General features: G+C 38.6%; 1 protein-coding gene across 2 annotated transcripts; it reads left to right on the forward strand.

Annotated features, from left to right (window-relative positions):
• The first annotated feature begins 43,117 nt into the window (after nucleotides 1-43,117).
• glud1 (glutamate dehydrogenase 1) lies at nucleotides 43,118-60,094 on the forward strand. Of its 2 annotated transcripts, NM_001011138.1 has the most exon segments (14): nucleotides 43,172-43,611; nucleotides 46,825-46,905; nucleotides 47,317-47,372; nucleotides 48,437-48,500; nucleotides 49,307-49,401; nucleotides 50,155-50,334; nucleotides 52,381-52,518; nucleotides 55,242-55,379; nucleotides 55,463-55,543; nucleotides 56,337-56,460; nucleotides 56,552-56,643; nucleotides 57,153-57,215; nucleotides 57,953-58,834; nucleotides 59,719-60,094. In NM_001011138.1, coding segments are annotated over 13 exon segments (1,623 nt in total). In that variant the 5' UTR covers nucleotides 43,172-43,220; the 3' UTR covers nucleotides 58,073-58,834; nucleotides 59,719-60,094.
• The last annotated feature ends 854 nt before the right edge of the window (nucleotides 60,095-60,948 follow it).

Here is a 60,948-nt window from a genome sequence, read left to right on the forward strand (position 1 = left end):
TAGTCAGCACCTATTATTATAATTATACGTCTAAAGCCGTAATGAAGTCAGCAAATCCAAGTGGAATATACTTTCAACAGATCAAAAAATTGGACAATTGGTTGGAGCGTTTTCTTGTTTCAGCAGGGGCAGAAACCTGTGTGGCATCATAAGTCCAACAGAACCCTGTAAGTAAATACAACAAAAACAAACAAACATGCTTAGCTTGTTTGTTTATGTGTATATTTGTGATTTATGTGGACATTATCAATGGGGCACATTAATGACGACACAGCAACAAGATTTTGGCATGTTTTGGTTTTAAAATTTCACTATGGTGAAATGTAAAATTTGTATAGGGGTTCCTGATGACGTCTTCAGCCTGAGCCACAAAGTTAAATAAAAAGTAATTTTGCTTTTTATACTATAAACCTACAAGTGATACACTCAGCTCAAGTCTGCTTGAGTCTGCTGGAAGCACCTACTGGTAAATAAAGCACTGAAGAGACTTTTATATTGTCCAGTAATATATTTATAGATAGTTATCATTTTCCCCTTAAGCGCCTCTTCTCCATTTTGGTGATACTTCCTTTATAACTGAGGCCCGTCCTGGAGACCAAAACTGCACAGCATTTTATAGATGGGCCTTAACAGTGCTTTATTAAAGGCAAAGAATGACCCCCTCCTCCCATGAATCTATATTCCCTTTTAATGCAGCTCATAACCTTGTTTGCCCTTGCGGCTGCTGACTGACATTGCTGACTACAGCCAAGTTTATTATCTACAGGTACCCCTAGGTCCTTCTCCATTATGGATTTGCCTAGTGCAGTACCATTATGGGCATAAGTTGCTTGCATATTTTTAGGTGCATAACATTACATTTATCTAGATTGTTTATCTAGATTTATCTAGATTATCTAGATTTTTCGAGATCTACCACTAAGATGCCCAGATGCCAGTTTGTCAAGATCCACCTGCAAGTTTTGTGTCATTTGCAAACACTGATAAATTACTTACATTACTAAGCCCAACAGTCGCTTGTTTGTGGGCAAAAGCCAAATAGATCTAAAGCAACCCCACAATCCAACTTCTTACCTCATCATCAAAAGTATTCAAATTTTTCTGACCTGACCTATCCTTTCTAAAGCAACCCTGATTCCTGCTCATAATGCCATTCTCCGGAATATAATTTTGATAACTGGCACCAGGGTCGGACTGGGCCGCCGGGACACCAGGAAAAATCCCGGTGTATCCCACTGTATCTAAAACCATGACATTCAGTTTTATACAAATCTGTATTCATTGCAACATTGAGTTCTTATAACAGTTTTACCACCCTGGGATGCATAGTAGGATTCTGTGTTTAACCAAACCTTTGCTCCATAGCTAGATAATAAAAGTCCGGAATCTTAGCTGACATTTCTTGTGCATTTTACCCCAGTTTAAATTTTACTTTTATTCAATTAGTTATTAGATAATAATCCAAAATGGCTTTAAACAGAAATCAGGAATGCAGCCTATTTGATTGCAAAACTTGAGGACCAATTGGGTAAAAGGTTAACTGCTGTTTAATCACATGAAATCAAAGGACATTGCTTCAGCATTTCAACATGCTTATAAACTGGCCATGACTGATTTTTCTGATAGTACAGGTAAAGTCTGTCATCCCCTAACTATGGAAAATGCCAAGCAGGGCAATCTACAAACAAATAAAATGATCATGCACACCTAAACATGCTTCTGTATAATAAAATTAATAAAAATGGTTTCTGTATTCTTCACTAATATATGATTTATATTGTTGGAGAGTTGCTTGGAGAGCAATAGTGCTTGTGCAGATTTTGCAAATAACTCTAAGAGATAAACTCTAAGATTTTGTTGTAACATAGCTGCATTTACAAATTAAAGGTAATAACATTCATCTTTCATGGATAAGTCACTATTTGGCTATAATACAAAATAAAATGGTATATGATACAATATGATATAATATGATGCAGTCAGCACTACAATCTCTTATAATGTAAAGTGTTGTCTGACAATTCCTTGCTTTTGTTTGGCACACTTTTGAATGTTGAATGTTGCAGTGATGAAATGTCTGATGACCCATTTACTGTACAATTTACCTAATGGACATAGATTAAAAGAAGAATGTATGACATTACTACAGCAATTTCCCTTGCTTTGTTGACATCTGTATAAATGGAACCGGCAATTCTGCTTTATCCTACAGCTTTGTTTTTCACTCCTTTGTGTAATAGTCACAGTAGTATCAGGTCTAGTATCCGATACAGATACTCTAACTTACTAGATCTGGTGACTTATTATATTGCAACTAATTTTCTCCCAAAATTTCTTCTGTCCTTAACCTCTGTAGTGTTTGAACACTGAGACATTGCAGAATAGGAGACAGTAAAAATAAAGAATGATAGCAAAAGAGGGAAAACATAAACCTGTTGTTAGTATTTACATACTTACATTGTCCTGTACTATTTGGTTTTACATTTTATTTGAAAAAAAACCCTGAAGTACCTGCACCAGCCCAGAAACTATTCATACCATATCTTTTGATGTCATTGGGCTATCTATTAAATGTTTAGATACTGTGTATGCTCATTGGACTGCAACTGTTGGGAAGCACATATTAGGGGTTGCTGGAAATCATCAAAAGCTTACATTACATTTATCTGTCATAGAAGCTGATGTAACTTATAATTTAAGTTAACTTGTAACTTATAATTTTTTTTTTTTTGCTTACAAAAGTTAACATGGCATATTAAAGCATTTTATATCGTTGTTCATACATTTGTCATCAGTAACAGGTGAATATCAAAGAAAAAAAAAAGAAGTATTTAAATCAGAAATAAAAGGGGGTAGAATGAGAGAACAGTGGTAAACCAGGGATGGGGGGAAGGGGAGACCAAGGAGATGCGTAGTTGCGGCTATATAAAAGTGTGCAAATTTATACTTGCATTGGATGAGCAAGTAGATCCCAAGGCGACCATCCTTTTAGACATTGGGGGGTTTTGTTCTGTAGCCGGCCAGACCATATTCAAATTGTTTGATGTTATCAACCTTCTGATAGACTTCTGAAAGACAGAAAATGGTGGGCATCTTCCATTTAGCTGCAATAGAGATGCAGGCAACCGAGAGCACCTGGTTGACCAGCTTTTCAGTATGCTTCGGTAGTTGTTTAAGGGGCTTGCCCAAAAGTAGGATGACAATTATTATTATTATTAACATTTATTTATAAAGCGTCAACATATTCCGCAGCGCTGTACAATAAGTGGGTTTCATACATTGGACATACAGAGTAACATATAAAGCAATCAATAACCACAAGAGGTGAAGAGGGCCCTGCCCAAAAGAGCTTACAATCTACAAGGAGAAAGGGTTGAGACACAAGGTGTGGGAATGGGCATGACCATGTGGCACAGGGTATTGCTATACTAGATTAGGTTAAGCTTCTCTAAATAAATGTGTTTTTAGAGATTTCTTGAAGGCAGAGAGATTGGGAGAAAGTCTGACAGATTGTGGGAGCGAATTCCAGAGAAGGGGGGCAGCCCTTGCAAAGTCTTGAATGCGAGCGTGTGAGGAGGGAATGAGAGAGGAGTTGAGGAGCATGTCAGTAGAGGAGCGTAACAAGCGGGTTGGATGTTACCTAGAGATAAGTTCAGAGATGTAGGGTGGGGCAGAGTTATGAACTGCTTTAAATGTGAGAGTCATTAGTTTGAATTTTATCCTGGATGGTAGGAGAAGCCAGTGCAGGGATTGGCAGAGTGGCACGGCAGAGGAGGAGCGGTTGGAGAGGTGTATGAGCCTGGCAGCAGTATTCATTATGGACTGGAGAGGGGACAATCTTTGGAGGGGAAGGCCAATTAATAGGGAGTTACAGTAGTCCAGGCGAGATATTATAAGAGAGTGAATAAGAATTTTGGCAGCATCTTGGGTGATAAATGATCATATTTTTGAGATATTTCTTAGGTGAAAGTGACATGATTTGATAAGTGATTGGGTATGAGGAGTGAAGGACAGGGCAGAATCAAGGATAACCCCAAAGCCTGGGAAGATGGGGTGATGGTAGAATTGTTAACCGTTATAGATACCTCGGGAACAATGTGGGCGTTGGATGGGGGAAAGAGAACCAGTTCAGTCTTAAAGAGGTTTAATTTAAGGTAACGTTGGGACATCCAAGTGGAGATAGCAAGGGAGAAGATGATTCACCATTGTAACAGACACTGAAGGATTGATCTGAGAGATAAGATGAAAACCAGGATAAGGCAGTGTCACTAAGGCCAAGAGAGCGGAGAGTCTGGAGGAGAAGAGGGTGATCCACAGTGTCAAAAGCAGCAGAGAGATCGAGAAGTATTAGCAGGGAGTAGTGTTTTTTGGCTTTAGCCAAAAGGAGGTCATTTGTTAGTCGGGTTAGAGCAGTTTCTGTGGAGTGTTGTTGTCTAAAACCAGATTGTAGGGGATCCAGGAGGTTATTGTCAGAGAAGAATAGCGTCAGTCAGTTGTAAATTAGGCGCTCAAGCAGTTTGGAGATGACAATGTCTTTTTCTAGGGCTACGAGCGCGATCTGGTGCAGTAGTGTCTATATCTCGTCCCAGAATGGTTGTATTAGAGGGCAAAGCCAAAATATGTGGGGCAGGTCTCCCGGCTGTCAGTATCCCCTCCAGCAGTTTTGTGTGGTTTCTAGGAATAGTGCGTTGAGCTTAACTGGTATATGGTACCAGAACATGATTATTTTATAGATATTTTCCTGCTGTCTCACACAGGTAATACCTTGTTTCATGTTGTCCTATATGGCTTCCCATTCATTTTCATCAATTACTCTGCCAATGTTAGTATCCCACTTTCGCATGCAATTATGTTTATAGTTCTACTGGCTAATAATAGAGTACACTGCTTTTTATGCTGCCCTGTAATGTAAATGTTATCAATTTACCAATTATTTTGGCATTATAAACTTTATAATACATTGAGGATAGTGTACCACTACCTCCTGTCATGTATAAGGCTAGGAGTTCTGTCACCATATAAAAGCCCTGTGTATTATTACACCTTCCTGTTTGGTTAGGAGCTCTGGCACCACCAAAAGGTTTGTATTCAGTGTTTTTTTGTGTTTTCTTTTTTAGTACCTCTATATATGAGTTCCACCGAACTGGCAACAGTACTTGTGCTCGTAAATAAGACCTCTTGTGTATACAAAATGACCCAACATGACTTCAGTACATTAAAAAGATTTTGAATATTTAATGAAATGATTTTTACTGCCTCATATTGTTTTGTAAACATAAACAGAATGCTTGCCAAAATATTAATGTCGGTACTAATGCTGTAATGTTGTGAGAAGGAATGTTACTGCTTTTAAATAAACCAAAATTAGAAGAGCGAAAGAGCAAAGTAAAAAAAAACAGAATGGCAAGCAACATTCTAAGCATAATAAGGGGGTAGTGGGTCTATACCCCTATTTACCAAATGAGAGACTTAAAAATAAAATCTACACACAATAACCTATGTGTGTATAAAATTTTGTTTAATGCTATTCTTAATCTAAAAAACTTGAATTCAAAAGGTGAACACAGTTTGTAGCACCCTTTAGCTGAATGACTGCTGAATAAATATTACTAAATAGGAGTTAGCCATCCCTTGTTTAAATACTGAAAAACTTAATGTCGTCATAATATTTCAGTTTAAATTAGGGGTCAAGGTTTATCAGGAGGGTATAGCAAATTTTTTCGTCTGGTCTGTGGCCACTTGGGTGGCCCAAGCAATATGGTCAATCAGTGACTTAAAAGAGATGCTAATCATTCACAGGAGGCTTACTAAGCATGCTAGGGTATAGCATCAACTGTTTATTATACTTTACCCATTATTGCCCTCGCCAGCAGTAATACTCTTCCTGTGTGTGCCATACTATGCCTGCTCAATGGCGACTGTGTGTACCAAACCCTGCCTGGCCAATTCTGTCTATGTGTGCCATATTCTGCCTGTGTGCCATACTCTGTCTGCCCTATGTTGCCTGTGTGTGCCATACTCTGCCTGCCCTATGCTGCTTGTGTGTACCATACTCTACCTGCCCTATGCTGCCTGTGTGTGCGATACTTGCCTGCCCTATGCTGCCTGTGTGTGCCATATTTGCCTTCCCTATGTTGCCTGTGTGTGCCATACTCTGCCTACCTGTGTGTGCCATACTCTGCCTGCCCTATGCTCCCTGTGTGTGCAATACTCTGCCTGTCTGTGTGTGTCATACTCTACCTACTTGTGTGTCTATACTATACTTGACCTGCTCTGCCTGTGGGAGGGGAGCCTGGTGGGGTTTATTTTAGCATTTGGAAATAGTTATTATATGGTCCCTAAGGTGTTTAATTAGGTTCTGGGGGTTGCTGCACTATCCACAGGAGGAGGAGACATATGGACTTAAGAATGTGCCTTAATATAACTTCATGAACTTTTTCACACATAAGTAATGGGTAATATCCCTCCAGGGAGCACCAAATATTTGTTTTTGTTTGGTGTACTACCACCATTAACGTGGGTATTGTCCAAAAAGTTCTTGTGATAACATGGATGTGGTTTTAAGTAGGTATGGTTTTAAAAAAAAGGACTGGGCAACGCTGGCTTTCATTATGAGCCCACCATATACAGTGGTCCAAAAAACTTCGGGCCTATGTACCACTAAAGGTATTCCTACTGTGAGGATACTCTCTATTATCTGTACCAGGCTTTTGCCATAATACTGCAAGGGATAAAAATAATAGATGCCATCAATTAAAAGCAATGGTATAAGCAAAAATTACTGACCAGCAACAAGATCATGTTGTCTCCCTCTCCCCTTTGAAGCCACAGAAGCAGCTGCACTTTTGATTGACAGTCAGAGGATGCTATGCCTGTTGCTGAAGCCACACCGATAGAGAAGGCTGCCTAATGGATTAATATGATAGTAAGGCAGCATTGGGATACACTTAATTTCCCAGAGTTACTTTGTGGTTAGAAACTCTTCCCAGCCAATTCTTATTTTACAATTCTGTAGGAGTAAGAGTAGGATGCAGTGGTTAGCACTAATGCTTTGCAGCACTGGGGTTTTAACACATAAACATAGGTTAATTGACTCTTGACTCCTGGTAAAATTTACCTTAGTTTGTGTTCTATAAATGCAATAGGGACCTTAGAATGTAATTGTAGGGGCCCATAGGGTTAAGCTGCCCTGTGGCTTTAAACCCTAATACTTCCTGATTAACACTGTTACTGGGCAAAGACCCTTGAATCTAGTTTATACTTTGCACTTATACTTTATTGGTTATTGGGTTGACCACACCCCTTGCAATCTCAGATAGTGTTCTGCAAGGAGGTGTGTATTCCTCTTTGGCTGCCTCTGAGTCTCAGGAAAGCTCCACTGAGCCTGGTATCAGAAATAGGCGCCAGTAAAGCCAAGCCATTGCCCCAGAGATTTATATCCACTCTGGTGAAGTCGGGAATAGGGACCCCGTGAATGAGGACTATCTAGAATAGCAGAATACCGTAACAGCACTCTCTAGGAGAGTGAGACAGTTAAAACTAGATAGTAAGAGCAGTTCAGGATCCAACCAGGTTAGCTGGAAGTACCCTTCCATCCTAGGGCCACGGTTAAGACGCGGGATACAGGTTATTGTAAATCCCTGATCCATAGTCGGCTGTAGGACCCATACAAGCTAAAGGTATTCAACCTGAGAATTGGAGTAGCTATCCAGACTGCCCTCCATAGTGGTGCCGTGCTGACAGGTGCTTTACCCTTCCCAGTCTCCAAAAGTCTCATTGCAAGAGCTCCTAGAGCCATCTTATCATTTGATCTAAGTAATTGCACTACACAGTAGCAATGGGAGGTGTAGTACAACAACACCCTCCAGCAGTTCCTTCCATATAGCGAAGGCCATCCTGTTTAAGAGAGTTGCATGTACCCCGTGCTCTATCCATAGCAGGTAAATTTAACTATTTCAGCCAAATAGGGTTTACATAACCTTCACTGGGGAATGACTGAAGTGAATACTCTGTAAAATGATGGGCAACTGTCACTATATAAACAAAGGATAATAGTAAGAGTACCGTGGTTAACAGTGCTGAGGTCTCAAGTTTGATTCCAGACAGGATACTCTTAGCATGGGGTTTGTATGTTCATCTGTGCTTGTGTGGGTTTCATTTGAGTACTCTGATTTCTTCCTAAACTTCAAAAATATACAGGCAAGTTAGTTGGCTCTTGATAAAATTGTCCATAATGTCTGGCAATGTGATTTAGCTTGTGAGCTCCACCTAGAGAGGACCTGATGTGAATGTTATCTAAACATCTGTGTAATATGTTGGCACTATATAAATTAAGGATAATAATTCTGGATAAAAAATCTGGTATCTGATGTAGCAGTTGCTATCCAGTTGCCACTAGAGGTCATCAACCCCACTGCCACTGAAAGCTGAAGAGACAAGTAAATAAGTGTCTTGAGAAATTCAGGAAAGAGCAATTCAGACGGTAAATAATGCAGTGCATGCATGGGAAAGAGGCCGAGGCAGGGAGGGATGATTGAAATAAACTGTGTATGAGAACCAGTAAAATCCAGTTAGACTCTGCTTATACTGCAACACGTGTTCAAACCATAAATGCAGGAAGGAAAGAACAGGGAGTATCAGCACCAAGCAACAGGAACCTACAAAGCTTGGCATGCAAGGCTTTTATATTCTCTTACCAGAATGACATCTACTAAAAGTTAGTGGGACAAAAAAACAATGTTATTACCCCTCCAAAGTTACGGTTATTTATTAACACATATCTGAGGTGACCAGACGTACCCTGACTCCAATGGAATGTGTTCAGAATAACAGAATTCATCCTTTGCTTGTGGGGAAGCCTGTTTATTTTAAATTCTCTAAGAATATGTACACACAGGGCTTATATGTGTAACACTATTTTGGGTTATATTGGACCAAAGCCAGGCTAGTAATAGAGCATGTGTTACATGCAACTCTCATACATCAAGATGGGCCTCCGCTATATGGGAGAAACACTGGAGGATGTTGTTGAACTATACCTCACACTGCCACTGTGTAGTGTTTTAGGTGTAAATGCTGATTTAAGAATAGATAATGGACACCAGGAGCTCTTGCAAAACAAAGGAACTGTTTATTTGTCCAAGACCAGATTGTAAATGCAGGGATATCAATACTTACTCAGATGAGGTAACAGGTATTCAATAGAACAAATGATGTTAAAGCAATCAAGCAGATGAAGTATAGTGCCTTCCGTTTATCCCTTCTCATAAAGAGGTATGGGTAGGATACGACAGCCAATGGTGGATAGGAGGCAGCTCACCGGTTAATCCCTTCTCTTGGTAGAGGTAAGGGCAGGGTTAATTGCTGGCCTATGTCCCTAGCACTTCTGTGTCCCTAAACTAAGGCAAGTAAGCCTGTTAGGAGGCTACTTTACTCTCTCTCCTGGATGGAGCAAATGAGCTGCTCTTTCTATATAAGTTCTGACTTTCTCACTTTCCTAGCTAGTGCTATGATGTTATTTAACCTGTTCTTACTGTACCTCGTTCACGGGGCCCTGTCCCCGACTTTAATTTGGATGAAATGGCTACTGGGCCCGGTGTCTGCACCCAGGCTCAATGGAGTGGTGCATCAGGTAGCAGACCTGCAGCCAAAGAGGAAGTCACACCCTCCAGCTAGGCACTATATCAGTTTGCAGGGGGCATGTACAACCTGACTAAACCTATAGGGAATAGTGTTTCAACTGTAACTGAGTACAAGGGCTTCTGCCCAATAATACTAAAGATGCGAAGGTAGGGGATAAAGCCATAGGGAGCTTAATCCTATGGGTCCCTACATATGTATGTTTATACATTTGGATGTAAACATGTGTATAAGGACATATAAATTCAAATGTGCTTGTATGATGCATTTTATGTATTTCACAATTTTTGCAGTCCCAAATTAATTAGAACATGCGTCACACACTAGACAATTGTGCATGCTGCATTTATAAAAATGCAATGGATTTTAAAGGGCAAGGAAATGTTTATTCATGGTCTGTTAATCTCACGCCGTTCCAATTTCTTGGGGTATGACCCACACAGCCCAGACCAGCCACAAGCACACCCGGGACATGCAACAAGATGGACTGTTCACTTTTCAGTAAAGATGTAGGTTGCACTAAGGTTATCAAATATAATTACTAGGTGGTACCTAATAAATTGTCTCTGTCCCATGAGTATATCTTTCCTTACATGCATTTAAAAAGTAGTAAAAATTAATCTCAAACAAATTAGTGTTGTAAGTGCAGTCACTGGAATGTTCCAGCTCAAGGACGTGTTAGGTGATTGCAGCCTTACATTTTAAATAGTAGTGCCATACTTCTAAATTGGTTTGATACTGCATCTTAGATTGTAGTTGGTATATCCGAGTTCTGTACATCCTAGTTCTGACTGTCACAGTTGCTTTATTTGTATTAGTTTGTGTTGTTAGACCATATAGCCCCATTGATATGAATCTGGTGTGGTAGAAAGGCCTAGTAGCAAAGTCACTCTGGAAATCATTTTCCAATGCTGGCAACTAAACTAAACATCCTCGGTATAGTTGCTAACATTTGGAAATGATTTCCAGAGTGGGTGCTATCCAACATGAGACAAAATAAATTATTTTACAAGCGCCCAGTTAACAAATCCGGTGCTGGTTATTTCTTAAGCCAAACTGGTCCTAGAAGGAAATCAAAGCTCCTCCATGTTTGGTACTTGTGAGGTACAACAAGAGCCACATTTATGTTTTAAAAATTTGGAAATATGGCTCTTACGGCAATGACGGATGAGGAAATTAGTCACCCATGATAAATTTTCTCTACCGCGAGCAACTCCTTGAAATGCTTTCCCACCAGCAACAATGTAAAGTGGGAAAACATACGCGGTGCAGGTACTTTACGAAATAGCTCAAAGTTGCCTGTTGAGGAAACATTCGTCTATTTTGGAAAGTAGCTGAGCTGCACATGTTTCGTCACTGAGATTTGCAGATTCGCAAGGAAACAAAGGATATTTTGTCAACCTCAGTAATCATGATTTAAAATCAAGTGCCATTGCCCCAGCTTTTGCTGCCTGTGGAAGCCAAACAGTTACAACAAAGAGGGGGGTTGTTTACTGGTAAACAAACTTTTTACCTTGCAAGGACCAAGGTAAATAAGAAATAGGAAATAACAAAAAACATTTTATTGTATTAAAATGATGGCAAAAGGCAAAAGTATGTTCAGCACAAGCTCTATTCCTGAACTCATGTTAAAAAGGAGTATGTTGCCTCGATAAAGTCTTCAGTGAAATACTGGTTTGCGCAATTTCCTTTAGCAAAAATCCTTTCTGAGCAGAAATACTACAGATTTAATAGACTAAATTAGTCTAGGTATGTGCAGAAAGTCATTTTAGAAAATTTACAATGAAATATATTTGTATGTAACTGGCACGTGATGGACCTTACTTTTACATCTAATTGGAAAACATACTTAAGTTGGAACATCTGTGTAAAAAGTCTTCTGTTGTGGAAACTAAAGCGCGTAATATTTTCCTGCTTAAAATTACACGAAAACACATGCTGGCATGAGCAAAGTAAAATGATAACCACAGAGGAAAAAACAAGACGACCCATATGCTGGTCATCTAGGCCCCCTATTACAAACCTTTTAATAGCTAAAGCTGTTGAAGAACCCACGTGTTTAATCCCTGTAGCATAGGATATTGTGTGTAGTTCAGTGGCGGCCAGAGAACATACATTGGGCATCACAGATCTGTGTATAATCTATTACACAGGGACTTATAAATGTAACACAGTGCATAAATCATGACTGTGCCAAGCAACTAGCAGCTTAGAAGGCTCTGCTCTGTATCCAGAGATACATAATGCATTATATATAAACATTATTCATTTATTAAGTGTAGTACTACCATGCAGACAGCTGACAGACCTAAGATAAAGTATAATATTAAGCGTTTTATGAGTCTAACAGAAGTTGTCACTTCCAGACCGGGAACCCTTGAGTCTACTGAAGGACCTGACCTCTAGGGCCCCCTTACTGGCACCTCAGATGACAATACCGGGCCCTGCCTTGATGATATCCACCCCTCCCCCCACAAACCCTGCCCTGCGCATATGCCCCTGCCAATGGTGCATGACGGACCCACTAGGATTGGGCCCACCAAGTTTTATTCCCCAGTTTACTGGTGAGCCATCCCAACCCTGCCAGTGTGCACTGGGTGCAAAGTGGGATTGTAATAAGTGTAAAATGGCATTTTTGTATATGTTTAGTCCTGCTCACAAAGTAATACTGTTCACTAAACATTTATTACATCACAAATGTTTAACACCTGCTTAAAGATGGCACAATTCTTAATGCGAAAATAGGTTAAGAAGTTTTATTACATACACACTGCGCACTTGCACAAACTAAAAAATTTGCAGTTTTTTTAAAACACCACAAGTAATAACAAATGAAGACCAATTGTAAATTGTCTCAGAATATTACTCTCTACATCATACTAAAAGTTAACTCAAAGGTGAACAACCCCTTTAAACACCTAAGCTTATTCGCCTATATATGGTCCTTCCCCAACTGTCTCCAATACTTGGTGATGTAAGGACAATCGTGCAGTTCAATGCATAGGTCTCCCTTATGATCCAATCATTGTCCCTGGGCTAAAGGTTCAGATCAGCATGATTTGGCCAAGCATGTAGCAGACCTGGACTGGCAAGCTGTAGATTCTGGCAAATGCCAGAGGGGCTGCTGTAAGATGACAGCCACTGTTTAGTGGGCGGCTGTTTGGGCCTCTGCGTACTTGAAATGCCAGGGCCTATTTTGAATCCCAGTCAGGCCCTGGCATGTAGGTAGCCTAATCAAACGGATCTGCGTGTATGGCAATTTTATATGTATGACCAGTTTTTAGATAGCATGTAGCTATCTACAGGAGGCCTACGTTTATGGTTGTCACCTTGCCTGGAAAAAATTTCAGTCTTATAATGTCTGATATCTTTTGTTATTTATGTTGTAATTTTTTTTGTATACTGTTGGTATAGGTTTGTATAAGGATCTCTAAGTTATTATTATTAATTTGTCTCATTCATCCAGGTCATGATATACAGTATCTAGTAGAATTAAGTCTAAAGCAAGTGGACTTCTCTGAGTGTTTTTGAACACATTATTAACATTATTATTATTATTAACATTTATTTATAAAGCGCCAACATATTCCACAGCACTGTACAATAAGTGGGTTTCATAAATTGGACATACAGAGTAACATATAAAGTAATCAATAACCAAGTGGAAGCCTGAAGAAGCCACTCGGAATGAGTGGTGAAACGTTTTCAAGAAAACTCTGAAAAGTCCAGTTGTTTTAGGCTTAATTCTACAGATACTGTATATTATTAATTTGTTTCTGCTAAAAGCCACAAAAAACATCCATCTAGCCTTAGCGATAAGTACATCATTGTGGCTGTGTTTTATATATCATACATGGTTAAATTTCTTTACTAAATTAGTCCTATAATGTGTCTGCTGGAGGTGCACTAATCATTACTTAAACTGTCATGTGAATTAGGTACACAAATAAGAGAAGAGGAACACTAAACAACTGTTGTCAATTGCAAAATTCCAATTGATCTATGTTTTCCCCTTAGGTACAAGTGTTTTGCCCTGTTCCTGTACCGCTTTGGCACCAGAAGATTTAGTAAAGGTCAAAGCAGTGTGCAGGAAAGATCAGTTTGTTTTAACATGTCAGTTTCAACCAGCATTTGCCCAGCATGTGTATGAACGTATGCCTGTTTTGTTTTTTTTCTTTAACTTTGAACAGTGGGTGTTGTCTGCTGTTGGCCAATCCCAGCCAAAGCTAAGGTTCTCTCCTTCTGGTGTTCAACAACAACCTATCAGCGGGGGTGGGTGTGTAAGGCAAGAAGAGGAGCTGTCACGAGACAATTAATAGTATCTGCAGAATGGAGTGTGCAAAAATTGCAAAGCAATAAGGGAAGGAGGTCAAGGGTGAGAACATGAAGTGCACACCCAGCAGTAAGAAAAAGGACACATTTCAAAGGTTTCTTTTAATATATTTTAATAAGATTTGTTTTATTATGAACAAAATAGCAATCTTAAAATACTGTACAATGGGAAACAAAAAAAAGTAACAGCAATCCAACTGCTTTAAATGATGTGCATAAAAGCTCATAATCAAGTAAAGTTTGAGCTTGCACTATGTGGTGCCCATTTGCGAATAGCACTTTCCTGTGGTCTTATGCTGTAGATATAATGAATGCAAATAATGGTTGCTCTGGGTTACTGCGCTAATGCTAACTTGTACTAAATAAGTCCCCTGGCAGTATTTTCTGTTAGGAAACATGAAAGGGCTTATTTACAAATGCAGCTGCATGTTTGGCGGTGCTTAAATAGATGCAAATGTTTTGTACTAATGCCAAAAGAATGACATGCTAATGGTGGTTTAACACCTCTTGCCAGAAATGATGCAATCCCCACTTTTACAAGTTGAACACAACTTGCCTAAAATACACACAAAAAAGCATCTGGAGCAATTGCGACAGGCACCCAAATCGGCATGGGGGGGCAATTACACTGAAATTTGGAAAAAATCATGGCGTCCAAGGCAATTGCATCAGAAACTGCACTTTGCACACTGTGATTGTGATGATAAATGAGTGCTAAAAGGTTTATGAATCCTTTAAATTGGCAGTAGCATACATATGGTACATCAGAGAAACATTTCCAGATATAGAGCAGAAGAGAACTCAACCACCCCATACCAAATTGTGGCAGGAGTTTGGCTATGCCCATGTCTCACCCTGGGCCTTTGGGAGTGTTTTAAGGCTTTAAACTTTGAATAAAGTCTTTTTTACTTTTAAAATATGTGACCCCTGTGGAGTGCCTATATGCCCATAGTGGTTGTTGCTTCATGTCTCACCTTGCCCATGCACCATTACACCCCAATCAGGACCCTTAATTTTTTAAGAGATATATATATATATATATGGAAGGGTTGATATGCTTAGTACTATAGCCCTCATGATGCTCATGCCACCATTGTCAGTATATGCAAACATGCTTCAAGACAGAGCAGAATAGATTCTGGTAAACTAGTTCAGTCTATTTAATTTCTGGGTGTGCATTCATCACATCACATTGTAGTACATGTAGATTCATGTAATGTGTTTTAGTATACTGTCATGAACAATAATGCGCGCATCATACAATGATATCATGGCACCCCGAAGTACAGCCATTTCTCCCTTTTAAAGGCAGGATCTCACAGCAGCTATTCTTCAAATTCCTGTACTGGATCTCTGACCTCACTTTTAACATTCCAGTTTCCTATTTTGTTTTTAGCGCCAATCCTTCCTTCAGAATCTCTACTGGTAGAGGACGTTTTTGACTCTATGCATGTAGGCCTTGTGTATTCCTACTCTACTACACTGTCTTATTTATACTTACCATTAGTTCTTATTTCTTAAGGGCAGCACCTACTTTAGGGCCTTTGTTGATGAGTATTTCCCAAACACAATGGGGGCATATAGTGTGGACTTTAAAATTATATAGGAGCAGCTGAAAGAATAGCCGGGTTTAAAATTGCAAATGGCCCATGCACAGAATCCTTGCAATCCAGCTTATTTAAAAAAATGCTATTATTGAGTGTACTAACATTTATTCTTTATTCTTTCTAAACATGCAGAATGGACACTTCTATAGAAAGACAGGGCAATTGAAGCTGTAGCTTTATCCTTTTTCCCATACCATACCAGTTTTGTTCAAGTGCTCTTTGAGGAAGGACTCCATTCATTGTTTAAATACTCTAGTTTTGTCCTTGTCCAAGTTTGTTCTAGCACTAAGCAGCATCTCTGCTTTAAGCTGCTTTGTTCTGTCTCAAGCATGCCACAGTCTAGTCTGCTTCTCTACAGGCCTTCTACACACCAGCATGATATTCCCCCTTGGCTTCATTCACTTCTACGCGTTTTCTGACCAAAATTCTACTGCATACCTAGCATACTTTGTTATATCTAGAGAATGCAATTTATTTATAATAGTCTCTGGGCCACATTTAGCAATAGAATTTGTTATTTGGCTTTCAAGGCACCAACATTATCCAGCATTCCAGGTAATTAAGCCAGTGAAAGATTCTCTTGTGATTTCACTGCAAGCAGTTATGTGATGTTTAATCTAGCTATGTCTTCAGTTAAAATGAACTCTCATTTTGCTAATTACACTTATTACAAAGAAGGTACATATGTATGTATGTATATTTTTATTTCTATAGTGCTAATTATGTATGCATTGCTGTACAGCAGAACAATAAATTAATAAAGCAAACAGGGATAATTACAATAATAAATATAAAGTTACATTAAATATTAAGAGACAGATTTATTATATTATAAATATAATATTTATTATAGATTGCTTAAGCTGATAGGGAAGGAAAAGCCCTGTGTCAGTTAAGGAATTCACAGTTGTTTTGAGGAAAAACCTTGTTACTTGATGTACTTTTCCCTGAGTGGACTTTCTGAAATAAGAAAAAGTATCATAAGCTGGCAAAAGCTGCCAAATGTTTTCTTATTTAAGAAAGCCTGCTCAGGGAAAAATACCTCAGTTAACCAGGTTTTCTCTCAGAAACCCAGCAAGTTCCTCAAAGGGATACTGCCATGATTTTTATGGTATACTTTTTATTTCTAAATTACATTTACATAGCAAATAATTCACTCTACCATTCAAAATGTTATTCTTGAACCAAAAAATCAGTATTTTTTTCAAGGTGTAATATTGGTGTGTAGGCAGCCATATCAGGGCATTGTGCCTGATTCTGAGCTTTCAGAAGACACCAGCGCCACACATTAAAACTGCTTTCAGTTAACTTATGGTTTCTTCTACTCCCATTTAACTCCAGTAGTCCCAAGCCAGACTTGGATTTCTTACTATTGAGTGCTATTCTGATATCTACTGGGATCTGCTATCTTGCAACCTTCCCATTGTTCTGCTGATCGGCTGCTGGGAGGGAAGGGAGGGGGGTTGAAATCACTCCATCTTGCAGCTCAGCAGTAAAGTGTGACTGAAGTTTATCAGAGGACAGTTCACATGGCTGTGGCACCCTGGGAAATGAAGAATATGGCTACCCCCATGTGAAATTTCAATATTAAATATGAAAAAATCTGTGTGAACAGATTTCAATGCAAGATTCTGCTGGAGAAGCGTTTGATGCATTTTGAAAAAAACATGTTTTCCATGGCTTGAGCAATCAGAAATATGCCCCTAAGTGCTAAGTGCCAAAGAGACAAAAGGAAGGAGATCCCTGTTCCATAGAGCTTACAATCTATGCTCATTAGAGAATAAGAAGATAAAAAAATGCAACAAAAATAACTTGACTTTTCTTTAAAAAAAAAAAAATATATATATATATATATATATAGCAAGAACAAACGGAGCACACCCTATTGAAATTCAAATGCCCAGGGTGCTGGCTAAAAAATATAAAGCAAGAAAAAAGAGCTGCACTCACCAGGACTTGGCAAAAATATAGTAAGTTTATTTAAGCAAAGAGATCCAACGTTTCGAGCACCAACTGTGCTCTTCCTCAGGGAAAAAACCACCCTGAGGAAGAGCACAGTTAGTGCTCGAAACGTTGGATCTCTTTGCTTAAATAAACTTACTATATTTTTGCCAAGTCCTGGTGAGTGCAGCTCTTTTTTCTTGCTATATATATATATATATATGTAGGGACCCATAGGGTTAAGCTCCCTATGGCTTTATCCCCTACCTCTTCACACCTTTAATGTTATTGGGCAGAAGCCCCTGTACTTAGTTTACAGTGTAAAGCTATCCCTTATAGGTTTAGCCTGGTTGTACACGCCCCCTGCAGACTGATATAGTGTCTGGCAGGAGGAGGGTGTAACTTCCTCTTTGGCTGCCGGGCTGCTACCTGAAGCACCACTCCATTGAGCCTGGGTACAGATCCGGCCCAGTAGCCACTTCCATCCAAATTTAAGTCGGGGACAGGGCCCCGTGAATGAGGAAAAGACAGCATAGCAATATATGTAATAGAACCCTCTAGGACAGGGGTGGGCAAACTACGGCCCGCGAGCCACATCCGGCCCGTCAGCCCTTTCAATCCGGCTCGCCGTCTCCGGCCCCCTTAAAAGAATGACGGGCCCTGATTGGTTGCGCCCCGTGCGTGCGCACAGCGTCAGCACGCACGGGGCGCAACCATATAAAAGAATGCACTGGGGTGCCGGGGAACAGAAGGACGGGACGGAGGAAGCAGCGGGTCGCTGGAGGAGGGAGTCGCAGGTCATGGAGGATGCTGGGGGGGAGCTGAGAGGCCCCATAATTTTTGATGGCAACCCCGGGCGTAACGCTGTCCCGGCCCGGTCCGGCCCGTCTGTTAGTCAATGTGGCCCCTGAGCCAAAAAGTTTGCCCACCCCTGCTCTAGGAGGTGTGAGTTCAGTCAGACTTATCTAGCAAGGGCAGTCTTTTAGCCCCATCCAGGATAATAGGAAAGGAGTAGTCTTCCTACTAGGCCTTTATTGCCTTATTGTAGGGACACAGAAGTGCTAGGGAATCAGGTTAGCAAATATGCCTTGCCCTAACCTCCACAAGAGCATGGGACTATGCCGGTGAGCTGCCTATGCCTATCCTTCTGTTGATGTTGTACCTACCTAACCTCCAAAAGAGAAGGGATCACTAGGAAAGCATCATATTCCATCTGTTAATCCTCTGCACTTCATATTGTTCTTCTGCATGCTGGTCTGCGTACCATCTGAGTGAGTAACCTGAAATACCCTGAATACCATTGTCTTGGACAATAAAGTATTATCCAGTTATATCTGAAAGAATCCTCTGGCGTCCATTTCTATCTATTGCACCACACTACTTCAGCTAGTTGTAGTTCAACAACACCCCCAGCTCCATTATATCACTCCCACTTAGCAGAGGCCCACTCCTAAGTATTAAGGTCGCATGTAACACATGCTCTACAGTACACTACTAGCCTGGGTTTGAAGCCAAACATATATATATAGCATTTTGCCTGATGTGACAATGAAAGTCTTGTAAGAGTCCCAGTAAATGATCAGATTGTTTCAGACTGCATAAAAAAACATTTCTGCTTAATAAATAGAAGAATAAAAATGATATATATTGCACAGATTTTGCTGCTTTTATGAAATCAAAGAACAGTTAAAATGTATTGTAATAATATGTTTGATTAAATAGCTTGAGTACAAAAAAATACCATTTTACCATTCACAGAAAAGCAATGAGATTCCCACCTTTTAGTTTGTGTTGAGTTCTAATATACAGATGCATGTTTAAAAACGCTAGTATATCATTAGCTGTTCTTCCATGAAGAGAACTTTTTTATGAGCTGCCATTTAGTATGTACCCTGAGGCACACCAGGAAACTCCTTGATTAATGGCCTTACAAAGAGTTACACAATCTTCTGCTCTTCGGCTGCTTCAAAACAACCCAAGGTATGCTGGGAGTTGTAGTTCTGGTGCATAAATAGTTGCCTCTCCAGGCCATAAGAGGAAGTCCATGAGGCTGAAAGCCTTCCCTGCAAACATATGTTTGTTCCGTCGATGATGTCATAGAGCCTGTACTCACTGTCCTTCAGCTGTTGTAACCTATAAACTGCAGCATCCTGGCAGAAGGTCTTGGGAGTTGTAGTGTTTGACAGCTTAAAGTGATACTGACACTAAAAAACTACTATTTAAAATATGAATGTACATCTAAAGTTACCTACAGGTCATGTTGACCATTTTTTTGCTGATAGGGCTAAGTAATTGTTACTGGAAGTTCCTAAATGTGACGGTTTTGCCAAGCTGACTGTCCTTTCTCAACCTGTCGGTTATGGTTTCTAATGCTAATATGACAGCCCCCTAATAGAGGAACATGGAAGATTAGATAATGTAAAAACATTGGGCAAATACTTTTAAGGCAAAATTATAAATAGCATGTAAAGACAATGTTATGATAAGAAAAGGGTTTAATTTCTTGTGTCAAAATCTCTTTAAGGCTTGTGCATTTGACATGTCCCCATGACAGCATTCCACCCCTCTCCCTACCACTGTCACATTTTCATTGTCATCTTTGGTATTTACTAGCAGAATGTGTCCTGCAAAAAATAACCTTGGGGCCCCCAACTGACTTATTAGCAACAGTAATTCAGACTGGAACAGGGATATAATCTCTGGCTTCTTGTGTGTTGCTCTGTTGTTTCAGCTGGGCTGATTATGCAGCATGTCATGTGTGATTTTAGAGTTGTAGTTCAGCAACAGCTAAAAGGCTGCAGTTGCAGACAAATGGTTCTACCAGCTGAAGCTACACACCACATATAAGATAGATTTTAACATTAGAGGCAAATTTCAAAGTAGAAATGAATGGATGCTTTATTCATGCAAACTCTAGTGATGAGTGAATTTTTTCGCCAGGCATGGATTTGCTGCAAATTTCCGCATTTCTCCATTGTCAAATTTTTTCACGGAAACTGCCACAAAAATTTGTTGCAAAAAAATTTGCAGATTGGGAAAATCAAACACATGAAAAAATTCATGGACATATCAAAACAGCGGACACAAAAAAAAATGGTGTCAAAAAAGTTGTGCAGTAGCTGAATTTTAAACCTTTTAATTTTTTTTGCAAGGAAGGACAGATTTGCTCATCACTAGCAAACTCTTATTATGCTCTTTCTATAACTTGCCTGCAGTTTTAAACTGAATATTAACAAGTGGTTTTACTATGAATTATCTTCTTTTGTTAAACAAAATTCATATAATGTAAGCTGCATTTTTAGTAAATTGTCTGAGATTGTATTAAGTTTCTTCCACACAGAAACAGGCAAAGAAGAAGGTAAAGCACTGAACACACTCATTGCAAACCACCTACAGCCTTAGGCTGATGCCACACGCGGCGTAGGGCTGATTTTTTTCGGCAAGCGGAAAAACGCTTGCCGAAAAATCAGCCCTACGCCTGCAAAGTCTCGCGTTTTCATGCGTATATCGGCTACATGTGCCTGCACCTGAGCGTATCCCATTCATTCGGGTGCAGGCACAAGTAGGAGGCGTAGGGCTGAATTTTCGGCAAGCGTTTATCCGCTTGCCAAAAATTTCAGCCCTACGCCTCGTGTGGCATCAGCCTTAGGCATATCAGTAGGGCCCTCAGTCAACTCATCCCCCATGTGAAATAATAGGCACCTGTCCGGGGCAGTAACCCATAGCAACCAATAAGATGTTTGGCTTTTATACAGGTGACCAGTAAATGCTATTTGCTGATTGGTTGCTATAGGTCAGGGCTGTCCAACTGGCAGCCCGCGACCATGGGCGTCCGCAGAAAATTTTCCAAGGGGGGGCAAGTAAGCTAGCATCATCCTGCAACAGATAAATATAAATATATTTTTTTTTTTTTTGCAGGATGATACTAGGGGAGGCTAAATATGGCCCATACACAGACTGACCTACAGCTAATGTGACACTTAGTGGATTCGCTGCTGACGTAAAAAGTTAACCTCCCAACTACCTCTTGCCGTTCCCACTGACTTCCAGGGATACTGTACAAAAGTGCGGGTGGGGGTGCTTTTTTTTTTTACCCTAAAATGTTTAGTATTAGTAGTAAAAGTATTCATACGCGCACTTCTGTTAGGGGATCTGCAAACATTTGTGTTTGTGATCAGTTAGCTTAAAGGGGTAGTTCGCATTCGAATTCACTTTTATTTTTAATGGTTTTTCAGTTATTTAGCTTTTTGTTCAGCAGCTCTCCATTTGGTATTTCAGCAGCTATCTGGTTGCTAGGGTCTTATTTACCCTAGCAACCAGGTAGTGATTTAAACAAGAGATGGGAATATGAATAGTTAAGGGGCCTACTTGGAAAAATAAGTAATACAAAATTATAATAATAATAATAAAATTGTAGCCTCACAGAGCAATATTTTTTGGCCCCCATTTGAAATCTGTATAGAGGCAGAAGAGAAAGGCAAATTATTCAAAAAAATTAATTAGGAAGACCAATTGCAAAGTTGCTAGGAATAGGCCATTTTATAACATACTAAAGGTTAACTTAAAAGTGAACCACCCCTTTAGATGTGTTTATGTTAGTTTTATAGCAAGAAAGGCAGTGGGTACTGACTCCCCATTATATACAGTGAGACGCAGTCTGTATTTACAAACCCAGCACATTATATACAGTGAGAAGCAGTGGGTACAGATGGCAGATATTCAGGCCCTGGCACTATAACACTGGCACTGATACACAACATTGGCCCCACTGTAACTTACTATAAATGAACAAAACAATGACAAAAAAAAAAAAAAATAGTAAGTGCAAAAAACAACAACACATATATAAACACACAATGAGCTTTTTCAGAGGGAAAGAGTTAACTTACCCTCCATGTGTTAGGGTAGGGGATAGATTATATATTATTATAGATGTCAGGTCAGGCAAAAAACAATTTAATGTCAGCTAGTGATTCTTTAGAACTGTATAGTGCCTGGGTATAGTGCCTGGGTATAGTGCCTGGGTATAGTGCCTGTGTATAGTGCCTGGGTATAGTGCCTGGGTATAGTGCCTGGGTATAGTACCTGGGTATAGTGCCTGTGTATAGTGCCTGGGTATAGTGCCTGGGTATAGTGCCTGGGTATAGTGCCTGTGTATAGTACCTGGGTATAGTGCCTGTGTATAGTGCCTGGGTATAGTGCCTGTGTATAGTACCTGGGTATAGTGCCTGGGTATAGTGCCTGGGTATAGTACCTGGGTATAGTGCCTGGGTATAGTACCTGTGGGATGAAAACTGCAGCAAAAGTTGAGAGTTGGTTCTTAGGTAAAGTTACAGGGGCAGATTCTTCTTTTCAGTCTTTATTTCTGTTTCCAGTTTGCAAAATCTCCCGATCCCTGTGTGCATGTGTGCTCTGATTGGTCAATTTTACTGTCTGTCAAGGAAGCTGTGCTCTGATTGGAGAATCCACAAGAAGAAAGATCCAATCGGAGCACAGCAAAAACGGGCTTGAGGGGACTGCAGAAACGGAGTAAGGTTTTTGGTTTTTTTGCTACTTTTCCAGGGGGGGGCAAGTGCCCCCTCTTGCCCCCTTCTGTGGACGCCCATGCCCGCGACCCCTCTCTGTGTGGCCCTCCACCTGTCTGGCTGCTTTGATGGCTTACCTTTGTGTATTACCTTCAAATGGTATCAATACTGAGATTAACTGCCCCCCTGCATTGCTCACACCTCAGATTCAGGCTGTAATCCCCCTGTATTGTTTAATCATGTAATCCCCTGTACTGTTCACACTTTTTAATGCCTTCATTGTTTTCCCCCTGCAGTGTTCACACCTCAGGCTCTGGCTGTAATCACCCACATTGTTCCCCTGTTCACACCTCAGACATTCCCTCTGACACATCCAGCATTGTGTTACTGTATGCTGCCTGTGTGTGCAATAGGGCAGGCATAGTATGGCACACATAGGCAGGGGTGGGCAGGAATAGTATGGCACACATAGGCAGGGGTGGGCAGGAATAGTATGGCACACATAGGCAGGGGTGGGCAGGAATAGTATGGCACACATAGGCAGGGGTGGGCAGGAATAGTATGGCACACATAGGCAGGGGAGGGCAGGCATAGTATGGCACACATAGGCAGGGGTGGGCAGGAATAGTATGGCACACATAGGCGGGGGGGCAGGCATAGTATGGCACATATAGGCAGGGGAGGGCAAGCATAGCATGGCACACATAGGCAGGGGAGGGCAAGCATAGTATGGCACATATAGGCAGGGGAGGGCAGGAATAGTATGGCACACATAGGCAGGGGTGGGCAGGAATAGTATGGCACACATAGGCGGGGGCAGGCATAGTATGGCACACATAGGCAGGGGAGGGCAAGCATAGTATGGCACACATAGGAAGGGGAGGGCAAGCATAGTATGGCACACATAGGCAGGGGAGGGCAAGCATAGTATGGCACACATAGGAAGGGGAGGGCAAGCATAGTATGGCACACATAGGCAGGGGAGGGCAGGCAGAGTATGGCACACACAGGAGGGGTAGGGCAAGCAGTACTCTGCCTGCTCTATGCCTCCCCTATGCTGCCTGTGTGTGCAATACTCTGCCTTCCCTATGCTGCCTGTGTGTGCCATACTCTGCCTTTCCTATGCTGCCTGTGTGTGCCATACTCTCCCTGCCCTATGCTGCCTGTGGAAGGTGAACCTGGCAGGGGTTTGTTCCTGGAGTTTGGCATTTGGAAATAGTCATTATATGGTCCCCAAGGGGTGTAATTATATGCTGGGGGGTTGCTGTGCTATCCACAGAAGAGGAAGAGGCATATCGATTTAAGTGTATGACATAATATAATTCTTTCATATATAAATGAAGGGTGATATCCCTTCAGTGAGCACCAACCATTGGGTTTTTGCTATGTTGCCACCATTAATGTGGGGATGGTCTTTAAAGCTCTTGTGATAGCATGGGTGTAGTTTGAAGTGGGTGTGGTTTAAAAAAAGGGGAGTGGTCAAAACTGTAAGCAAGAAAAAAAATTCCGGCCCTCGGTACCACAGAAGTTGGACAGCACTGCATAGGTGATTAGACCTGTAGCAAACTTTGGGTCTTTTATTACATTAACCCTAGAGGTAGCCGCAGAATAAAGCCCACAAATACCATAATGTAAAGTATATCTGTTTGTAGTCCTTTAGCTGCCTTTTTATTTCTAATAAGTTATTAGTGTAAATGTAAGGAAAAATTGCAGTTGAGCACTGCATTCAGTAGTATTTATTAAAGACATATGTTTATTTATACAGTATGTAGTTGCAGTCATTTTCTGTAATTGCTGATTTTAGCTGTAAGATTCTTTCCATACTCTTGTCTTCTGCCTTTAGCTGGTGCCCAAATATGAGTCTTTTTGCATATGCCTGTAATAAAAGACTATTGCGCTAATATATGACTTTAACTGTGTTTATTTTTTCCAAAACATTTGTATATTATCAAGGATAATATACTCACCTACTAAAATGCAAGCAGTGAGATGCCAGCCTAATTTAGAAAATCAGTGGCACTTTGTTGGGACGACCATATAGGGTTAACATTGGTGCAGGCGCGCCAACAACACCTGTAGAACTTGATTTGGTGACAAAGGTTACCAAATGACAAAGCAGCCCACAATATGTGTGACTGTATTACATCAGTATCCTTGGTAATCCCTATCATTCATATTTCTAACTCAACAACAGGAATGTTGCTCGTTAAAATACAACAAGGTTAGATTTTGCATGGCAGTATAATACTTGAGGTGCTAGACCCTTTTGTGATAGCTTTACTAATAGCAGAGCCACGTTACTACAATCTAGCCATCCCTATTTTGTGTGTATGGTGGCTTATCATTAGAAAAATGGGGTGTTTGTACAGGTATGGGATCTTTTATCTGGAAACCCAATATCCATGAAGCTCTTTATTATGGAAAGACCATATTAATACCTTGTATTTAAGCCAGAATAAAGCCATGATGTTTGGTTTTACAGATCATTAGTTTTCTTTCTTTCATTTACAGGGTTACTAGTGCTATTTTAAGTTTACTCACTGGTGCTATGGGAGCAAAGGTTTATCAATTTAACTTGTATTCAGTTATACAAATCAAATGTATTATTATTTAAAGATTGCTTGTATTTTATCAGGTACAAAGCACAATCTAAAAGATAAAATATAGATAAGAGTTAACTAACCAAACAAGCTACGACTGCAGCCCAAGATTACTTAATGTACTTGATAACACAATATATATATATATATATATATATATATATATTTGCTTCATTCAGTCTGTCTCAGAAATCATGATTTAAAATTCAACAAAAACATTTTTTTTCCCGTGGGCTGGATCACTGGCTCACAGCAGCACAACATACTAAAGCTAATGCCACACGTGAATTGAATATGCTTGGGTGCAGGCACATGTAGCCGATATCCCCCAAAAAACACAAGACTTTGCATTTTCAGCAGATAGCGGCTACATGTGCCAGAATCACAGGATACCGAATGCATTTGGGTTTATTAAAGCACGATTGAACACGAATTCGAAAAATTAGTATTTTTTCTATTTGTTAAAACTTTTCGTATTGACCACGATAATATCATTAAAATAGTAGGACTCTTTCATGGTTATCGTTAAATTCCACAAAAAAGTTGTATTTTTCGCAAAGACTACAACCTTTTCAGAATTCATTCAAGCTTTGGTATCATGATTTTCTTTTGGCCAGGTTGTTGCTGTAGAGTGTCCTATGGAAGGCTTCCAAAATCATGCATTGAATTTTTAAAGCCAGAAAGGTTTTCACATCGTTTACTATCGTTATACCATCCCTTAATAGGTCACTTAACATAATATAAACTATATGCTGTGTTTGTATTCATTCTGGGGGTATAGTTTTCCTTTCAGTCAGAAAGAGTTACATTGAACAGGATGCCCCTTCTAATATTACTCTGCATGGGAACTAATGTGGCCATCAAGAAACTAACCTCATCTGGTTATGTCCTAAAACCAGAAAATGCATACTTGATCATTTTCTGGCCAAAGTACACTAGGGGAGCCGATTCATTGAAGTCCGAATTACGAGTACGATTTTCGAAAATTCGCATTAAATATGAAAATTTCTGATGTGCGTTAATTTTGCGAAAAGTTGCGTCGTGCTTGTACGAAAATATCATAGTACGTTCCGAAAGTTACAAAATGGCGCAAAACCTTTCTGACTTTGAACCTTTAGTGCATGATTTTGGAAACCTCTCATAGGACTCAATGGCACTCTGTAGCTCCAACCTGGCCAAAGGAAAGTCACAATACCGAGCTTGAATGAATTCCGAAAATTTTGTACTCGTTGTGACAAATACGATTTTGTCTCAAAAATTGTCGCGAAGTGTGAAAAAGTTGGGGAAATTAACGACAAAAGTCGCGGAAAATACGCAGTTATAAAAGTTAGAAAAACAACAAATTTTTTCTATTCGTAACCAATCGTACATTGATAAATGGGCCCCTACATGTGCATACTGACAGGCATATTCAATGCAGACAGACACAAAACAGTGGGGGAGGCAAATTAATGCTTTTTTCCACCAGTGTTATTTTGGGCCTAGTAAATTGCATAATATTCTTACTTTTAGTTGCACCAAACCCTCAACGGCGAAGCTTAGTAACCTATGTTGTGCATGGGGGATACTATGCAGTATCTTTTAGCTCTGTACCTAGTAGCTTTCCTGATATAATGTACCCCTCATTTCTGTGGCACTTTCTCTTTTGTATTGCTTGCCACCTATGTGCTTTTCTACTATCTACCACTACACATTTTTAATATTTATTGCAAATATTTTCCTCTATCGCATTACAGAGATTTGTTTTTAAAGCACATGTAGAAAATGTAGAAAAATTATGAAAATACATTTTATGAAACATTGGATAAATTGGTAAAAATACCCAGTGTTTCATATCAACAAAAAATGAAGAGTTAAAACTGACTAATTTGTTCTCTAAGTAGGAATGTACTATTACCACCAGTTTGGTTAATGATTACATTTATTCCCATTTACAAAACAGCAGTCACAAGCAACAGACCAATACAGGGACATTTTTTTATCTGATGCTGGTCAGAGTCTGAATGTGTCAAAGGTCTGTAAAACAGAATGAGTGCCATCAGCAAATAATTTCCCTCTCTCTTTCAGATCTTTTTAATATAACTGTCACGGTTTATTAAAATAGCCATTAAATGGTGTTTCCAAAACAGTTTCTTCTTATGTAATCCTGGGAGGCCTGAAACCATTGGAAAGGAATACTGGACCATTAACATTATTATGTTGGCATGCAATGAGGGATTTGTGCAAATAATGGGCTATGACCCAGTTCTCAAGGAGAACTTTCAGCAGCTGAACAAAAACTCTTTCTGTAGATGGAAATGTTCTTTTAAAAGTTTGGAAGCAGCAAAATGAAGATAAACTCATTAATTGTGAATGTATCTAGTAAGAATACAATGGAATGCTCAACATATTTCCATTTTTTTCTACTGTAATTGTTTATTACATAACAGTAAAGGGTAGGACACTGAATATTTTCATTGAGCATTTGAAAAAACATAGATGCTGCTTACTTAAAAACATTCTCTAACAAATTATATTGAAAGTAAACAGTGCCAGCCAACTTGCCCACTGGCAGCATAAGTAGTTGGCAGTAACAAACAAGAAGCACTATGCAGAATTTAAACAAGGTATTTAATTGATTCTGTCTTCAACCAACAATAGCCAAGAACAAAGATGGAAACAGAAGGATATGTGTGACCTGCCACATACTGTCTGCAGAAGAGGGATTGGCATTAGATAAAGGGGTAGAAAAATATTGTTCACTCTTGGAGCAGTGTTCCATAGGACATTCCATATTACTACAGAAGGGAGATTTTTCGTGCTGGGGGTTATGTAAAAAACTTGTGGGAAAATGAAAAAGCAAACAAAGCTGAAAAGTGAATAGAAGTGCATAGTCAGCAATATTTAATCACTTCCTAAATGCTACTTCATCTTCATGCTTTAATTTATAGCATGGGCCTCAATTGCTTTGTCATGGTTAAATGGATATCTCATCTTTTAGGCACAGGGCACACGCAACAGCCTGTGTGGAGCTACACTGAGTGCATATTGGTGTGGAAATATGAAAGTATTTTGTGCCAATGTCCAATGTAAGGATATGGACAATGGATGATATATTGCGTGTGCCCTTGGCCTTATGACTGGGTTGCATTTCAAATATCTCCCTCCAGTCAGCCCTTCCAACTGCTAGGTGATAGTGTTACAGTAGGGTAAGTTATTTGCACCCATAGAATCAGGTGGATATAATCAGTGGGTAACAGAGTGGTAGTTCAAAGAGGGAGCACACAGATTGCCACCCTTGCCTCAGACACCAAAGCTCCTTGGCCCAGTTTTGCCCTCAATATCCAGAAATCTCCAAATTACAGAAAGGCCATCTCCCATAGGCCCAATTTTTATCAAACAATTCTATCCTTTTATTCTTAAATAATAAAACATTATCTTGAACTTGATCCCAACTAAGATATAATTAATCCTAATTGCAGGAAAAACAATCCTATAGGGTTTAACATTTTTGAATGATTTTTTAGTAGACATAAGGTATAAAGATCCAAATTACAGAAAGATCCCTTATCCAAAAAAAAACACCTGGTGCCAAGCATTATGGATACCATATCCCATACCTGTATATTACCCACTACTAGAAATCATAAACTGATTGATGGTTACCCCAGTGAATTTGCACTTCTTGTATAAAAAAAAGTCCATAGAATGTGACACAGACAAATGATGTACATATGCCCATACATGTGCTTGCCAGACTTTCATTGTTCTGATCAGAACTACAGGAAATGAAGAGGAGCTACAGCCTTTCCTCATCTGCTTATGCACCATGTACAATATATGCCAACATGGTTAATTGAAATGTTCATACCTGTCACATTAACTGCAACTTGGCAGGATTGATATATATGCCCTGGCAGTCAGAAAGTATGGTAAAATCTAGCCAAACTGCCCGCCCAAATCTTGGCATGTACGGTCAGCTTTATCATCTGCTGCTAACTCTGACATTAAAGCTGATAAAGCTTTAAGCATATCCTTTGAAAGTATGTACAGCTTAATTTTTTTTAAAGGGTCCATGTTCACAAAGGCCTTTAGAATTTCATTTTAAAGGAATAGTTCAGTATAAACATGAAACTGGGTAAAATAGATAGACTGGGCAAAATAAAAAAATATTTGCAATATAGTTAGTTAGGCAAAAATGTGATCTATAAAGGCTGCAGTGGACATATGTCTAACATACTAGCCAGAACTTTACTTCTTCCTTTACAGCTCTCTAAGCTGTTAGCAGTCAGTAACCAAACAGTGTCTAGAGGGGGGCCACATGGGACATAACTGTTAGTTCAGTTAGTTTGCATCTGACTTGTGTGCTCACAAACTAACAGTTATGTCCCACGTGGCTTCCCCTAAAGTCACTGACTAACTAAGATGTTAGAGAAGTGAAAGCAGGAAGTTGAGTTCTGGCTATTATGTTAGACATCTGCTCACTCCAGCCCATATAGATTACATTTTTACAATAAATATTTGTAACCATATTACAAATATTTTATATTTTGCGCAGTCTATCCATTTTACCCAGTTTCATTTTTACACTGAGCTATTCCTTTAACAAGCAGAATCAGAGTCACCAGTCTGAATTCGATGATCACATAGCTGCTATGTGTTTTTTCTGTTTCCAAGATTTTTTTTCTGCTCGGTAACAAAATAAACCATCAAACCAAAACAACCATATTATTTGCAGAGATCCAATATAAACAGCAAACCCAATAATTTCCAGTATTTATTATGGGTTCCTTATGGGTCTAAATAAAGCAAATATGTAGATTTTTTTTTTTTTTCAAATGTCCATACTACCCCTCTGTTTATTTGTAAAATACATTCTACTCCCCATTGGTGTATATCTATATATGCATGAGACTGTTTTCATTTCTCAAGAGGAGGTTGGCTCTTCTTAAATTATTTTTTTAGAAGATGACAACAATAATTTAGCTACTCAGCTACTTGTTTTTCAGCAGTAACAATGTCATATTTATTTCAATAAAATAATATTTGGTCTATATTGCCACTTGCAGTTGCTCACTTTGTTTAAATTTACACTCTGCAATCAAGTTGGTTTGCTTTGTGCATTAGAGCTCAAACCTGTGCTGACATTTTTTAATGCCTAAGGCAGGGCTGTCTAACTGGAGGCCAGGAGGCGCTTGTGGCCCTCTAATGGATTAATATGGCCCCTAGAATGGTTAAAATCTCCATTAAATCCCACTGGGTGACATGATCATTTGATTACAATCTGGTCCTCTAGCATGTAGTACATGCTATTTGGGTCCTTTAGACCAGTGCTGTCCAATGGCGGCCCGCGACCCCCCTCTGTGTGGCCCCCCACCTGTCTGGCTGCTTTGATGGCTTTAAATGGTATCCGTACTGAGCTTAAATGGCCCCATGCATGGTTCTCCCCTCAGATTCATAATATGTAATGTCTGGAATTTAGCTATTTTTACCAACACCTTCAAAATATATATCATACTGTACATAACTTAATTCAATGTATCCTATTAAGTTCCCTCAAACAAGCCTGAGTTGTACTGATTAGTTTAAGCGTTCCTTTTATACATACAGCTGCTACCTGAAATGTACTCTGCCTACATAAAAGCAATACCTTTATACCTCAACCAGTTCTAACTTCTGGCAAATGACGACTATTATCCATTGCTCACATGCAGCGGACATTTGTTAGCTCAGGATGAAATTTAGTCTGGAAGCCTCTATTTTTTCTTAACTTATCCTGCAACCACCCACTAGTTCCAATTAAGAATTGTTCGATTAAATGGGTTTATAAGGGAAATGTTAATGTCGTGTTTCATACCTTTCATACCATTTTCCTTTAAAAAATGTGTAAATGCATAGAGAGATATTTTAGCATCTGTTAAACATGCCTCTTCAGCACATATATCTTAGATAATAACCAAGGTTATACAGCTGTGTGTTACATTCACAGGCCATCTGTGTTTTTTGAAGCCATAAGTAGTCAGTAAGGCAGCAGCTGAGACTAGATAGAATTCAGTGGGGGAAGGGAAGATAATCTATAAAGTCAAGAAGGAAAGAAAGGGGAAAAGCAAGAGAAAGTAAAAACAGGAAGGGTGGAGGGATGAATTTTACATGTGACTGCAACTCAGTCCCTATAATATTCACACACAATAATCAGCTGTTTTATCAGGAGGCATTTATTCATGCATTCCTGTGAAGTGGCCTTGTAATGTAAAAAAAATGTGCTACTGGAGACCATTCTCACCTGCATTCAGTGGTTCAGTAAGGTACTGTTGGTACAGGTTTGACAGAAAAAAATGGGCTCTGCTAATTCATGTATTCACATGTGCTTGAATATAAAAAAACCCACACTGCTCAGGAACGCATGAATAAACACCCATGTGTAGCAGAGTATGAATAACCAAGAACAAGTATAAAGAATGCATTTGTTTGTCAACCATAAGTTGTTGCCATAACTGTTACTATTAAAATGTGATACCGAAATAGTGGTCATTTATAAAACACTGATATGGTAATTGGGATTCCCTGTACATCCAAAAGAGTTGTCTCTTACTAAACTGCTTCTCCTTCTCCTATGTGCTACAAGAAAGACAAAAACAAAATGACACAGAAGAATGCATTTAAGGATATTTTAGTTGAATTGCTGCTTAAAAGATATTTTAGCTAGGGGATTACTTACTGATCCATTCACATTTTTCTGAGGAGTGAGGCATTACTAACCAAAGATACAAACTGGGGGAAAATCCCCAAATGAATTCATAGGCAGCAATCTAGACTGGCTTGTTAAGACTGATGGTTCTCAACCTGACAGCCAACATAGGCCACTGAATACTGAAACTGGGTTCTTTTATATTATAGAAAGTTAAGTATGGTTGTACTGATTTAGTTGTACAGTGCCTTGAACTCGTAATATATAATATCAAGTTGCATTTCACCTGTGTTCAGCGTTTACCTCAATGAATACAACGCAATCCAAAGGACTGGACTGCATTCCCCTTCCACCACAGGGGAACGCAGCCTAAAATACCTATGTGTAAATTGTGTTACTGAGAAACAAACTGAATACATTTATTCTATAGTCTGAATAAGTGGTGTATTATGATTAGGTAAAAAAGCATTAACATGATAAATTGGCACATTTTGTCCAGCAGATTTATCATCTGAGTAAATTAAAGCACCTTATATTAATGCTATGGGCCTTGCCCTGCAATATTAATTAAAGGGGACCTGTCACCTTAAGAAATAATTACAAATTGTTTTCTATTGTGTTTGTCAAGCAAAATAAACTTTACTTACACCATATAAATTATTTTAATCTTATATTCCTCAGCCTTGGAATTTACAGTTGCAGCAAGCAGGCCGGCACCATTTTGTGGACACTGTTATCAAAGCAGGCATTGCATCCTGCCACAATCTTGTTTCTGTGCCAGTATGGGGGGACCTGATACCCATGTCCATGCACTGGTTACAAAATTACATGGTGCGAAGGGAGGGGGAATGTGAGGAGGGCAGCAACATCTAAGAAGTTCTGAATTGAAAGTGAAAGTAACTCTTTGCCCCGCCTCTATGCCTAAGGCAGGCAATATATGATTGACAGCTGGGATTTTTAAATGCTTTTATAATGGGTATGGATGTGGTAATAAAAAAATAATTTTGGGTTTCTTGTTTAATTTGAAAAGGACTTTTATTATATAGCTTTTTATGTCTGGGTGACAGGTCCACTTTAACTGAGAAAAACTGTCAGTTATCATCCAGGGCCTTTTCCTATCTGTGTAATCCTGTATCTCTATGACAATGGAAATATTTCACGTAAACTCAGACTAACTTTGACATATTACTGTTTCCATGTCACATCACAAATGAACCAGGAACTTCATTGACGTGGTGGAATATCTTTTAATGTATTTTGCATTTTTAAATAGGCACACAAGATAGGCAAGACATATATTAACAGTCATTCTGCAGATATATCAGAGAAAAAAAGTCACATTTTGGAGGTGGGGAAGCTGCTCAAAGTGTTTACATATAAACTGAATGATATCTAGTCCTGCACAAGGCATGCTCACCACATTTTTGATATTCTGCCTTGAAGGTGGTAATTAGCTCAGAAACGGGTCATTTTGGAGCCTCAGTTAGAAGGTACTGGATCGCATAATTCGCTCACCAACTCACCAACCAAGGCATTGCCTTTGATAAAGCTCGGCTGTTCCAAGCGAAACGCACATTCTTTTAGCATTCATCTAGCGGTGATAGACACATTCTACTACATTAGAAAGTAAAGAAAAAAATCCCTTTGAACATGTTGCAAGATAGCTGATTAACAAATTGTAAACTCTTTTGGGCAAGCCCCGCTCTTGTATTAGTTATTTGTTGCTTTGTATGCAATTATGTGTTCAATATACAGTGGCTTGCAAAAGTATTCGGCCCCCTTGAACTTTTCCACATTTTGTCACATTACAGCCACAAACATGAATCAATTTTATTGGAATTCCACGTGAAAGACCAATACAAAGTGGTGTACACGTGAGAAGTGGAACGAAAATCATACATGATTCCAAACATTTTTTACAAATAAATAACTGCAAAGTGTGCGTAATTATTCAGCCCCCTTTGGTCTGAGTGCAGTCAGTTGCCCATAGACATTGCCTGATGAGTGCTAATGACTAAATAGAGTGCACCTGTGTGTAATCTAATGTCAGTACAAATACAGCTGCCTCAGAGGTTGTCTAAGAGAATAGACGGAGCACTGTTCAAGCGATCATTCAGAAATGGAAGGAGTATGGCACAACTGTAAACCTACCAAGACAAGGCCGTCCACCTAAACTCACAGGCCGAATAAGGAGAGCGCTGATAACACTGCACATCACTCTGAACACACCATCCCCACTGTCAAATATGGTGGTAGCAGCATCATGCTCTGGGGGTGTTTCTCTTCAGCAGGGACAGGTAAGCTGGTCAGAGTTTATGGGAAGATAAATGGAGCCAAATACAGGGCAATCTTGGAAGAAAACCTCTTGGAGTCTGCAAAAGACTTGAGACTGGGGCGGAGGTTCACCTTCCAGCAGGACAACGACCCTAAACATAAAGCCAGGGCAACAATAGAATGGTTTAAAACAAAACATATCCATGTGTTAGAATGGCCCAGTCAAAGTCCAGATCTAAATCCAATCGAGAATCTGTGGCAAGATCTGAAAACTGCTGTTCACAAACGCTGTCCATCTAATCTGACTGAGCTGGAGCTGTTTTGCAAAGAAGAATGGGCAAGGATTTCAGTCTCTAGATGTGCAAAGCTGGTAGAGACATACCCTAAAAGACTGGCAGCTGTAATTGCAGCAAAAGGTGGTTCTACAAAGTATTGACTCAGGGGGCTGAATAATTATGCACACCCCACTTTGCAGTTATTTATTTGTAAAAAATGTTTGGAATCAGGTATGATTTTCGTTCCACTTCTCACGTGTACACCACTTTGTATTGGTCTTTCACGTGGAATTCCAATAAAATTGATTACTGTTTGTGGCTGTAATGTGACAAAATGTGGAAAAGTTCAAGGGGGCCGAATACTTTTGCAAGCCACTGTATAAACCCACTGATTATACAGCACTGAAGAATATGCTGGCACTTTATAAACATGTTGTTAATAATAATAATAATAATAATTTGCGTTCAATTGACTTTTGCTACAGACCAAGAGAACAGAAAGGGAGAAACAAACAGTGCTTTCAATTGCATTTACCTTTACAAATAATTTGTGTAATAATTAAAATTTTTAATCAGAATATAGGGACCCATAGGGTTAATTTGTCCCTATGGCTTTAAACCCTACTACTTCTTAATTTCTGCTGTTACTGGGCAAAGACGCATATATCTAGTTCATCCCTTTACCTATACCTTATTGGTTATTTGGGTTGACCGCACTCTCATATAGTGTTTAGCAGGTGGGTGTGTCTTCCTCTTTGGTTGCCTCTGTGTCTTAGGTAAAGGTCCACTGAACCTGGGATCAGAATAGGCCCCAGTAAAGCCTTATTGCCCTAATGTACCCATCCTATACTCTAGTGAAGTCGGGGACAGGGACCCCGTGAACGAGGACCAGTTAGATAGTTACTCTTGTAAGAGCACTCTCTAGGAGAGTGAGATAGAGAGAGAAGGAAGCAAGAGCAGCTCGGCTCCACCAAGGAAAGTAGCTCGAAGAATGCCTTCCATACAGGCAATGTTGCCTCAGCATAGGGCCATGGTTTTAGACATAGGAGACAGGCAGTATCTCAACCCTGTTCCACAGTCGGCTGTAGGACTCTCCAGCTAGGGGTTATCAACCTGAGGACTAAGGCATCTATCCTGACTGCTTCCAAAGGTGTGTCAAGCTGACCAGGTGCATTTACCCTGCCCAAACTCTTAAAGGAGGTGGGATAAACCGGTGTGCATCCTCTCTTGTTGTCCTCAGAGTACTACTATCATTTAACATCTGTATCTACATTGTGAGTATAACCCTGCTGATTAATTTGTCTCTGTTAATAAACCTGTCTATAATTCAACTGGAGTCCATCTTTGCTAGTCTGCACACAGCTACAGTGAGTTGTAGTTTCACTACACCCCCAGCTCCGCAGGTCTCTTTCCATATAGCGAAGGCACATCCTGTCTAAGAGAGTTGCATGCACCCCATGCTGTAATACCTACACTAGCCTGGTTTTTGACTGTTATACAGCCAAATAGGGGTTACAAGTACATATTTGAAAGTTGATTAGAATCTTTTATTATGCAAATATGAGTTTTTTAGGTGGAGGACCCCCTTCAAATGTGATTACTTCTGTTTAATGTGCACATACACTAGTAGATACTGAGTGCCAAATCAAAACATAATCAATATGCAACAAACTCAAGTTTATAGTTATATAGCTTGCTGCACCCTCGTCAAAAAATATGAAACATAAATTGAGTATATTACTCTTTACAAGATTTACTTTGCTTTTTTTACAAGTGTTTACAGAGGTATTGTAGCATATTCTTCAAACAATAATATTTATTTTAAGTTTGCTGTTTTTTCACATGATTACGGTGCAATTCAAATCAACCCCAATTTAAAATAAAAGTTGTCAGTTACATTAGTTGAACAATTCAACGTATGTCCTTTACCATGCCCCTACTAACAGGACCAGTATCAGCATAAATGTACAAAAACTTTATTGCGCCCCTATGTGCAAAATTTAACATAAAAATTGTCTTTCACTGGTTTCAAACATATTCATATTTAACAATATCCAGTTTACTGCAAGTATTGTATAGTACAAGATTTTTTGTGTCCAAGACATGAAACACGTAATTAGAAACAGCTGGAGGATGGAAAATCTGAACATACAAAACAGTACCTTGTTTACAACCACAAGTGCATAATGCAAAAATGGATGTAAATTTGTGTGCATATGGCCAGCATTTGTAAATGATTCTTAGCTCCAAAGATGCTGTGTACCAGTGTGCCTGTGTAGCATGTTCTGATGAATAATGCATAAGTGCATAAATGCTAGGAACCTTGGAAATGCACCACCCTGGACATGATAGTAATTCCATGGTTCCTACAGTTGGCTGCTCTCATACCCACAACAAACTTGGGGCAAATAAATCACACAGTAATGCTGTTAACGCCTTGCACAATGGCATGCTGGTAGCCACAACTTGCATCTGATTCATCAAAATATACAAGTATACATGCATGCATTTCAGATGCTTCCACACAATTGTGGTGGACAAAACTTGTACAGCCAAAATGATGCTGAAATTCCGCAGTATCACCAAAAAATTTAATTTCCTCCAAAAACTGCACTTTATACACTGCTCTGTGGTTATAAATGAGACTATATAAGCTTAGCATTCCAAACATGCCATGTGCCAGAGAAACTGGTAGGGTATTCTCTTTTAGTTTTGCTTTCAATTTTTCTCTAAACCTCCTTTAATGAAATTGTTCTTCTGCTGTTAACAAACCTCTTATTTTATTTTCTGCTTATTCCATTTAGTTTTTCTGTCTTCTTCACATCTCAATTTTGTTTTGCCATATACCACTCTGGATTCCTTTTCTGTTTTCACTATTCTCTCTTTTTTAAATATTTCACTTTCCCGTTTTCCACCTTGGTGTTAATATTTTAAAACTGCTGTTTTAAAGCTGATGTTTTTCTCTTTTCAATGAACAAAGTGATTAAAAACGGACCCAATACAGAACCCTGTCGTGCCCCACTAAGACCCCTTTTCCAACTGCAACTGAAAATATAGAACGTTCAATTGGCAACCGCTTTAACATGACTTATGGCTCTTACACAATCCGAAACTAGTTTCTTTGCAAAGTGAAGTCTGCAGCGAAGTACTTTAAGAACAATACCAGTCATTGAAGTTGCAGATATTGGAACTGAGATTTGGTTCATGGTTCACAAGTTGGACATCCAGAGCCTAGTTCAGTTTAGGACCTTCCTGTAGGTTTCGCTGATTTTGTCATTAGATAATTCATCAGGGCCATGGGTCCCTGCATATTAATGAAAAGGGGGAGGGGTCCCATTACTCCAGTGCTTAGGACTGTGGGGAAAGATACAGCTTCTCAGAAGAGTACAAAAGCTTGCTCTACACTAATAAATTCACATTTTACTAGGGTGCTAAACACATGCTCACAAAATGTTGCTATTTTCACTTACCAGTTGTCCTTTAGCTCATACAAAGTGCACTTAGTCGATATCAGCCTATAAGGAAAGTGATTCTCAGTCACAGGCAGCACAAAGTGGGGCACATTTCTAAACCAACTAGTCACAGTCCAATTATGACCAGATGGGCCCTCAATCCACATACTGGCATCTGTGCATGTTAATTAGTACCTAGTTACATTGATCTGATGTCTGTTTACTTTAGTTACCTCTTATCTATACCTTAGTCTGCCTGATACACCAAAAAGAATCAGAATCTTCTTTCAGTAAAGGCAACATGAACATGTGCATTGTTCCTCCATATTAGATTACTCCATTTTGGGCATATTTTATCTCTAATTCAGACTGGGTTAACTGTACAGTTTCTGGTGGATGTACTCTCTGTATCATAATGCCAGAAGTTCTGACAATGAATGGAGAAGCAACCTCCCACCTCCACATAGCATGGCTGCTGGCTGAGAAGGCAATATACCTGAGGGCCACTTTTTCTCTGCCATCTCCTTTTGGGATCTCAGGATCACTGCAAGACTATGCATCACTTCAATTATATTCTATATATTGCTTGTCTGTACTCATGAGAGTTCAGAGTTGTGTGTATTCGCATTTGTTTTTTTTAAATGGGCTTGGCACACATTCAAAATATAATTAAATAGAATACTTTGTTTAAAACTCACAAGACACACTGAGTTGCAGTTATAAAAATGCATATGACATGATAAGTGTACATTAAGAAAAAAACTGTATTTCAATTTCACAATTCTTTCTAATGTTGTAGTGTGTTCTGACCTCAGGCAGGGTTCAGAAAGAGCAATCTGTGACAGAATAACTGGCAGGGCTAATTCCAGCAGCTGCATCATATTTGTCTCTGATCAAACAAGCTCCAGGCAGCACTTCTATTGGTATGTTTGTAGTCACATGACTGTCACACCCCTGCCACTCCTTCCTAGCTAATACATCTAACAGAAAAACAGGCTGTGGGAGGGGAAGGGGATGTCCCTGTCTTTCTTGAAGGAATCAGGGACAGAGGTAGTTTGAATGAAGCCCTTTAAACAGCCCTCCCCAATGCAGGCCACTCTCTGCACACAGACACGTACACAACCACTGACGTCTAGGAACAATTCCCTGCCTTTTGCCATGTATGACTTCGATTCTCCCACTTACATTATCATGTACTCCTGAAAAGCTGTTTTCTGTATACCAATTCTTATTTGTTCATTCTACTTATGAATTCCTTTTTTTATCTTTAATGTATTTAATAGCTTTCACTTATCAAATACTGCCATATTAAGCCACCCTTTAAACATTCACATCAGTCCATTTTTACGAATACTGTGAATATCATAATTGGCATTGTACTAAGGTTTCTTAAAAAAAATGTAATTGCATTTCATATCTTGTGAAGATGGACATTTTAATGTTTTCTGCATTTAGCAGTGATGTTCACTCCCATTGGTACAGACAGCAAACCAAAAGTATATAAAATACAGCCAGGGGTAAGTAACTCTTATTCAACATACAGCACATCATCTACGTGTTCTGTGGGATTGTACAGAAGAACGTTAACAAATCTTTCTGTGGTGTGAATCATTATCACTTATTTTAGGATAAAAACAAGTAACAGAGCATATTACAATAATAAACAAACAGGAGACATAACAGATTAACAAACAAGAGTAACATTTGAATGTGTGTGATTGCAGCTAACTACATTGTGTATTCTGGTATCTGCATCAGAAGCACAAAATGCATACAAAGAATCCCAATCCACTAGTGTTCACAATATAGTAAGTCTTTTCTGTAAGAAACCCACAAATGCTCATTTTGAATACCTTAGGACAGGGGTCCCCAACCGCCAGGCCACGGACCAGTGGCAGGCTGCGTTGTGTCGGTGACGTTGCGAATGAAAGCACCATGCGCATAAAAGCGCGAATGAATGCATCATGGGCATAACGGCACGAATGAACGCATAATGCACATAAAGCCGCAAATGAACGCATCATGTGCATAAAGGCGCAAATGAAAGCATCATGCGCAAGACGGGTGCAAATGAATGAGTTGTATAAATAATTACACATCACTTTTTTAAATAAAATTATTACATTTACATTATGTGTGTATTAATTATATACTATGAACTGACTAGTTTATTGTGTTTTATTATGCGCCTAAAATGCATGTGTCCCCCCCCTGGTCCTTGGAAAAATTGTCCTGCTTGAAACCGGTCCTTGGTGCAAAAAAGGTTGGGGACCACTGCCTTAGGACACATCTTTGAACAAACACAAAGTCTAAACAACTAATAGAGAATATGGTATAATAAAACATAAAAAATTAGATATGTGTTGTCTTAAGTGCATTCTTTAGAGCAGAGCTATAAAACTAAAGGCCCAAAGGCTACATTAAGTCCTGCCATAGATTCTCTAAAAACCTCTTTGAATGATATAATTGCTTTAAATTAATACGATCCTGAACATGTAAAATGCAAATAACTGGTCCAAAGCGTGGAAAGTCTTGGACAGCACTGTGTTATAGCAGCAACAAGAGATAAGGTAATAAAAGTCTGTTACCTGGACACCCATTATTCAGAAATTTATAGGAAAGCCATCTACCATGGAGTCCATTTAAGCTAATAATTTTAAGTTTTACAAATTATTTCCTTTGTCTCTGTAATAATAAAATAGTACCTTGTATTTGAAGGTAACTAAGCTACGGAATCCATTTTAGTGGCAAAATGTTTAAATGATTTTTAGCAAACTTAGTAAATGGTGATGCAAAGATCCCATATATTTAAAACAGAATATGTTACAGTATTACAAAGGGTTTTGCAATCATTGATGTGAATTATTGACTGACCAGTCAAGAAACCCACCATCTTAATTATCCCGGAATGCAAGCAGACTCAATGAATAATGCAAGGGGTCACAAAAGCTTCAGCTTCTGTTTACAAACACTTACCGGCAGTGTTCTACATACCCTATGTCTAACTGACCTCCAGATTTGCACAGCCAACATTAATGAAACTATATCTCTCACTTCTGTCACCTTTCACATTCTATTTAGACACCCTAAATACTTGTATGCCATTGCTCTAAGGCTTTTCTTTTTCTGCCAGCAGAGAAAAGGCAGATTTGCCCAACTTCCTTACCATATGTGTGCATACTAACAGAATTAAAATTCAAAAGTCACTGGTCACATGGAGTGGATTTGGGCCAGGTATCCGTTTTCTGGTAGAAATCTACATCAACTTGCCAATGCACTCCGTATCAGACTGGATTTTGAAAGCTTTCCAATTGATATCTGGCTGATTTTCAGGGAGAAGGGGGATAGGCAGCCAAAACAAACTGTTGCGCTGTGAGGCTACATATATATTATTTTTTTTATTGTTTCCATTCAGGCCTTTTTCTACCTTTCTTTCATTCAAATCACTGCTGGACTGGAGGGGTAAACTGGACCCTGGCAGCCATATAGTTAGTGATATTCCACAATGGAGAGCTGCTCAAGAAAAACCTGTATTATTAAAAAGCCACACAAAATAGAATGGCTGCAAATGGCTTATAATACTAATGTCTATCATCATACCAAAATTAAATTTAAAGGTGAACTATTTCCCTATGTCTGGATTTCTGGAGTTTCTTCCCACATTCCAATAACATACAGGCAGGTTAATTGGCTTCAGGTTAAATTGACCATAATGTCTGTGAATGTGACAGGGTCCTTAAATTGTAGGTTCCTCTGGGTCAGGGACTTATAGGAATAATGCATAATTGCTGTAACGCTCTGCAGAAATGTGTTGGCGCTATATAAATACCAGGAAATAAATACCCTAGTATTAATTAAATACCCATAGTGTTTTGCAGATAGTTGATTTCAGAATTCATGTAACTAAATAGCTGCTCATACTGTGGTCTCCAGAGCAACAAATCAGTTGCACTGTAAATAAGTGGCTCAGTGCTGCCCCCTACCTACATGTGTATGCACAACTGAGCTCCTACTACTCCCATGACAGTAATGGCAGTAAATGTACTGCTCTGTGATAGGGTCGTCTCCCACATTGTCTAGCTCAGTGCTGCCCCCATTCTGTGCACCATACAACTGACCTGTTCAGACTAATGTCACCATAGCAGTGAGTAAAACATTATCAGTGTACAGCGAATACTTGGTAGAGTGTGCCTCTCCTTAGGAATTAGGGCTAATAGAAATGACATGCGTTATAGTGAATGGCCTGGATAACTGAAGAGTATGTGACCTCTAGCTCAGCAAACATCCCAAAATGTGAAAGTGATTTCAATGGGCCTGTGCGCCATGTCAAAAAGATGTTATTTTAACATATATGTGATCTATGAGTATGTACAGAACACTAACAATTCAAACGTATTATAAACAACCATGTGTGCCAGTAGGGAGAGGATGTACTTTGAGCTAAGATCACTCAAACTCTTCTATGCAGATTTGCAAAGCAGGCGCTCTGACAGCGGCCATTAGCGGCGCTACGCTAAGCATAAGAACAAGCATATTGCTGTGATTCCCACCAGATCGCTCCACAACAGCCAGAGCGTTTTTAAAAGTAGTAAATTCCTTTCAAATCAAATTCAGCTGGATTGGTGGGTATGTCACGCCGCCTTCTGCCTGTGTATTAAATTCCATAGAACATAGAAAAAACACCAGAGCTGAGTAAATAAAGCAATGTAGCGCAATCCCACTTCCCCGCAGGAACGCTCCCCCCCCATTACCCAGGCGCCCGCTATTGCCCCGCCCACTCCCGGCCGGACGCTCTCACCATATAAAGTGAGCGGCTGCGCATAACCCTCCCTGCTGTCACAGCACTAGCGGCCGCTGCTGTCATTAACCCTCCAAGTCTTTCTGCGTTCTCTTCACCGTCCCGTAACAATGTACCGATACCTGGGGGAGCTGGTTTCCCGCGGAGGGGGAGCTCTGGCTTCCTGCACTGCTGACAGTGTCTTGCCGATCTCTGCCGCACCCATTCTGCGTCGCTACAGCCATGCCGTCAACGGAGACGATGACCCCAACTTCTTCAAGATGGTGGAGGGATTCTTCGACAGGGGCGCCGGCATTGTGGAGGACAAGTTGGTGGAGGACTTAAGGACACGCGAGACGGAGGAGCAGAAGAGGCTGCGGGTGAGGGGGATCCTGCGCATCATAAAACCCTGCAACCACGTCCTGAGTGTCAGCTTCCCTATTAAAAGGGACAATGGCGAGTGGGAGGTGATCGAGGGCTACCGGGCACAACACAGCCAGCACCGGACCCCGTGCAAGGGAGGTGAGAATGAAAGGGAGGACATGACCTCTTTGTATGCACTTAAGCTACGTGTATGGCAGTCATTAGAGCTTCCAGGCTGCTTTACCGGGGGAGCTATAATACGCTTGATAAACCTATGTATTATCATAAATATGATATAATAAACATATATGTATGTAAATAAACGTATGTATGAAAATATTGCCATATCAGCCTTGTAGCCACAGTTCCATTTATATGTAGTAAAACAGATACACTTCCACTTCAAATCACATTTAAAGCAAAGCTTCCAGGAGACATATCTGGCTGGCCTTTAGGCTGGGTCCATCGCTCAGTGCTCAGAAAGAAAAGCCAAGAACAGCACCACTATTTGAAACACCATATTTGATCATGATTAAATGTCATTGGTGTTGGAAGGCTAACCATAGACAAGTCCCCTAAGCACAATGCAAATATGATATAGTATAAAATTAAATGGTACAATAGACACTGGGTGCAAAAGCTTACAGTCTAGAAAAGGTTCCACCACTGTTAATTATATAAATAGGCCAGCCTTTCATACAAGGGTAGCATTAAGAAAAAGCTGATTATCTCTGCATTACAGTTTGTATAGTAATTTTGCATGATTGAATAAAGATTTGCATCTTATTGCAGAAATTAGACTAATGGCCAGGATTGTACTACATCCAGTACCTGTCACTGTCAGTTATTGAACAAACAGAACAAGCAGAAGTGGGAACTGGATACATACATTTGTTTTTGCCTCAAATGCTGCCATTATAATGTACTTTAGAGTCTAAAGCCATGTATATTAGAGTCTGCGTTTTTGCTCTTTATACCCTTTTTGCCTCATGAGGGGACCTTATTAGTATAGCTTTTTATAGGGTTCTGTCCTTCAAACAGTGTGAAGTAATAGAAGACACCTCCATACTCCCTGTTCATCCACTTTAGAAAGAGCATGATTGGCAGCCATGTCATGTGTTTATTTGCATGGCGAGATGAATTTGTTTATCTGAGAGGGCAGCTGTGAGGATCAGTGTTGTACATTGACTGATTTATCTGACCATTTCATTAAGTTTAGGTGTTGTATATGTCTCATCATTATAAACATAAAAAAATAAGTGCAGAATAGCATATTAACCTGAAATCTTTAGAGTAGTGTAGTAACCAATGTGGAATTTAACCTTTCTGCAATTTCAAATACACATTTTAAAGCATTGCAACAAGCATAGCATTGCAACTCTTAAGGTGGATGTGTGGCAACTGAGACTGATTTTTGCCTTAAAGGCAATAATATCTAACATACAATTGCCTGCTTATGTGAATAGTTCCTTGGAATGCACCTCTGTTAATACTCTAAATCTAAAGAATAGTCTTGGAGCATTATGGTTAATGTAAATATTCAGAAGTTGTCACATTTCTTGACCTGTTTTTCTATTTTTGACTTGTTACATCAGGGTCCAAGTGGATCTGCTGATGAGATGTTTCCTTTTTGACTTTATGCATATTCAAGTTTAAATAATCATCCCTTCACTTTTCACTATATCCCTGAATATAGCCATTTAAAAGGGGAACAGAACCTTAAAGGAGACATAGGATAAAATAAAAAAATCTCTAAATTTTGTATATAATTATGTATTATATCTGGTGCTGGTTTCACTTTGGTCTAAAAATATATACTTTGTGTAAATATAGCCCCTTTATTGGCGCTCCCTATAGATCCTCTCATGTCCCTGTCTGTGTTTCAGATAAGGGGTGGGCCTAACAGTCCCTGCCATAAGCGCATCAGGAGGGGGATAGCCAATCACAGCCCTGCAGTCACAGAAGCAAAGACCAACTTCAGTTCCCTATCAGGTCAGCCTAGTTGCTGATTGGTTCCTATCTTACAGAGCCTCCCCTGCACAGCCTGGAAAGGAGACAGCAGGAAGTGTAAAACATGGCCAGGACTAGTTGGGTTTTTTGAGAAATTTTCAATAAATCATCCAGAAACACTACTTTTTAAAGCACATTCCTTCTATATTTAGATGAGACAATTCATTGGCACAGTATTGTTTTTTCTCACAGTATGTCCGATTTAAAGAATATCCAACAAGATTAGGGAATACACTTCCCGTACTTGCATTTCAGTGTTGACAAACAGTTGGAGGCGAGCAAATCTGGGCATCTTTGCTTTCAAATCAAAATGGTGAAGATATATAAAAACAATCTGTATATAAAAGGTATCATTCATTTTGAGACATCTGAGGGTTGCAATTTTGCTTTCAGGGAGTGGTACAAGGAAAATGCCTTCATTCAGAAAGCTTTTGATTTTGGGCCAGTGGAAACTGTGGTAATAAACTAACAATGAGTCATGCTGAAAACTACTTCTTCTTTTTTTTTTTTTTTCTTCATTTATCTGTGTAAAAACTACTTTGTGCTGGTAATAGCAAAGATGAGCTACACCTTGTTTTTAAAGTAGCATTAAAGATTATTTTGTCACATGGATTTCATTTTAATTAAACCAGAACCTGGTGAGATTATGTATTCCAAAAATTATTAGAGGAATTTATCTTTTTGCAAAATGAAAACTGGTAGGAAGGGTTGAAGTTACATAGCAGAAGCGTGCTATAAAGTTGATAATCCTTGGTACAAGTATGGGACCTATTATCCGGAATGTTCAGGACCTGGGGTTTTCCGGATAAGGGATCTTTCTGTAATTTGGATCTCCATAAATTAAGTCTGCTAAAAATCATTTAAATATTGAATAAACTCAATAGGCTTGGTTTGCCTGCAATAAGGAGTAATTATATCTTAGTTGGGATCAAGTACATGGTACTGTTTTATTATTACAGGGAAAAAGGAAATCAGTTTTAAAAATTAGAATTATTTGCTTATAATGGAGTCTATGGGAGATGTCATTTCCGTTATTTGGAACTTTCTGGATAAGGGATCCCATACCTGTATAATTATATGTATGCCCCATTGCTGAAAAGTGGTTACATTCTTAGGTTTCAGTAACTGATAGTTACTGATAGTAAAGTGATTGTGTTGTCAATGTAAGAGTATTACAGCTGCAGCTTTGTAGAGTGGACCACTGTGTACTAGACTGGTGACAACAGTTTATACTAATGCAACATGCAGTAGTTATATAATATAAAAAGCAGTTCTAACATCTTGGGTTCAGTAACAGAAGGTCAGTTTATTTTTTATCGTCATCCTAATTTTATTATTGCTTTTTTTTTTTTTATTTCTCAGGTATTCGTTACAGCACAGAAGTTAGTGTTGATGAAGTGAAAGCCTTGGCATCATTAATGACCTACAAATGTGCAGTAGTTGGTAAGTTTTGGTTGCCATTTTGTATAAGACTGCACTAATTGTTAGTTAGTAAGAAAAATAACCTAAACATAATTAAACAGGATTGGTTTCCAACACATCTGTTTGAGTTGTAGTGATTTAAAACTGACATTCGCAAATTAACTTAAAACTTCACTTTTCATTGTAAAAGAATTTCCTTTTGCAGTCCCCTTTAGAATTTGGGTATGCACTATGAATTTTCATAGAACCTCAAATTAAATCCAGTCTTAAAGTTGAGAAATATATAATATTTGTTATTGGGTGTGCAACAGCAGTACTTTTGAGGAATGTAGCATATCCTTACCTATTTGAAGTATTTTACAGTGTTTGTATTTTATCTATTTATGCTTGTGATGGCTACTTATTATTGCTTTTTTTTTTTTTTTTTTGCAGATGTGCCTTTTGGGGGAGCCAAAGCTGGTGTCAAAATTAACACAAGAAACTATTCTGTAAGTATGATGGGTCTAAAGATTTCCTCAATCTTCGGGATTATGGAATCCCTTAAACATTAACGGGGTTGTTCACCTTCAATGGCCAAATGTTATTAAACCACCAACAATGCTCTCAGCATGTTAGAAAATCCATTTTCCATAAAAAAAAAGTAAAAAGGCCACTGTAAAAGTTACTTTTTATACCTGTTAAATCAGTCCTTCTGTCTCTCTGATCAGTTTTTTTGAAGGAATGGAGATGGCCTATTTTGAACCTGACACAACTTCCTATGTGCTTACATCATCACGTCGAGGCAATTTTTATTTCAGTTTTAAGGGCCGTGGTAGACGGAGATTAGTCGCCCGCGTCAAATCTCCCCTGTTGCGGGCGACTAATCTCCCCGATATACCATCACACCGGCTTGAATGTAAATCGCCAGTGGGATGGCATATGCGGCGATGCAATTTCCCGAAATCGCTGAAGTTGCCTTGAGAGTAAACTTCTGCGATTTCAGGAAATCGCGGCGCCGCATATGCCATCCCACCGGTGATTTACATTCAAGCCGGTGGGATGGCATATCGGGGAGATTAGTCGCCCGCAACAAGGGAGATTTGTCACGGGCGACTAATCTCCCCGTCTACCACGGCCCTAAAATCAGATCTAACTTGCTCTAGGGTTGCTTCCCAGGGTTATGCAGTCAGCAGCTTGACTCTCACTACTTCTAAAAGGCTGCAGAGCCATAAGCCATAAAATTGCCTTCTCCATATCATGAGATTTGGGAATGACATGGGCATAAAAGGCTGATAAGGGATGTGACGTAAATATTCATGTATATCTAAGGTCTGTAGTTGCTGATAACATGGAACTTTGGTCTGAGTATTGGAGGTATCACTATACCCATAAAGTTAAATTGCTTAAACTTAGACCAGCATTTTCAGGATGAGATAGCAAAGTTAGTTGGACATGGACATTGAATAGGTGTTATTGCTGAGTCATCAGTTTGATTAAATTTAAAAAAAAAAAAAGATTCTCAGTTTTAGTTATTTTTTTAATAAGCACAATTGTGTATATGTTTGCTTTATAGGATGCAGAACTGGAAAAGATAACTAGAAGGTTTACAATAGAACTTGCAAAGAAGGGCTTTATTGGTAAGTCTTTAGCCTCAGTTTTGTGACAACATTCAGTGTGTCTGGTAAAAGATTAAACTGAGCACTGAGCTACTGACAGTCCGGCTTAAACATGGTTTTTCATTTGGCTGATTATCATGTTGGAAAGCAGTGGCTTCTGACCTTTATACCTTTGGAATGTTCATTCTGACATACACTTTTCACTAAAGTAACTGTATTATATATTTTTTAATGTCTTGTACTCAGCGTTACTGTTGGAACAGGGCATTTCATACTTCTGATAAACATACCTGTCATATAGGAAACTATTCTTAGTTTAAACTACATAGTTTTGATTTCTTTCATACAATAAACTTTTCACTTGTACTGCAAAGGTAATAGGAACTTACATCTAAGGGTACAGCATCCAATTGTTTTTACAAACTAGAATAGCATGTTGTGTGCAGTAAAAACAAGGTGATTTATAAGCCTTCCAGTAATATATGCAAACTCTGGCAACTTATTTAGCCTTTTTTAAATTATGGGCTTTAAAAGTGAAGGAAAGGCTAAGTCACTTGGGGGTGCCAAAATATTAGGCACCCCCAAGTGATTTAATCACTTACCTTTTACCTTTAGCAGTGAGCGTCTCCTCTTCCTGCTTCTGTCTTTGCGCGCTTGCACATGTGGAGTAGAGTGAAAAGCCGAATTTTAACAAAAAAGCAGTACTGTACTGCGCATGCGCCGGCCCAGGGATTAATATATATATATATCTATCTTGTAAGCTTCAATAAGAAGTACTGATGCAGTTGCTCTTATTTCCTTCCTATAACTTCATGTTTTTTCAACAGGACCAGGCATAGATGTTCCTGCTCCAGACATGAGCACAGGTGAAAGAGAAATGTCATGGATTGCAGATACTTATGCTAATACAATTGGCTACACGGTAAGCCTAAGGATATGCATGTTGTGAAACATCCCTATTACTTTATGAATAAACACATTTAAAGCAGAACCATCCAAAAAAGGAATTATGTACCAAAGGCCATCATAATTATGATGGTGGTATAAAAATCGTAGATTTTACCTAGTTCTAAACTTTTTTTTTTTTTTTTTTTTGCATCTGGCAGCCAACTCATGCTGTGAGTCACCAACATTTTTCTGATTTAAGTGGCTGATTCCAGCATGAGTCAGTAATGGTGAAAGCACAACTGACAAACTGCATGGTTGTGCACAGTAGGGAAAAAAAATTGCACACTCAAACCATATATCTCAGATAAATAAAAAAAACTGTTAAATAGCTTCCTGGTTTGAAAACATTTGAAAATAAGGCCTCTTTTTTTCATGCATGTAATTTTAAATTACAAATAGTAGAACTGTGAGAGATATTCTACAGTGTACTTTATGCAATATGGTATTTACAGTATAAGAATGTATTGTATTTTTGCTTTAGCCATTTCTAGCACATTGTACTTTTCATAAAAGTATTGCTTTTAATAAGGTGGGTTACCTTTTCTAGTGCAAACTTACTACCACCTACATGCCCTCCTATTTGAATGTGAACTCTTTCTGTTTAGAAAACTCCAAAGATATCAAATAGAGCAGTTTACTGCTAAGTAAACTAAGTTGCTAAGTTAATATTATGTTAATAATTCAGAAGAAGAATCCCAATTGTAATGAATTATAAAATCACTTCCAGGATATCAATGCTCATGCTTGCGTAACTGGAAAACCCATCAGCCAAGGTGGTATTCATGGCCGTATATCTGCAACTGGTCGTGGTGTCTTTCATGGCATTGAAAACTTTATCAATGAGGCTTCCTACATGAGCCAGCTGGGGATGACTCCTGGGTTTGGTGACAAGACTTTTGTCATTCAGGTAAGTCCTTGTGTTGTGGGAATCTGCAGCACGACCCAATCGTGTTATACATATGCTATTGTAAATTTCTTCATAGGCATCCGTTTGTGGTTTTTTTGTCATGTGTCTTTAAAAACTGAACTGATTTTCTGTAAACTGAAGTAACATTTGTATGTCAACTGAAAGTGCTTCCCTTTATATTATGTAGGAGATCTATAACTGACCTGATTCAGTTGCCAGAAACAATTGTTCTCCTTGGGTGGGTCTATGTTAATGTTTGTACATGCTATGATCAGGCGTTATACAGTATACAGTCTCTGGATGACAGGACAGAGGAGAAAATGACAAAAAAAAAAAAATACAGATGTGATGGGCAGCCACATAAGTGGAAAATTTAACAATTGATTCTGTTACCTTTGTAATTAAAAAAAAAAAAAAATCTATACACTGTCTTTGGAAAGTGCCCACTGAGGCATGCTTGGAGCTCTTAAATTGAATGTTATCTTAAATTAGTGATTTTGCTTTTTAGGCTGATGGCCCATGGGGGGTTAGTCACCCACAGTTAAGTCTCTGCTACCGTGGGTGACTAATCTCACCGTTGGCCATTGCCATTAAAAGCAGTGATATTTGCTTAGTGATTTTAGGAGGGTCACTATCGTCAATTTTAAACTTTCAGGTTCTTATTATTCTATTTGTTATAGTTGGTTTTTAGTTGTATGTACAAATGAGAACTAAATGATGTAAAAAATGTCCAGATAATTGCAGAGCAACTATTCCAATATAACAATGACATTGTGCAAACCAAATTATTTGAGCAGTACAGCAGAGCAAAGCAAAATATAACAAACAAATCTTTTTAAAGGCTCAGATGAGGGTAGATTTCAAATGTTATGCAAAATTAAAGTCTTATGTAGTCTAAGGGGCAGATTTATCAAAATGAGATTAAAGCACACCACAAAAATTCACCCACTTTTTATTCACTTCTATAGTATTTTTAAAAGTGTATTTATCAATGGGTGAATGTTCACCATTTGATAAACACGCTTTTAAAAATCCCATAGGAATGAATAGAGTGGGTGAGTTCTTCTGCACATTTTGATAACTCTGCCCCTAAGTCTTCCAAATAAGAGACCCCAAAAAACTACTTTACTACCACAAGTGCAGCAGGCAACTTGTTCTTTTCCCTGCAGTCAATTGTGCATAAAATGCACCCTTTTCACTTCATATAGTTGTATTTAACCCTGCTCAGTCTTCCCTTCCATTCGGAATCAGGCTCTGCTGTTCCTATTAATGCAGGGGAACCCTGGAGCTACTGCCACCTCCTGACCAGGTTCAATCGCAGAGCACAGTTTTGCCAAAATTGTAGGGCACACATACCACTTGCACGCTGAACACCAGAAATTAAAAAATGTTTGCCACGTGTGCACCTGAATTGTGAAAAAACAAAAACACATAATTGTGTTAATTTTGGCAAATCGTGTGCAGTGCATTTGTCAGTTTTAATGCAACCTACAGTGACTCTGGAATTGTGGCAAAAAATATTTGAGAAAAAAAACCTGGTGATCACACTTGAAATTGCAATTTGCTCTTTGTAGTTACAGACTTAAATGAGCTCAATAGCCTTTATAAACAAAAAATGGGGTTGAAACAGGGAGCTTTAATAACATGTGGGAACTTTTATACAATAAGTAAGCATCTACCAGTGTTGGTCGGCAGATTTTATACATACCAAGTTTATGAAGCTTGGAGATGGATTTTACATTCTTTTCTAACCCACGCAAAACAGATAAGCTGCCAACTCTGAGATGAGGCAGCGAAATCAGCCTGTGCATAGCCTGTGTATAACTTAACACATCTGCAAATTTAATATTATTGGGTCTATACGTTTGTAGAGTGCTTTAAATGATCTCAGCCTCCTGTATAACAGATCCAGTGTATAACAAAATAAATGTGTAGGCCTGAAAGGTAATCTACTATAAAATATATATAATTTTTTTTTTTTTTTTTGCAAAATAAGCTATTTGTAGCCTATATGTGACATTTATTTATATATCCAATTTCTTTTAGGGATTTGGTAATGTGGGCCTTCACTCTATGCGATATCTTCACCGATTTGGTGCTAAATGTGTTGGAATTGGTGAAATTGATGGGACCATCTGGAACCCAAATGGAATTGACCCTAAAGAGCTAGAGGACTACAAACTAGTAAGTTTTTTTTGTTTTGTTTTAAATAGAATTGCTGAAAAAATTATTTTATTAAACAAAACAAAATGCAATCTGGAATGTAATATTTTTTTTTTTCTTTTTTCAAAGGAAAAGCTCACCAAAAACAGGCATTTATTTTTGTCTTCCTGTATATGGTATTTGCCTTTCTATAACCCTCTGTTCAGTGATCTAGCATCTAGAATGTAGCTTGTGAGCCTGTTATTTTCTAGTTAGTCACCTAAAGGACATCTATTTACCCTAAATTTGCTTTCCCACCAGAGGTGTGGGCTAATAGAGCCTGAACTCCAGTTGAGGGAAACAAAATAGTTTTTTTTTCTGTTTTTTTTTTCCTTAAAACAATCCCTGCTGGTGGTAGGCCTCCCTCACCAGGAGAGAGCTCCTGGTGTGGGCGGCCATGTAATTTAGCGTGCATGCACATAATGAGTGAGACTCTACGCTTGCTCACTATGCTCATCAGTGTTACAAAGGAAACTGTGGAGGCCGCTCACCCTCCTACATCGCACACATATGCATAATGAGCAAGTTGTGGCTCTCTCTTATGAACATGCCAATGCCACAACATGGCTGCCCGAACTGGGACTATTGGTTCTCCCAATCACTCTGATTGGGGAAGCAATTTTAGGATTATGGTTCCCTTTAAATTGTTACAGAGTTGTCAGTGACTGGAAGCTAAGTTTAAAATGACATTTAAATGTCATCTCTGTAAATGCTGATTAAGTTAATTCAGAACCCTCCAAAAATATTAGAAGGCCTAGTGCAACTTGCCCCAGAATAACATTATGGGGCAGATTTATAAAAATGTGAGAAGAGCTCACCAAAGAAAAATTCACTCACTTTATATTCATTTCCATGAGATTTTTAGAAGTGTATTTATCAAGTGGCGAACTCTAACTTTGGCCAATTAATAAAAACACTTTTAAAGGGGACCTGTCGCCCTAAGAAAAAAAAAATTGCAATTTTTTTTCTATTGTGTTTGTCAAGCAAAATAAATCTTTTCACTTAAATTATAGAAGTGATTATAAATCTTGGAATTACACAATCCCTGCAAGCAGGCAGGTGCCATTTTATGGACACTGTTATTGAGGCAAGCTTTGTATTTCTCCAAAATGTTATGTTCCAGAAAAGGGGACAGGGTGCACATTACTATGCACTGGCTACACAATTAGATGGTGAGAAGGGAGGGGGAAAGCAAGTGCTAAATGAAAAGTAAAAGTAATTGTCTGCTCCGCCTCTGTGCCTAAGGCATAAGCAATATATGATTGACAGCTGGGATTTTTAAATTAATTTATGGGGTATTTAATGGGTATTGATGTGTTAATAAAATAAATTAAATGTGGATTTCATGTTTAATTTGAAAATGATATAGCTTTTTATGTCTGGGTGTCAGGACCCCTTTAAAAATCCCATAGGAATGAATAGAAAGCATGTGAATTTTTCTGTGGTGAGCTCTAATTTTGATAAATCTGGCCCTAAATCATGCTATAGCAACATCTCATTTAACTATTATAGTTGCTGCTGCAGACTTTGGAGCAACATACCCTGAAAGATGTTAGCTGGCTAGAACAGTAGATAAACCTAAGTTATCTGAAATTGTCTGATTTGGCTATTCATGATTTAGCATAGCTGAAAATGGGGGAGTTAAGATTCCTCTGTCTTTTGTATATGCCAAATGCTGTATGTGTCAAGTAACAGATTTAAGAGATGTGCTTAGACGCCAAGTAGCTTTTGCCCTCTCGCCTCCTTTTGTGAAGGGTAATTTCTGCGCTCTCACTATGTGTGGAATACTCGGATTCCATATCATGCAGACATTGGATACAGGAGGAAAGAATCTGCTTGTGCAACCTTGCTCAAAATAGAAACATTTAAAGAGGTACTGAGATTTTAAAATTTCTGCAGTACCATGACCAGGACTCAGTATTGTATTGTGACCAAGGCCAAGAAGTTGGATGGGTTATAGCCCTGAAAACGCAGGGTGTTTTTGGGGAACATCCTCAGGATATCTAATCCTGTTAGTAGCATATCAGAAATGTTTGTATTTGTTTCCCAGGCAAATAAGAAGAGAGACATGATTTTCTAGTTAGTTTGTGTGAAATTGATATGAACTGGATGAAATGAAGCGAGTCTGTTAAATCTGTATACATCATGTTGATCCCTCTTGAATTAATGCACCTACCCCTTTGTCACTAGAAGATTTTTCCAGTGTTCCTATTTCATATATAGAAAAGTGATAGAATAGCTGTTATACTAAATAGCTAAAGATGTATTTTAAGAAAATTGCATTCAGAATAAAAGTCCTGCATGTTGACTGTGTGATTATTGTAGTCATGGTTTTGAGGGATTATTTTGTGCGAGTCACAGTGTACGGAGAATGAGCTTGGAGGCATCCTTTAATACCATAAGATGGTGCTATTTTCATACTGTTCCACAGATGCACATCTGTTTAATTGTCCAGAGCATTTTGCTACAACAAATACATTGCAAATAATTCATTTTGAGTATTCATCTTTATCCTATTCATAACACTATTTTTCTCAGTGTTTTTAGAATGCCCTAAATTTAATCTTATATTTAGTTTGTATATTGACCTTTTGCTTAAATCTGACATAATGGAGTCAACATGGCAGCATATCCAAGTTCCACAACGTAATATCTATTTTAAAATTCATAGAAACTATTTTTTTTTTTTTGTTTTTTTTAAATAGCAACATGGAACCATTGTTGGGTTTCCGAAGGCCCAGCCATATGATGGAAACATTTTAGAAGCAGATTGTGACATTCTTATCCCAGCTGCTAGTGAGAAGCAACTGACAAAGTCTAATGCACATAAGATAAAGGCTAAGGTAAGGGGCTCTCTATACAATAATATTATTTCCTAAACTTTGTTTGCTATATTTCAAAATCGTTCTTCCTTTTCCCTAAATAGATTATTGCAGAAGGGGCCAATGGTCCTACAACCCCAGAAGCTGACAAAATCTTCCTTGAAAGAAACATCATGGTCATTCCAGTAAGTTTCTCATATGACATGACCATCTGCCCTTGCCAGTCCTTTTAGACTGGGGGGAAATTGTTTTCATTTGAAATCCATCAGCATTTGTTTCTCTAATTAGGGATAGAACTCTGTCACATAATTTAACATAGTAGTTTTTGCTCACCACTTATTTGGGGTGCAATGAGGCTTTGACAACAAAATTCTGGCCAGTCCTACACTCACTTTTATCTGATTCATTAATCTTACTGTTTCAGTATAGTAGCTTAGTAGCTTTACCTGAAATTTACTTGCTTTCAAAGTCAAAACCCCCAAATGGTTGTCCTTTTATTGGCCCATTGGGATTACCTGACTGTAGCTGGGAAGAGTGGGTGCTAAAACATGGAGCTGGCCACTGCTCCTGTATAAACCATAAACCTGCGTGGAGAAAAGCAGATCATCTGCATAGTGTGCCCTTAGCCATGAATGATTTTTTGGCCTTAAGTGGTGGGGGTAGAAAATGATTCTTAAAATTTAGAAAAAGATATCATGATTTCCTTTCAATCTGAGAAATCCTGCACGTCTGTAAAATAAATTAATGTATATTTTGGGAATTTTGCAACTTTTATACTACTAAATAAGCTCATTTAAAAAAATGTTATTCAGAGTCATAGTTGAACAAAACTTTTTTTTAAAAAAGTGCAAAACATTGATTAACCCAAATCTATGCTTTATTAGAAATGTCCTAAGAATGAATGTGCATATTAATTTCAGTACCTGTATAGCCTTACTAGCTTAATATTTCTATTTTTTAATAAAATTTATTTTTCAGGATCTGTATTTGAATGCTGGTGGTGTCACAGTTTCTTATTTTGAGTGGCTTAAAAATCTCAATCATGTTAGCTATGGACGCTTGACCTTCAAATATGAGCGGGACTCAAACTACCATTTGCTTAGTAAGTACAGTCAGGGTTTTTTCCTCCATATACTTATATTTAATTAGTTGTTGATTTAAAATAATAAATAACCTGTGCTTCTTTCCTTTAGTGTCTGTCCAAGAGAGCTTAGAAAGAAAGTTTGGAAAACATGGTGGATCCATCCCAGTTGTGCCAACAGCAGAATTCCAGGCTAGAATATCTGTAAGTACCAGCTGCTTATTTGACATTAAATTCTAAAAGTTTGTCACACACTGTCAGGTAGTTCAGCTAGAAAGACTTCACTATTTGAGAAACTTTGAAAATGGGGGTTTAAGAAACAGAATCCCCGCTACACAAATCTTTTTATTAGTAAGTCCAACTAATTTAAACAAATATATTTGAATTGTTCATGTGTAAATTAGTGCCATACAGGGCAGTTACAAAACTTTGGTGGGCACACCTTACCAATGTTTTACACACATTGTTAGAAGTTATTTTTCCTCTTTTTTTTGCTCTTTCCCCAACCTTATTTGGCTAATTACTCTTTCCCTATCCTGCTTTTTTCTGTCCCAGAAACCTGTTTTGTCCCACATTTTTATGCTCTCTCCAGTTTACTCACCCTTCCTCTAAAAAGTTTATAATATAAAATATGGCATTTCTAGCCATATTCATTTTTAATGAATATTACTTGAGAAAACAAAGCATATGTGGTTTTTTTTTTTTTTGTGCAGGGTGCATCTGAGAAAGATATTGTCCATTCTGGCTTGGCATACACAATGGAACGATCTGCAAGGGTAAGTTGCAGATGCTAAAACATATGTTCATAAGCAATAGATAGAATTCCCCAAATATTTTTATATTGGTCAAAAGGAGCCACCCAAAATATGGCCAGAGGAACACGTGTCATAAAATTGCTTTTGAAGCCTTTTGATCCTAGGTCTATCTTTGCTTTCAGTATCCTAGTGACTAAACCAGAGTTGTTTCCTTATGTTGAGAATTTTTCTGGTGGTGCTACTACTTCTGCCCCTCGCTGTATAATGTTTATAGGATCTGGGGTTATTGATCATAGAAATAAAATTACCATTAGTTTAGGCTGTTGAATCTTTCAGCGGAAGTGCCAGTGAGCTGCCATCTTGTTACTTACCCATTGTTCTGCTGATCAGCTACTAGGGGAAAAGGGAAGGAGGGGTGATATCACTCTTACTTGCAGCTCACCCTTCAAGCGACTAAAGTTTATAGTCACATGGCTGTGGGCACCTGGGAAAAATCTAAAAAAAAAAACATTTCAGTGCGGAATTTTGTTGGAGTAGTGCTATTAACATTTAGAAGAAAAACATTTTTTCCTGTGATAGAATCTCTTTAAGCAATAGGGACTTTGTTATAATATAGCAACACCATGGAGAGCTGTACCCATAAATAGACTTAATTTAAAATAGGAAAAAAACATTGGCTAGTTACACTAGAAAAATAATTGTAAAAGCCTGTCTGCGTTGTCTGTTTCTGATGCAATATTCAATTTATTCCATTACAGCAAATCATGCGTACTGCTATGAAGTACAACCTTGGTTTGGACCTAAGAACCGCTGCCTACGTAAATGCTATAGAAAAAGTATTCAAGGTGTACAATGAGGCTGGCCTGACTTTCACATAAAGAAGGAAACCTGTTGGATCACTATATTTGCCATCTTTTTCATAAAAACCTTTTCATATATGTTTACATGTAACAGAGGCTTTTTGTTTTTTAAATCTCCCCCCCCTTAACCCATTTAAGGTTTGTGCCGCGTCGTAGAGGACTCCAATTCCAGATGCTTCCGTCCATTATTTTTTGGATTTTTTTTTTGTAAACTTACACTATTGGTGTATAAATTGTCAAATAGCCGCATGCATAGGAATTAACTAAATTCTTTATCATTTACCTCTTGGCACCTACTTGGTTATCTGTTCATCTAAATTTTTATGGGGCACAGTCTCAAATTCCTGTGGGATTGTGTGGTCTCCAGAAATGATTGCTGTTTAACCAGTGATTTATTGTAACTGATCAGGTGATGAACTGAAGTTCAAGTTAACCACTTACTGCCTTAGAAACAAGGTGTATGCTGTTGTGTGTTTTTTTTTTTTTTTTTTTAATAGTACCCACTGTAGCTCAAGTCATGAGCCATTGCTGGGTTTTTAGCAATGTCATTTCTTTGCCATGTCTGAGAGCGAAATCCTTACATGTACCTTTTAATTTTAGAAAGGCAGGGGCTTTTTTAAGTTCAGTTCTGACCTACTATAGAAATAAAAGCTAAAATCTCTTCTGATAACTGTTTATTGGATTGCTTCGAAAATACTTCTAGATTAAGCCCTTCATAATAATGCACTTTGTGGATTAAGAACACCTTTTTATTGATTTGTTGCAGATTAAATTCTGCAGGCCATTTTTGAGCTTCGCTGCTGGAACATGATTCTCTTAAAGTTATGTTATATTTGTTTTAATGAGAGGGAAGAAAATATAAGAAATAGGGGAGGGGGTGTAAAGATTCACAAAATTGGAATTAAGATGAATTTGGAATTCAATTAATCCAGAAAATTATTATAAGACAAATTCACAATTGCCTGAACAACATTATTATTTTTTTTTTTTTTTTTTTGCATAAACCTTGGAGTAAAAATTTCTCCAGTTTAACTCCCCATCTTCATGAATTTGACTTCCAAAACATATGGAGATAATGGTACTCAAGATTTACTTATTTGGAGTACAGCTTACACCACAGTAACATTCTGAAACAGCAATTTAACACACAAAGTGTAAACAAAACTGCTGCATTCACAAAACAGATGAAGGCTTATGTGAATTTAACATTTAATATTTTTTATTTTTTTAATCTTAATTTCAGTTTCCTTTTAATTTGGTGAATCTCCCCCCATACTGTATATGCAAAGTAACCATGCTGGAGTAAATGTCTATTGTAGTCCTTTTAATGGGACTGAAAGCTCCCTATATGCAATTTGCCATAAACTGCATGACTTTGACCCAGGGATCTACAACATGTCACAGATATCATTGGCTAAGCAGTGTTAGACTGATGTCAGACGAGGCGTAAGGGGCATATCTTCAGCAAGCGGAATAACGATTGCTGAAAATGCTGCTCTACACCTCCTACTTGTGCCTGCACCCGAATTAATAGAATACGCCCAGGTGCAGGCATATGTAGCGGAAATATGCATAAAACCGCGAGAGTTTGAAAGTCTAGCATTTTTATGCGTATTTGGCTACATGTGCCTGCACCCGAGTGTATCCTATTAATTCGGGTGCAGGCACATGTAGGAGGTGTAGGGTGGTATTTTCAGCAAATTCTTTTCCGCTTGCGGAAAATACCCGCCCTACGCCTCATCTGGCATTAGCCTTATCTGTGAAGAAAACGGTTATTTAGGTGCTCAATGTTGCATTAATCACTGACCATGACTGCAAAAGCTTTGACTCTCCTAACCACCTGAAAAATACTGTGTAGATGTTACTATTTAGCTGATATATTTAACATTTTTTTAATATAAGGCTAGCCCTGCATAGTTCCAAGGGCTTCTCAGAAGCCTTGGCACATGTATGATATGCACATTGGCTTTTTTCTAAGTTTATAACTGCATGACTTGACAAGTTAATCAAACACATTAAAAAAAACTTATTTCAAGTATATTTTTGTATTCTGTTTGCATATAATTAAACATTTGCTATCTCTCACAAAACAAGCTTTCACAATATATAATTATAGTCAACATACTAAGAAAGCCCTAGATATAGTATAGTTCTTCTTCTACCTCCAACGTGAAAAAATACAGACCCCGCAATTCCACTTGCAAGAAAATGGATAAAAATGAACTGACTCAAGCCAGTGAAAGCCCATTATGCAGCAAACTTTTTTTTTTTTTTTTGTAGGATTTCCTTTTTCTCTGTACAGGTATGGGGACTTATCCAGAATACTTGGTACCTGGGATTTTCCAGATAAGGGGCTTTTCTGTAATTTGGATCACCACACCTTATGTCTACTAAAAGTATTTAAACAATAAATAAGCCCAATAGGATTGTTTTGCCCCCAATATGGATTTATGCAACTTACCAGTAGTTACCGACAGGTAAACGGTACTGTTTTATTATTCATTTAAAAAAAAAAAAAAAAAATAGAGCTATTTGATTACAATGGATTACATTAGAGATGGCCTTTCTGTAATTCAGAGCTTTCTGCATATCTGATTTCCAGATAAATGATCTCATGCCTGTAATAATAAAAAAAAAAAATACTGTGTACTCAATGGCAATTGTTTTTATAGATTTAATGTATTAGTTAAAAAAAAAAAAAATAGATTATACTGTGTTAGGAACATTTTTAATGAGTTTCAGTACGTCAGAATGTGACATTAAGCAGTTGACCACTACATTCTGTGGAATGCTAGTGGGCTGTAGCTGAGGACTATCGTGTCTGAATCATTGCTCTCCTTTGCATAGTGTATATGGGGCAAAATAATTTGAGCAATATCCAGCTCTGAAAATAT

The sequence above is a fragment of the Xenopus tropicalis genome, chromosome 7, assembly GCF_000004195.4.
Source record: "Xenopus tropicalis strain Nigerian chromosome 7, UCB_Xtro_10.0, whole genome shotgun sequence".
NCBI classification, from domain to species: Eukaryota; Metazoa; Chordata; class Amphibia; order Anura; family Pipidae; genus Xenopus; species Xenopus tropicalis.

Coding starts and splice junctions, on each gene's coding strand:
- glud1 (XM_012966507.3), top strand. CDS start 43,221: ATGTACCGATACCTGGGGGAGCTGGTTTCCCGCGGAGGGGGAGCTCTG. Junction 49,402..50,154: donor CTAATACAATTGGCTACACG/GTAAGCCTAAGG, acceptor AATCACTTCCAG/GATATCAATGCTCATGCTTG. Junction 50,335..52,380: donor ACAAGACTTTTGTCATTCAG/GTAAGTCCTTGT, acceptor AATTTCTTTTAG/GGATTTGGTAATGTGGGCCT.